The following is a 72,089-nucleotide window of genomic DNA, read 5'->3' on the forward strand; positions in this document are numbered from 1 at the left end:
TCATTAGTTAGTGATAGTTCTCGAGTTCAGACCGGAAACTTAACAATTGTTCAAAGTTATGACGGTCCTCCTCAGAACTATTTATAATCCATTTTCAAAGTTACAACACCTACACCACTACCACCACCACTACGGTCATGTTATCATATTCTGGACACTTGGCCATATGCTTATTTTTATAGCTACTTGCAGCATCCTAGGACTGCAATTTTTGACTTTTTTTTTTTTGGCCAGTTTCCAGTATTTACTTCTGGTTTCCTGCAAAAAGCACCTATTGGGGAAAATGGATTTGCTTTACCACTGTCATGTTTGCTCCGTAACCACCACACTCGCTTAACTACTGTAGTGTTCGTTTAACTGCTGCAAAAAATATTGAAAAATTGAATCTGGCCACACGATGCCTTGACTTAAACTGCAAAAACTTACAATTGTAATTCTGGGCTCAACTGCTGTTGTAACTTGAAGATTACCTGTAGTTCATGGTTGAAAGGCTAATAGATGCTGCACTATAGCAGAGAATGATATTATTTGGAGATATTTTTGGCCTTAAAACCAAACAAAAGCTTTAGTGCCTATTTCCCTTACTATTCCCCCTAAAAGAAACCCTCAATGAAACAAGAGCCAAAAATATTAGCCTTACCAATTTGGGCGAAGTTGCCATGTCACTTTCTTGCTCCCTGTGGACTTCTGAACATTTTTTTTTTCTAATGTAATATGGAGGGGAGGGAAAAGCTGCTTGTTCCTTCCCAATATGTATGTCATGCCCCAGATTTGCTTTTGTTAAACATTTAGCCTTGCAATCAAGCCGGAAAGGCTCCCTGATATTATTAAGCTGCTCTTTAAGCAGGATAAAAATGCCAGAAAGGAAGACTGTCCTTGCCTTAACCAAGTTTTGTCTGCTGAATCATCATCCCCAGCCTTGCCCTTAGAAATAAAAGGGAACCCAAGACTTAAAACTAAGGTGACCAACCATCCTTCTTTTGGGAGGACAGTCCTCCTTTTGTAAGTTCTGTCCTTCCTCGAAAAGTGTCCTCCTACATATCCTCCTTTTTGATATTTGAAGACGAATCTGTAAATCTCCGTGTTTGATCGATGCCAAGCCGATCCGTTGTGTGTGATGTGTATTTGTATTTGACATGACAATTCATCAAGGCTCGGTACAGTGCAGGGAGGCACGATTATGAGACACATGTGCTCCACATAGGAGAATTGTTTTGAGAGTGTGCAAGAGTGCAAGAGTGCACCGCACGCAAGAGTGTGCCGTGTGCAAGACTACATCCAGGGGTGGGATATAATTTTTTTTAACAACTGGTTCTGTGGCCGTGGCTTAGTTGGTGGGCATGGCTTGGTGTTCATGTGACTGGCTGGGCATGGCCAACTCAACATCACTCACATTGAGGCACGCATCTCCTCGCCTGGCCTCTCATGACCATGGGGATGCTGCAACAGTTGTAAGTGTGAAAAATGGTCATGTCCCTTTTTTCAGTGCTATTGTAACTTCAAATGGTCACTCCACACAAGCAAAGTACCAGCAAAGGAGGGGAAAAAAACTCCAGAGAGGTTCCTGAGACAGGAAGTCTAGTCCTGCCGAGAATGTAGTAAGGGTTAACGGAGAGGCAGTTTCTGTAAGCAACACCAGAATGTTTCCTTCCTGCTTTCCTTACAGGATTAGGACAGTAATTTCTTCTAACAACCGGTTCTCTGAACTGCATAGAATGTTAACAACCGATTCTAGTGAATAGGTGCGAACTAGTAGAATTCCACCCCTGAGTACGCTGTGTGCAAGTGGCTTTGTTTTTTTTTCTTCAATTTATTTGTGTCCTCCTTCTTATTGTAAAAAAGTTGGTCACCTTATTAAAGCTGATTTATTTCTCATTCACTTTTGTTCAGAAATTTTGCCAAAAGCTGATTTGGAACATCCCTTCTCCATGCAAAAAGATAAACAGTAATTTTGTACCTTTCATAGGGATGATAAAAGCCCCGTGCAAGTTTTTAAAATGTATTTGGAGAACTGCATAAAGATTCCACTAGGAAAAATATTTGTTTTTAAAAGTGGTAATGGTTCATGAATGGAGCAATAAAGTAGAATGAGTTCTGAAAAGATTTCCCAGGCTGTGTATCTTCTACACACTCACCTGGGAAGGAGTCCAAATAGTCGGCAGTACTTACTCTTGGGTAAACATGCATATGCTTTATTATAAAGTATATTTTTGACATTTTTGCCAGTTATGTGATAAAGCATTTTAACAAAGGTGAGATTCATCATAAGCTTTCTGAAAGAGTGCAGGATAGTGGTGGGATTCAAATTTTTTTTACTATCGGTTCTGTGGGTGTCGCTTGATGGGGCATGGCAGGGGAGATGATACTATAAAATCTCCAGCCAGAGGTGGTATTTGCTGGCTCTTCAAACTACTCAAAATTTCCACTACCGGTTCTCCAGAACTGGTCAGAACCCGATGAATACCACCTCTGGTGCAGGATCATGAGAATCAATTATTTCATTTTAAATATTTGTACCTCAGAGTATGTGTGTTGGCAAACATTGGCTCACAAAGTTGTAGAACTCATTCACAAATATTCTCTCACAAAGATATTTTACTAATTTCTTTAAAACATTATAACATTCATTGTAAACACAATACAATATAGCAATAGCATAGTCCTGTTTTTACATCATCACCCTGATTTTTGACGCATTTCTTCTTAAAATGTTGAATAGGCTTTTAAATATAAAATAGCACTGTAGAGTCCATAAGATATTAAGATAGTGTATATCTGATTCTGTAACAATGATCAAATGTAACTTGCATTTATTTAGTCTGACTAAGAAACGTTTGGGGGCGGGGGCAAAATCAATACAATGATTGTACTTTTGCAATGTGAACCTCATACCTTTGGAACACGTTCAAAAGGCCCAGGGTTTCAGGTAAAACAAATAATCGTTTGCAATGTCCAAATTCACACTAGCCTCCATATGTTTATTCTTTTGACTGCTCTGCTTGTTAGCATAAAATCACAAGTTTTGACCAGTAAAATAACACATTTTTAACTTTACACAACTGTTCCCTTTTGTTCATTATGGTTTGATTGGAATAGGCTTTCTTCAATAAAAGGCAGATTCAATCTGGAAGCTTGGGCTGAAAATCCCCCACAGGCAGTAAAAATAGACATTCTAACATAATAAATACGATCAGGAAAACTAATTACATCCATTAGCTTTGCAGACTGGGAATTCTAGGAGCTGCTATCTAAAAATCTCTGGAGCATAACAAATCTGTATGGAAACTATATATATCCTTGAAATGCCTACTCCCTTCCCACCCTCTCTTATTATTGACTACCAATATAAATTGGTAGCACTGGTCTTTGCACATATGCAGTATGCAGTTTATGCAACAGAATTGAACAGAAAGCATATAAGTTCCAAATAATAGCAATAGCGTTTAAACTTATACACTGCTCCATAGTTCCCTACAGCACTCTCTGGGAGCTTTATAATATCATATTGCCCCCACCAATCTGAGTTCTCATTTACCGATCTCAGAGGGATGGGAGGCTGAGTCAACCTTGAGTCCCCTCAGGATTGAACTCCAGGTTGTGGGCAGGGGTCTATGACAATTCACCACAGCCAACTCACCACGGCCAACTTGCTGCAGGCAACTCACTGCAGGACAACTTGCCACAGCCAACTCACTGCAGGACAATGCGCTGCGGAACAAGAGTTACACTAATATCAAAGAAATAGCAGAATAGAATCATTAAAGAAAGGATGCAAAAGGAGGGACAGAATTAAATGTGAATTGCAAAAATTAAAATAATGTTTTATTTATTTTAAATAATTAAATAGAATTGTTAAATTGTCCTGCAGCAAGTTGACAGTAATAAGTGGGCCACAGCAAGTTGGCTGTGCTGAGTTGGCCATGGTGAGTTGGCCACAGTGAGTTGTCCCATTCCAGGGGGTGGAGATTGCCTGCAATACCACACTTTAACCACTGCGCCACCAGAGTTCTTATTAAAGCTTATTTTAACTGTCCCATTCCTACCTAAAATTATTTTAGTCGTAGGATGTAACCATTTGGAGGAATGGGGGCAAGGGGAGCTTTCATGGTGCATTAATTGAATCTGAAAGTCCCTGTTCACCGTTAGTACAGGCCATTTCTTTTCACTCCTTTTATACCCCATCTGTCAGGATAGGTTATAATATAGCATTGCCAATCTTTCATCCAAAGGAGCTCTAAGGAGAAACTGTATCTCTGAAATAAATCTTAAATTGAATGGAGATACCATTGTTAATTTTTTTTTAGGGGGGGGGCAGTGGTTTGGTCCCCAAGCTTGTTTTAATTTAGTTTTTGAATGTTTCGTTACCAGACCAGGTAACATCAGCAGCAGGATTTTCTTGTCCTGTTCTCCTTCGGTTATAAATGTCTTGTGTGCCAGTTTAGCAAGTTGGTCATTTGATTGGCTGTTCATTTGGAGCTATATTTAAATTCTGAGCAGCTGATTGGTTCTCTTGTTGATTGGTTGTTCAAATGGTCTAGTATCCTGTGGAAATATACCACATCTTAAATCCACTCTGTAGCACACCATATTCACCTTTCAGCCATCTTCCAAAATGACATGTGAGGTTTTCTAACCCTTTTCAACATAGTACAGGTAGTCCTCAACCTACAACAATTCATTTAATAACTGTTCAACGTTACAATGGCACTGAAAAAGTGACTTATGACCATTTTTCACACTTTATGACCCTTAGAGCATCCCCTTGGTCCTGTGATCAAAATTCAGACATGTGACTGATTTGTATTTATGATGGTTGCACTGTCTTGCAGTCATGTGATCCCATGTGGTCATTTGGTCATGTATCACTTAGTGCTGGAAGAAGACATATGCTACAAGAAACTATACCTGAAATTTGCCCCAGCAAAGGACATTTTCACTTGCTCTCTCCCTTCTTTATATGACATTGGAGAAGCATCAATATAATAACACCATCACTTAAGATCCTTACTATGAACTAATCTCATCTAGTAAATAGGCTAAACTAAATTTGCACAGGCCTGATGCAGAGTTATTGATATCTTCTTATCCATTTACAATCTTTACAATCACCCTAAGGCAAAACATTTTCCCTTGCAAATTTGCAGAGCCACGCCTTCCCTGAATGTCAGCCAACCAAATGCAATGTTAAAATGGCACAGATGTGTATGCACCTTTTCTTTTTAAAAATGCACAAGTCGATTCTACCTTTAATTAAGGTAAGTGTGGAGCAGCAGTGGGATTCAAAAATTTTTACTACCGGTTCTGTGGGCATGGCTTGGTGAGTATGGCTAAGTGGGTGTGGCCATGTGACTGGGTGGGCGTGGCTTTTTGCAGTACCCCCTTTTGGGCCTTCTGGACCTCGGTCAAGCCTCCTGGGGGGAGCGATTTTGCTCCCAGGCTTTCCTGGGGCTCAGGAAGGGAAAAAATGGAGTGTGGGGAGGCAAGGGGGGGGTTGCCCCCCTCCCTCCATTTTTTGCCTTCCTGGGCCTCAGGGAAGCTCCTGGGTGAGGCAGTAATTAAGCGAGGGGAATCCCGGCACAGCTGATCATTGGAATAGTTGATTGTCAGGCGGGGAAAAAAAAGAAATGCCTTAAGGAGTGACTGGGTGGGGTGGGCGTCAGGTGGGTAGGGCGAGCGACTATTGGGCAGGCAGGGCAAGTGAGTAAACGGTGAACCATTGGGTGGGCAGGGCAAGTGAGCAAATGGGGCGTGGCCAACCAGAAGTTACTACCGGTTCAGCGACCCATGCCAAATCCTTGCTACCAGTTAATGGGAACCGGCGCGAACCACCACTGGTGTGGAGATATTCTTGAATAGAGATTTAATCCTGATGACATGTTTTCTTAGCAGTGTTACCAAGGTGCTTGGGCATGTCTTTTCTGGAATTTGGTTCCACATAATTGGAGGGAAGACCCTATTTTTAAATGCCAGTAGAACAATCTGGGTATGAGATTGGTAACAAACAGAAATACTGGAATGAGATGACTCAACAAAATGAAGATAATAAAATTATTTAATTCCTGATTCAAAATTATGGTATTATCCATCTCACCACCATCCAATCCATAAGAGTAATCCAATAGCCCATCAAGGACAAAAAAGCCATTTCCAATTTATTTATTTTTTAAACTGCTGGGATGCAATGTAGCAGCAACACCATTTATTTTCTCTTAACAGAAAGCAACTGGGCTTTTAATCTGTTCCAAAAACACAAGGCTTTGCTGAAGAACTAAATGTCCTCTCATCTTTCCTAACTCAGTAACCAGTGATAATGCCAAACATAAATTAATACAACATGCTTTAAATACATTATGTCAGCAAACTTGGCAAGTTTTGTGTTGAGTAATATTCTCTTTCCACAAACAGCGTGGCCATCTGAGATCGAAGCCATTCTGAAGTATCAAAATTAAACAGCATTGGACCTGAGGATGCCAGACACATAAGGGTACCCAGTGTGAAGCCTTCTATCACTTTTGAATCAGCTCACACAGAAGCATTTTTTTTTAATTTTCCTAGCTTCCAAGATGTTGGGAAATAGCCATTTTTATTTACACTCACAGAAAGTGCTGAGGTGAAGTCCTCCCCTTCCCAGCAGTCTTAACCAAGATACTCTTTGCAGGATCCAATCTGAGTCGGTCACCGGGACCAGAGTTTTTGTCTTCTGGGCTTTTGGACTCCTGCTGGAGCCCATTTTCACGGAACTTCTCTCTAGCATTGGAACCCATACTCAGGGAATTTTTCTCTCACACACATTCTGGTATGAAAGAAGTTCCCTGAGGATGGGCTCCAGTACAAATTCAAAAGTTGGAAGACAAAACCTCTGGTCCTATTGACCGACCAGAAATTGGATCCTGCAACGTTATTCTGGGACACAGATATTTGTCTTCATTAGCAAGATACTCTTTCCTTTATTAACATTAGTCTTGTTGCAGAAGGAATTGCTTGCTGAAGAGGGATTAAGATGGGGTGCCAAAATTCTCAACCAGGGATGAAAGCCATTCCCAATAAAGCTTCACCATCAGGATAAGTGTCAAATCTACTAGGTGAAGCAGACCAGGAAATCAGTTGCACAGTAAGGCTAAAACAACTTGTATAGAAAGTGGCTATAACAACAAAATTTTACAAATCTGATTGCACAGAAAGTACCACCACCTCCTCTTCCTCACACTTCAGTGAATTAGCTTGATCATGTAGTCCTGGACTTAAAATAATCTTCAACTCTTTTTGTCTAGGCAAAGATTCCTTTGTATGTTCTCTTCTTTACGCCTTAATTTAAATTTCAGTCAATCCTGAATTTGATTGCTATGTGAGTCTGTGTGTGTTTTTGTGTATGTTTCTCTCTCTGTGTGGTATTTTTCCTGCTTCAGCAATCATTATCAGATAAAATACCTTTCTTCCCCACAGTGATCTCTGTGTGTAGGCAAGACAACATATGTACATTATGATCCTGCTTACAATTCGGCTATTTATTTTATACTAAGAACAACACTGCCATTATACCTGGCAAGATCAAGAGTGATTGATGGTTGGCAAGGAACAAGAGTCTTTCCTTTTTGCCCTCTTCCTCTGAGCAGCAGATGGAGAGGAAAAGAAGACAAATTTGGCTGGAAAGTACTTGGGGCCAAGAATGACATCCACAGGGTGAAAGAAGCATAAGGATATATCAGCAATGTAAGCTCTGTTATATAAAGAGCAACAATCAATTAGCAGACATATCAGCAAGATATAATAAGAATAACAAGTCTGACTGACTAAAGGGAAATAGGATAGTGATGTCACTTGGCAAGTAATGGACTCAGGCAATGCCACAGATAAAGGACACCTAAAAGTGGAACTCTGAAGGGAAGAGGAGGAAATACATTTATACAGCAATGATATCCTTAACAGCTGAGAACGAGTATCTGATAGCCTTCAAGAGATCTCAGATGATCAGTAGATGCAATAAATTTCTAGGTCAGTCTGAAGATTGTAATCTGGTATATTGCAACCTTATATGATACTGGAATGCTTATAAAACTATATCAGGACAGACCAACTGGGTCTGATTTTGTAAGATGGACAGAAATATTTGGAGATGGGGGGTCCCTCAAATATCCAGATCCTGTGCTACATTGTTTTTAAAGATAGCCACATATAGACAATGCCTTATCTGACCACATATTTCTATAATAGCAAATGGCCATTTTCATGAAACTGCAAAAAACACTGAAAGATTTATTTGCAAAATATTGCTGCAAATATCACAGATGATATTTTGCAAAGAGGTCTTTTTGCTTTCTCATTTTTTCATTTTTTTTTCTATTTCCAAATATGTTTTTCTATACTGCAGCATTTTTGATCTTGGCTTTCAAACACAAAATGCAAGGAACAGGCTTCTTCTGATAAAAGAGCCAACTGCTTCATCATCAAAATTTATTATAGATACAGCATCTAAGAGATAAGTGCTATATTGCCTGCTATGAGTTAGGTGTTATGACAATCAGGGCTTGCCTATGACTGCTGAACTGTGACAATTTCATCAAAATCTTACTGGGTTCACATGAAAATGCTAATTAACAACACAGGATATTCACTAAAGACAAAAGATGTCTTTTTAAAAAGCTATTGTAATATAGAGAGTTATGTTACTTCGTCATCCTTTTATATACCTGCTGCTTTTATATGCATTTCAGATAAGATTCATGATTTTAAGCTGCTTTGATTGTAAGATGAAATACAAGCTTTTAGTCTTTGGGAAAAAAATCTGAATAAATCTGAAATCCCCAAATTGCCATAGTCTATAGTAAGGACCTTCTAGTATTTACTAATTTCATACAAGGCAAATTATTTTCATTTCAATCATGGAAACTAAGAAACTAGTGTACTAAAGTTATAATCCTCAGTAGCTAAAATGAGAATTAGTCTCCGCTGAAGACAATGGGTCTTAATCTATAAACATCCATAGGAACTTATCACTGTAGACTCAGTGAGCTCCCAGTTACTTAGGAATTAGTCCTCTTGTCCTCCTCATGACCAAGACTTACTACCAGGATCATGTTAATCATAAGTTTTTCTCAAACATTTGACAGCTCATAAATAAAATATTTACTGGATTAAAAAAAAAACCCTATTCATCCATAGGGGGAAACTCCAAAATCCATAGCTTGAAATCCCTTTAAGGACTGACTAAAATGTCACAAAAAAAAACCTGTTCCAGACTTGAAAATCTGTGACATTCTCCATTAGGCAACATATAACAAACCAAGTGTTGTAACATCTTTCCTGATCTCAATTGCCAGTGTACTTTTCAGTTTTTTTATGAATTTTGGATTAATAAAAACAGGTCAGTATTTTGATTGTCCTTAAACTTTGAGCCAACCATTTCTTTTATCTTGTCAGAAATATATGAAAAATGGACTATTCTGTCCACTTACAATATATGTTAAATTTGGTATTTCATATTGGTTGTAATTTCTAGACGGTGCAAAAAATTCAACTAGTGAAATATTACTCCTCTCTCTTTGGTGATAAACCTGTATCAGGTATCTGCTTGTATTATACATTCATTAAGAAAACCTATGTTTCTGCCAGGGAAGAAAGGAAAATGGGAAGGGATGGGAGGGAAAAGATATCTTATTCTGAATTTTTATAGGCTCCAGGTACTACTATTTCAAGTTCATCATAAAAATTCTCCGAAAACTCTTTGCCACTCTTTGACAGCAATAGACGCTCTTATCGAACATAAGGAACACTGGGAAATGTAGTCAATCCGTGCTTGATAGCCTAGAACGCTGCTGTTAGGTAAGCGAGAAACCGCTCTTCGGGCCACATTTCTCTTAACTCTTTCCTTCCCAAAGTTGACTGCTTGGACTTAACATAAGCAACAATTCGTGGGTGCGGGGAGGAAGTACCGCCTTTTGTCTTGCTTCTAATTGGAGGACAAATTAGCGGAAGTGGCGTAATTCCTGTAAGCGGGCATATGCTCTGGTGGGAAATTGGTGGCTCGGGTAAGTTACAAGGCCGGCTGGCGCGAGGAGCGGGCTTTCCGACGTCGTTTCCTCGCAGCCGGAGCTCTGGCTTCTTCTCCGGCTTTGAGCCCTCCACGTCGATCGCCGGGGGTGTGGGAGGCGGGCAGGGGCGGGAGCGATGGGCCAACGAGCGTGGGGAGAAGCTTGGGTTTCCCGGCTGGCGGGATGATCCGAGGAAACTTCCCCAAACCACCCGCAGCTCCCCAGAACCGATGCTTGTAGGAAGCGATTCGGTACTTTGTTGCAACGCGTGTAGGTGTGTGCACGTCTGAACGTGGTCGTACGCGATCTCCCTTTCCCCGCCTGCAATCAGGCTGTGTGGGAAGTGCGCTGAGTTGCCTATTGGTGCCCCAGTATCTCTGCTTCCCTTGTCCTCGATGGAGAAGGTGATCCGATAAAAACCTTGCCAATTCTAACAACAACAACAACGGCGCCAGTCAGTGATATTTGTGATAAATTTTTAAATGTTCAGTTGACTTGAGTTTCATGTTTAATGAATAAAAGAGATCATCGTCATCATCTTCCTCCTCTATTATTAATAATATTATTCGCCACACAGTCAGCCAGATGTTCAGACTGGGTTTGGCATTTTTGTCTACCTTTAAAGTCCTTACCAAGGACCTGGGATAGGCAAATCTGGATGTTTGGTGATGTTATGTTATTATTATTATTATTATTATTATTATTATTATTATTATTATTATTATTATTATTATTATTATTATATCATTACACAGTCAGCCAGTCATTGAGACTGGCTTTGGCATTTTTGTCTACCTATCACTCACTCCTTACCTGGCAAACTTGCCTGCTAAGTTGCTATTTTTCCTTTTTTTTTTTTTCCCCTGACCATCAGCTGTTCTGCTGTGCGGGGAGATTTAGATTAAGTTAGACAGTAGGAAACCATTGGATTTCTTGCTTTCTAGCTAATCTTTAGATCTTTGGCTCTGCTTTTAAGCAGAACCAAACCTTCCTTAGGACAAGCTTCTATTATTCAGTACAGGCTCAGGTAGTCAATGGCAGAAAGATAGATCTCTGAGTGAATCTGTGATTCTATGAGCAACTCAATCTGCCTGCCTGCTTTGCCTGATTTTGGGTAAAAGTTGCTCTCTTTTTATAAAAAAAAATCAATATTTATGTAAATATTTATGATATTTACATACAAGCCATGCCCAGCCAGTCACATGACCACCAAACCACACCCACAAATTTGGCCACACCCACATAACCGGTTATGAAATTTGAATCCCACCCCTGCCTCCGTGTGTTTGTGGGGGGGGGAGAGAGGGAGAGAGAAGTTAGAGCAGATCTCTCTCTCTCTCTCTCTCTCTCTCTCTCTCTCTCTCCCACCAACATCAGCAAGCCACCGTCAGTCAAAATTCATATTAGTGGTCCCTGGGATTTAAAATTATGAGGTTGGTGGTCCCTGAGATCCAAAAGGTTGGCGAGCCCTGGCCTATATGGCTCCAAATAAAATTGAAATCCAGTGACTACTATTCTGTTCCTTTCAGCATTATAATTATTTATCTTTTAGCCATTTCCATTTTTTCTAAAAAAAAAAATTCAGCACTGACTGTTTTGGAGGATTAAAAAAAAAAAAGATTTTATACAGGTAGTCTTCGACTTATGACCACAATCGAACCCATAATTTATGTTGCTAAGTGAGAGATTTGTTCAGCGAGTGTTGCTCCATTTTACAACTTTTCCTGCCACAATTTAAGTGAATCACTGCACTTGTTAAATTAATAGCATGGTCGTTAAGAGAATCTGATTTCCCCATTGACTTTGCTTGTCACAAGGTCGCTAAAATGGATTACATGACCCTGGGACACTGCAACCATCATAAATATGAGTCAGTTGCCAAGCAACCAGATTTTAATCATGTGACCATGGGGATGCTGCAGCTGTCATAAGTGTGAGAAACAGTTATAAGTCACTTTTTTCAGTGCCATTGTAATTTTGAACAGTCACTAAATGAACCGTTGTAAGTTGAGGACTACCTGTACTGGCTTGCTGGACTTTTCTTCTTTACTTTCCTCTTGGCCATGAACAGCAAGTGTTGCAGATCTTTTCTTGAAAGTTCTGTGCTGATGGGACTGAAACAACTTAGAACTAAGTCAGTCATCCTCTTCTACTTTGTTGACCCCAGCTTGCTTTGTGAGAGCAATACAATTTGCCTTTATTTTGGGCAGATCTTTTATAGCAGCAAAGCCTTTCAAATCACGTATGAAATCAGGTGGAAGCCACCAAACACCCTTGTTAGTGGCTTCTCATTTCTTGTGAGAAAATTTGCCCCTGATATCTTCATTATCTGATCTTCAATCGAAACATTTAACAGATGTTCTATTTCTTCAAATTCTTTGTCTTGTTATAATAAGACTTTCTACACTTGTTCTTTAAAAAAAACCCCTGGCTTTTATATTATTAACATTTCTTCTGATTGCCCATGGTGTCTCTTCATTTAAGCAGAAACCTGCACAGTGTCACATGTTCTTTTGTTTCTTTTCAAACCACTGAGAATTTCAAGCTTTCTTCAGTCAATAAAGCTTTTCTTTCTCCACTTGAAACGTTATTACCGCCGTGCTTCATTCTCACATCCTTTTCAGCATACAGATTTATTAAGCGGGGGAAAGTACACCTTAGCAGTAATAATTAACAAAATGTAAAAAATCTAAGAGATGCAAAAAAACACTAACCAAATAGTGCATGTACGGCACACGTATTGGTTTGAGTAGGCAGTAAAAACAAAGCAACAAGCCATTGCATTCAGCTGGAAAGAGCTCGCTATGTTCACATATCATTTCTTATTAGTGCAGAATTAAAACTCACGCAAAAATGGAGGGTTTTTTTTGTGTTTTACACACATTGTTCTCTTATTTATCAATCATGTATGACAGTGGCCCCCAACCTTTTGGGCACCAGAGACCCCTTCCACGGAGAGCAGTTTTTCCGTGGACTGGAGAGGGTGTGGTTTCACGTACTGCCTGCATCCAGCAGATGGGGCTTCATTTGTTTGTGTGGCCTGATTTCTGGCATGCTGTGGACCAAGGCCAGTCCATGGACCAGGAGTTGGGGACCCCTGATTTATGAGCAAAATCTTGTATATTAACATGCTTTATGAGAACTATGCTTTGAAAGCTCAGATACGTATAGATTAAGGAGTCAAATTAATTAACTGAAAAGCAGATAATTGTTGACAGCAATATTAGTTTATGGCTGCTTTGTTTTTTGCCTTAACAATACCAGAAACCTCATTTGTTTTCTCTATAGATGAATTATTTTTGCTGTAAGAATAACAGTAATAATCCACATTGATTTTGGAACGCTTACATTGGAAATTCAGAGTTTTAAAGTGGAAGAATAAGAGGGAATGAAGAGTAGCAGAAATGAATGTAAGTATTTTTTAAAATTTAATATTAAATTATACATTTGATGAATTCAGCAAATCTACCTCATTGATATTTTGGGGGTTCTGAATGTGCAGCTTTTTGCCCAGGCTTTTGATGAGGAAGATTGACACCCCTTTTCTTCCTTTGTTCCCATCAGCAACAATTATTTTCTCTGCCAACTTTCGTTCTTTGCTTTGTGTTTTGCATATTCTTATTGTTTTAAGATGCTTTTTACAATTTGTAAACTGACCAGAATCATTGAGAGTCAGGTGGCATATACATTTAATATATTATGGTTGGTTGTACAGTCAACCAGTTGTTTAGACTGGATCTGGCTTTTTTTATCCATCTATGAAGTCCTTCCCGAGGACTGGGATAGGCAGATGTTGTTTGATGGTGTTAAAGTTATTGTCATGGGATGTAGATCCATGGTGGCACAGTGGTTAGAATGCATTATTGCAGGCTAACTGCCGACTGCCAGCAGTTTGATCCTGACCGGCTCAAGGTTGACTCAGCCTTCCATCCTGCCAAGGTCAGTAAAATGGGGACCCAGATTGTTGGAGGCAATCTGCTGACTCTAAATGTCTTAGAGAGGGCCATAAAGCACTATAAAGCGGTATATAAGTCTAAATGCTATTGCTAAGTATGCTATTCCAAGTAAAGCTGCTTTTTGCAATTGACCAGTGGTGATTTTGGCAATGCAAGAGATGTCCAGATGATGCTGCAGAGATTTTGGAATTGCACCTAAGGCACATATAACTGTTGACACTATCTTTGCTTCATTTTGCCATAGTCGTTGTACTTCTATTGTTATTTTCATTATATCATGAAAACTTAAATTTAAAGAGAGGGCATGTGAGTAATTATTGCTGGTACTCTTTCACAAGCAGTAACCTGTGACTAGGATTTTGGAGGAGGTGTATGCTAGGTCAAACCATGTTTATCTATGACGACTGGCAGGGACTGTAAGGGGTTTCAATCAACATTTTTTCAATGGTATCTGACAACTGTAGGAATTTAACTTGGGACTTTTTGCATGAAAAGCATGTATTCTGCAACTGTATAAGCCTAAAGAGGACTACAACTCCCAGTTCCCAGTCTATCCCCTTAACTGACACCAATTCTCTCAATGTTTATAGATGTTTCTGAAGTGCTTATGTGGAAGGCAATTTGAGTCTACGGAAGTATGATTGAAGCCCAAACACTAAATTTTATCTGAGAAGAAATGTTTACTTACTCATATTATGCGTTACAATCTCTATTATGTAATAAATACTTTATTGAGAACAGTTATATAGTTGTTACTACTTGGTAGTTGGCTAACTGCAAATTTTACTGATGTTTTATGTCAAGTATTGTGTTTTGTTTATTAAAATATTTGTAGCCTGGCTGTTACCTTAAGGAATCAGAGTTGGTTACAATCCATAAACTAGAATAATAAAATGAAGTAAAAACAAACAGTATAAAATTTAACACAGTAACATTTATTACATTATTATGCTACTTACCATTAAATAATCTCAAATCAATTTATAATAGAATGTATTAAAATAAAGTGTAATACAATAATAGAAAGATATAGATTTTTCCAAAAGAGGGCAAGGCTGGTTTAAAATAGCTGGTGCAATATTAGCACATTTTGTAAGGATCACAGGTACAGTATGGGATTGCATATACATGAAAAACAGTCATATTAGTTCTTTGTGAGTGTATTTTGCATTTCAGTTCTCTTAAGAATATTATGTATAATTTAAATAACTTATGTTTTAAAGTCTGGATCTAGCTGTGAAAGGAAGGAAGCTTACCATACTCGCCAGAGAAGTGCCTCCCCAGAAGACAGGTAAAATGTCTTTTTATAAGGAATGCAGTAAAAACTCACTAGAAATAATAATAGATTGTAATGGGGAGATGGGAGGGGAGAGGATTTCTTTAATATTTTAAAACAGTGGCCCCCCAACCTTTTGGGTACCAGGGACTGGTTTTGTGGAGGGTGGTTTTTCCATAGATCAGGCATGTGTGTGGTTTCGTATGCTGCTTGGGTCCTGCATGTGCATGGATGTGGCTTCACTTGCTTGCACGGCCCAGTTCCTGGCTGGCCACATACCTATCTTAAAATAGATTTAAAGTATTTTAAGATTTGAGAATTCGCCTACCAGTTAAAAAGCATTTCTACAATGGTATTTTAGGCAAGTAGTAAATATGACAAACTGATTGTTAGCAGAAGTGGTAATACTCAGTTTACCTGCAAGGATTAGTCATTTTTGATTAGCTGAGAATCTGGTAGTGGAAATACGTCATCTTTTTATTCTAATAATGTTTTGGGATAGGAATCATTTTAAACCTAGATTTGCCTCCCTTTCAGACAGTTTTGATATTTGATAGAAAAGAGGTACGTAGAGGGGGGATATTTCTTTCACTCAGATCTAGAGAACCAAGACAACTTCATAAATTGACAGCATCAGTTTTGGGTCTTCTGATCAAAGAAGGATGCAAAACAACAATGCTATAATTGTATGTAATTTGGTTGATGGACATGTATGTCTTTCTCGCACACATGCACTATATACATACCAGATTATCTGCCATGAGCTTTATTAGATACTTCATCAATACCATGTTTCTTCAACAATACGGCCTCCACCAATAGGAAGGCCCAGCATGTTTTATTAGCATAAAATCAAATTAAGTCCCTCCCTCCAAATTAAGGCCTATATTAAACATGCGAAGTGGGGGGCAATGGTGGGGGGGGCTTGCCGTTAGGAAGTAGTTTTGTTGCATACCCGGATATAGTGCTGCCTGCGTTGACTTTGGCATTGGTGGGGCACTTCGTATCAGGAGACCTTCCTCCACCGTTGCTCTCCCTTCTCCCTTGTTGCCGCGGCGTTTAGAGCAACGCCGCGGCGTCTGACACAGCAACGCGCAGCCAGCCAGGGCTCCTCCCTGCAACCGGAGCCCAGCAGAGACACTCGGCTTCAGGTGCTCCTGTTGCTGCCTTCCCTTCGCCTTCAAAGGCAAAGCCAATTCTTTTAAAAACGACACCCTACTAACGGTACGACAAAGCCTCTCCCCTGCCCAAGAGGGCAGCCCAACCCCATGTGGGGAGGCAAATCTCCCGGGGCCGCAGCGCAGGATCTGCCCACCCCGGGAGAAGCACCCAGCCGCCATCCCTGCCTGGCGCTGTGCAGAGCGCGAAGAGCTTCTCCTGGGGCGCCCAGCACAGCTCATAGGCAGGCCCTCCTGCCCAGCAGCGGAGCTCTCACCAAGGCAGCGAGCACCTCCCCACTGGACCCTCCGCTCATCCCACCAGGGCTGCGCCAGAGCTGTGCGGGCTGTGCAGAGCCGGGAAAGCAAGCTGCGGGTGCGCGCCCACCTGCCAAGCAAAAGAGCCGGGCCAACCTGAGCTTGGCTTCCTTCCCAAGTCCCTCCAGCGCGAACCCGAAGGGGCCAACAGGAGAGGCCGCCCAAGGCAGTGATAGTCCCCACCCATCCATGGACAGGGAGGCAAGGCGATAGCCTGCGCCACGTCCTCCTCTGAGCTGAGCCCCGCCGAGTTAGTGCCTCTGCCTGATGCCCATTCTGCTGCAGCGTTTGGAACTGCCGGCGCATTTGGAGATGCATGGGGACGGGCTGGGCGAGGGGTAAAAAGGACGGGCAGCTTCGGGCTCTCTCCGCCGGTCAGGAAAGCAGCGCTGCCATCACCTCGACTCCCTGTCCGTGGATGGGTGGGTGCTATCACTCCCTCGGGCAGCCTCTCCCGGTGGCCCCTTCAGGTTCGTGCTGGAGGGATTTGAGAAGGAAGCCAAGTTCAGGTCAGCCTGGCTCTTTTGCTTGGCAGGCGGGCGCGCACGCTTTCCTGGCTCTGCGGCTCGCTTTCCTGGCTCTGCCCAACCCATACGGCTCTGGCGTGACCCTGGTGGCATGAGCAGAGGGTCCGGCGGGAGGCGCTCGCTGCCTTGGTGAGAGCTCTGCTGCCGGGAAGGAGGGCCCACCTGTCAGCTGCGCTGGACGCCCCAAGCGAAGCTCTTTGCGCCCTGCCTGGCGCCAGGCAGGGATGGTGACTGGGCGCTTCTCCTGAGGTGGGCCGATCCTGCGCTGCGGCCCCGGGAGATTTGCCTCCCCACGTGGGGTTGGGCTGCCCTCTTGGGCAGGGGAGGCTTTGTTATAGTAGGGCGTCATTTTTAAAATAATTGGCTTTACCTCAAAGGCAAAGGGAAGGTGGCGACAGGAGCGCCTGAAGCCGAGTGTCTCCACTGGGCTCTGGTTTCAGGGAGAAGCCCTGGCTGGCCGCACGTGGCTGTGCCAAACGCCACGGCGTTGCTCTAAACGCCGCGGCAGCAAGGGAGAAGGGAAAGCAACGGTGGCGGAAGGTCTCCCGATACGAAATGCCCCACCAATGCCAAGGTCAACATCCAAGCTGTCACTGCCCGCCCACCTGAGGTTGCAAGGGGGGGAAATAAGTCACCCCCGAAAAGACAGCCTAGCCGTTTTTTCGGGGGTCAAAAAAAAATAAGGCCCAGCCTTATTTTGTAAGAAACACGGTAGGTATTTTTACAGGTGTTTCTGTCTCTAGCTTATTTTCTTATGTTGCTGTTATTAAATTGACACCTCCAATCCAAGATTTATACCTTTTAAAGGTGCACTAACCATTTTCCCAGTGTTCCCATGGATATTGGTTTCTTTATCTTCTCAGCAGAAAATTCTGCTGTTCTAAGTATATTCCAGTTGTAGAGAAATGCTAAGTGAACGTAGCTGAGTTCACATAGAATCTTCTTCAGACTTACACAATTAGAAGTGGAGCCAATTGAAAGGATGGAAATCAATCTATTATGTTGTGAATACATTTCCTATTCTGCCTATTCTGATCTGGTGCCTCATTAGGATTCTGCTCCCTTCAAGTCCCATTTCCAAATATTTGTACAGAAACCATGGAAATATGTTACGTATATGAACATCAGATATATTGAATATGAATATCCAGTTATGAATGTTGTTTATTCCTTTGCTTCTTTCACTGTCATAATCAAAATGATACCTGTTTTGAAAGAATTGGGGTAGCAATAGAAAGGATGAGAAGGAAAGGATGGATTAAGTTCAAGATTTATGATGTAAATCTTGTAAAACTGATGAACCAAGGAGTAACTGAAGGACATACATAGACACCGAGACTTGTTTAATTACTGCAAATTATATCAATATTTTTTCTTATTATTTTTGCATACAAAGTAAAGTTTTGTGCAATACAAAGTTGACAGCTGAGGAACATTTGAAACCCACGATTCACTTTCCAAAGTTACATAATCCATTATATATTTATTTATTTATTTATTTATGCCTGCGGGTCAGCATTGTCTCCTTGTAACTGTCTAGCAGCACTTTTGGGGAAGTAGGCTTGCCAGTTCCTTCTTCCTAGGACTGAGAAAGGTGACTGGCAAGCTGGCTTTGTGCCTAAGGCAGGAATATACAGGTAATACTTGACTTACGACCACAATATATGTTGTTAAGTGAAAAACTTGTTGAGATTTGCTCTACTTTACAACTTTTCTTGCCACATTTGTTAAGTGAATCCCTGCAGCTGTTAAGTTAGTTACACGCCTGTTAAGTAAATTTGGCTTCCCTGTTGACTTTGCTTGTCCGAAAGTCACATAAGGGAATCACATGAGCTTGGGACACTGTAAACCATCATAAATATGAACCAGTTGTCAAGCATCCAAATGCAAATCACATGACTATGGGGATGTTGCAACGGTCATAGGTGTAAAAAAAAAATCATGTCACTTTTTGTGGTGCCGTTGTATCTTTGGTCACTAAATGAAATGTTGTAAGTCAAGGACTACCTATATTCACTGTTTCCTAATTTGCAGCCTGGTGCCTTAACCACTACACCAAACTGGCCTCTCCACATATTTCTGTGATGTGTTTAACAGATAATTGCTAATCAAGTTTTGCTCTTAATCCATGAATAGGTTCATGGAGCGTAAAAGGTCTCAATCACCGCAAAGCAAAGGCCATTTGGAACACAGAAGATCTGACAGAGAACATTCGGGAAGGGGACTTTATGATGACAGATACCCAGAACCAAGGTGAATAACAAATGTTTCTAAAAATTCTGAACTTTGTGTTAACTGCTGGTGGTATTTTGTAAGCTTTTATAGAGTGCGTCAATTTGGATTTTGCTTAAAATAGGTCCTAGAACTGGTGAATGGTAACTAAGGACCAGCTTCTACCATACAGCGGTCTCCTTATTGAACTCCTCAACTCGTCTATCCCCCCCCCCCGATACTTTCCTTGATAATATACAACATATCTTGTATAAACTCTCTGTGCATTATACTTAGATTCAATATGTTCATAAACACTCTGTCCAGTCGTATATATTCCTTCCATAGACATATATTCTGTATATTCATAGATATTCTGTATATCCATATAGAGTTAATTTTTCTTTTGGTATATCTGTATATATATATTTATACTTCATTGCTGTTTTGCACTTCTGATTAGATGCTAACTGCATTTTGTTGCCTGTGTTCATGTGCAATGACACTAAAGTTGAATCTGAATCTATAGGCGTCATATTTAAATTTTACTTTTTCTTTCTTTTGTACTTTGAACATGTAATATGTAGGGGTTTTTTTTAAATTTCAGAAGGAGAGAAAGACAGGAGAGGGAGAGAGAATCTGATTGGAAGAAGTACAGGAAGTCCCGATCACCTGATAGAAAAAATGATTCGGAGAAGTCAGGAGTACAGGGCTCTCTTTTACGTGAGGAACCCCCTCCAAAGAAAAAGAAAGAGGAAGTGGATCCAATCCTTACCCGTACTGGAGGTGCATACATTCCTCCAGCAAAGCTCAGGATGATGCAGGCACAAATAACTGATAAAAACAGGTATACCAGAATTTTTTAAAATTATACATTATATTAAATTAAATACATTAAATTAAATTGTTAAATTTTAAATTAACTGAAAGTTTTTTAACAGAAATTAGATTTTTAAATGCTATGCTCAAATAATAAAGGAATAGAAGCACGAGTAGGTGCAAGGTGCAAGTTGACATGACTGATGTCAGAAAAATCCTAATTATGTGAAAGCAAGACTGCTGCAACTTTATTTAGAAAAAGCTTCAAAGATTGGAGTTTGGTCTCAATTTTTCATGCTCAGATGGCTGAGTCATCATTATTGTGACAGTTTTGCATTGGAATAAATATCGTTTCTTAATGAGAAGGCCAAATTTTTCTGCTGGGTGAAATAAAATCTGAAGCTCGAATTGTCCTTCCTGATTTTGTTGACCATAGTTGATAATACCCTTTTTTGCAAAGCATAAATCATTGTTTAGCATTCGTAATAATGTTGCTTGCTGTAGTAACTCTTCTTAACGTATTTTGCGTTTGTAAAACTGAACTGAGAGATGTGTCACTATGTTTAATGCTCCAGCTGACTGTCCCTTTTGCTCTAGTTCTTTGCTTTTTGCTCATTAGTAAATTTGTATATTTTGAAAAACAGCCTAGCCTATCAAAGAATGAGCTGGGAAGCACTGAAGAAATCCATCAATGGTTTGATCAACAAAGTGAACGTTTCAAACATTGCCAATATTATAACTGAACTTCTTCAAGAAAACATTGTGAGAGGCAGGTAAGCATGAAATATGTACAGAGCAATCCTTTCTGCTCGGTTTAAACATGTGTTAATATTGATGGATGTATATGAAACAATATTAGGGATAGAGAAAATGTGGGACATGCCACATTGTGACCTGGGTCGTGGCTGAAGGTAAAGAGGGAAAAGACAATGGGGAGACTAGAACGGCCTCATTCACCCTGTAAAAACCCTCTTAACATCTCTGCAGATTTAATTTAAAGGTGTTCCGAGTCTTCACTGTGTCATTGCAGAATTCCTGTTAACTTAATGGGTTTGCTCAGAGTTTGAAGAAAACACATTTTAGGTTTTTTGCACAACCCATAGATCTGGGCTTCTTGTTAAAAATACTCTACAATGTATTTATAAAGGCTCCTGCTTAAGTCAAGCTGATATGTTTATTTTAAAATAAGAATGGCTTGCTAAAAATTTGTGCAAGTTTGCAGATACCGTAAATTGAAGATTTGTCCTTCGCAAATTCTTTTGAAGTCAAGATGTTTTATACATTTTGTGGGATTCTAATTCAGATATCAAGTTAACTTTAAAGCATACACCGTGACTTCTATAATGGGTTTTTTTTTTAAAGCCAGCTCTTAAAAAAAAAAGATATTAACTGGAGTTCTGCTATATTACAATGGCTATTTTCTGATCCATGACCACAAACTAGTTTGAATGGAGATGAAAGAATTATGACTGCCTTCTAACTGTAGTGCTCAAAAATCAAACAGTTTTGGATGTATTTATTTTAATTCTTAAGTGTTCTTTTGTGCACTGGATTCCATTTTGCAATCTTATGGTATTCAAATACTGTAAAAAGTGATGAAATCTGTCTGATTAGGTTCTTGAGCTTTTCCATTTATTGCATTAGTAGAGTGACTGAATAAAAATAAAGCTTGTGTTTCATGGCAGTTTGTTCATGTTACATAACAATCCATTTACCCTCTTGCTGGTTTTTCAGTCCTGATAAGCTGTTGGGAAAATGAGTTTTCTGTCAGTGTTCTTCTTTGAGGCAGGAGTAAGTAGCAGCCTCTGATGGATTCCTAATCCACAAATATCCTGTCATGCTTCTTCTAAGTGCTTAATTAAAACACAGATTACCAGGAAGTATCTTTATATCTGCATTAGGAGGCAAAATATACTTGTTGAACTTAATTTACTTCTCTATTTTAGTGCATTGATGAACCTTGTACATTAATGACTTTTGGCTTGCACTGATAAACTTTCTCTATATGGGCTGTAGTTATGCTATTCTTCCTAATGGATGTAGGTAGCAGAGTTATCATTATTCTGAAAATTACAAGGGTAGTAAGTTGTTACTTTAATTATACAGATGGTCTCAACTTACATCTATAATTGAACTCCCAACATTTCGGTTTCCGAGTGAAACATTGGTTAAGTGGATTTTGACCCATTATGCGACCTTTCTTGCCACAGTTTTTAGGTGAAGCACTGCAGTTGTTAAGTTAGTAACGTGGTTGTAAAGTGACTCTCCATTGATTTTGCTTGTGAAAGGTCGCAAAAGGTGATCACGTGATACAGAGACACTGCAATTGTCACAGTACGAGTCAGTTGCCAAGCATCCAAATTTTGATCACATGACCATGAGAATGTTGCATCGGTCATAGGTGTGAAAAACCATCACAAGTCACTTTTTCAGTGCTGTTGTAACTTTGAATGGTTACTAAATGAACTGTTGTAAGTCGAGGACTACCTGTATTTAATTTGAAATGTTTTGAATCTATTTTGTCTGATGGAATGGCATTACATATTGTTTCCAGTAGTATAACTCCATTTGGTCTCCACTAGAACTGTAAGACTCAAAAATACAATAGGTTTGATAGAAACCCGTGCTGCTAAATGGAGACATGAATGAAATAGGTCAATGACATATTATACATAGTTTAATTTCAGGCTTGAGAGACATGTTGACAACATTGACATAGAAGAGAGCAGGATTTGGGAGATATTTGTAATGAAGTTTCTTTATCATTTTGCCTGGAATTAAGTGTTAGTTATTCCTTTCTGAGACACTATTGGAAATTAATGTGTAATATCACAATATAAACTTACAGCGTGAAGAATAGTAGCCCAGATGAAAAATCTAAAATTGTCATAGTGAATATTGTATGTTAGGCGATATGATAGTTTTGTAATAATACAGTGTGATGGAGAAAAGCCAATGATCGTCTTCAATCTATCATGTCATATAATTTAAGGGAGCCTGGAAAAAGATGAAGTCTGAATTTAGATGCATTAAGTTGTAGTAGCAAAAATGGATTTCTTTACCTACTTCTTCCCAGTGCAGCCCCTTCAGATTCTCTTCCCCACCACCACACACACACACACACACACACACACACACACACACCAAAATATATTTCAGAGAGTCAGAGCTGCTTGCTGATTGGGTAGACTGGTGGGGCAGATGGAATATCCATACAGGGAAGTCTATCAATCTGATGAGACTTAAATCTCTTTGAAAGCCTTTTAAGGAGCTGGGAGCAGTAAGGAAGTTCATTTCCACATGCTTTGTTGTCTGCATTTAAACTTAGATTAAATTCTGTTTTTTTTTAAAGGGTCTTTATGTCTCTCTTCTCATTTATAGGGGATTACTAGCAAGATCAATTTTGCAAGCTCAGAATGCTTCCCCCATCTTCACTCATGTATATGCAGCAGTTGTAGCCATTATCAATTCCAAATTTCCAAATATTGGGGAATTGATTCTGAAAAGACTCATTTTAAATTTTCGTAAAGGATACAGAAGAAATGATAAGGTATGGAAAAAGCCATTGGGGAGGTTAATTGAATAAGGTTAAGTCTATTAAATTCTTTATCTTTTGAACTACCTTAGGGAAATATGCTCAAATCAAACTTATTTCCTCATTAGTGTATTAATGGGTGCAAGGTATGTATGAGGAGATCACAGAGAAGAACAGGCCATATAATATTAATTTTTACAGGAGTAAATATCAATTGAAATTCAAAGTATTTTAATATAAAAACAAAATGCTTTATGTGCAACAAAATTGAAAAAGTATTGATTTAGTACATTCGGTTAATTTTTTAAATGGTTGCAAACATATGCAAGACTGCAAAGTATTGCTCTCTTTGTGTCTGAATATATTGTATTTTTTTGCCATTGTAAAGACTAAGAACAAAAAAGATCAAATCATCCAGAATATAAAGAACAAATCCATATTAAACAGAAGCAAATACTTGCAGTTCCGTAGCATAACAGTGAAGTGACAGTTGTATAAGAACTGGCTTATAAAAACGCTTTATTTTTTACATTGTTGTACATAAACAAAAAACAGACAAACCATATTATGGCTTGTTAAAGTTTTTGAGCCAAGCCATAACATTGTGTAGTTATTAAGCCACAATTGTGCAATACAATTTCTAAACCGATTGTAAATTAAATCATAGTTCAAGTAGGCCCACTAACTTGATCCCACTTTTTCATTTGATATTATTTTTTTGTCTCTTTTCCAATAAAACTAGTAAGGGATAGGCAATGTCTCTTTTTTTAAATTGTAAAATGTTATATACTTCTGTGAGCCACTTGAATCCACCCATGCTAGCATGAACAACTTGTAGCCCATAAACTCCCTCTCTGTGTCCTATCCAGTCTCCTCTGTCTTGCTCAAGAATGACAGTGTGATTTCTCATAATTTTGAAATATTAAATACATGAAAATGGATATAAGACTTAAAGTCAGGTTGCAATTAAAAAACCAAAGAAATCCCCCCCAAATATATTCCAGATAAACTAGTCCTATATATCCACAACGTGGCTTTACTCGCTTCATGACCTTGCAGTTTCCCCAAACATTATGTGTGGCATAATATTTCTCATGCTTCAGTAGGTTGTTCACCCTGGCATAATTATAGAAAAATAAAGCAATTTAGAATAATATATGTTTTTGTGTTTTGTTTTACAGCAACAGTGCCTGACAGCTTCCAAGTTTGTTGCACATCTTATGAATCAGAATGTGGTAAGTTATTTGTAGTAGGTTCATCATAGTCTAGCTTTTGATACTTATAATCTTTCCATAGGAACCAAAAAAATGAGGAATTGTTATCTATTGATGTTTTGTAGCTCCTTGTCTGTCCAGATTACTTGTAATATGCTAAACTCAACCTGAATCATGTCAGAATCAGAACCACAATTTAGAACCACAATAGACAATTAAGAGCTGTGGTCACGCAGCGGTTAGAATACAGCATTACAAGCTAATTCTGCCCCCTGCCAGGAGTTTGATCCTGACCGGCTCAAGGTTGACTCAGTGTTCCATCCTTTTCAGGTCGGTAAAATGAGGAGCCACATTGTTGAGGGAAATATGCTGACTCTCTAAACTGCTTAGAGAGGGCTGTAAAGCACTGTGAAGCGGTATATAAGTTTAAGTGCTATTGCTATTAGTGAGATGCAAGCATTATGCTTTCTGCACTCAGTCGTCATACATATTTAGGTAGCTTTCCTAATGAAATGATTGAAGAATCAGTCATACATTCTAACATTTATATTTGAGACGGCAATCTCATTTTTAAGGTAGTAAAGTCAATGCACGTTTACCTACTAATATCACAGAATTAGGACTTTCTCAGAAATAAGTAATTGTTTATTATATATAAGCTTTCCCTAAGTAATGCAGTTGTTAAATGAGACATCATGTGACCTGGATAGGCTCCCAACCTCACCTCTGCCTTGGTCATTAAGAGACACACCATGTGACCACAACTTGTGATTTTACTGCCGGTTTCTCCGTTAATTCTGTTTGTCAGAAGCTGGTAGTAAAGCACACCAAATGGTGGTGATGCAACCATAGAAATTGCGATGATCATAAACAGCTGCTGATTATGAAGCACCCTGATCTCACTCACTGACTGCGGGGATGCTTTAAATCAGAGGTGTCAAATTAGATTTCTTTGAGGGACAGATCAGCATTCTCCTTCACAGGCCATGCGCCGGGGTGGGGGGGAATGGGACGGACGCCTCCTGCAGCACCCTGCTGGCCAAAATGAGGCGCAGGGGGCTATGCAAGGCCCTGTGCCTCATTTTTTGTCTGAACGGCCTCCTCCAGCACTCTGCCAGCCAAAACAGGGTATGGGGGAGGGTCTCCCCATGCCCTGTTTTGGCTGCCAGAAGCACCGTGGACCGGTCCTTTGCTATTTCCAGGCCCTCCCCATGAGCCAGATTTAAGCACCCCATAGGGCAGATTTGGTTCGTGGGCCTTCAGTTTCACACTCCTGGTGTAAATTATAAGTATGAGGACTGGTCATAAAAGTTACAGGAAGGTCTCAACTTACAACCATTCATTCAGTGAACGTTTGAAATTATCAAAGGTGCTGAATGAATGATGGTTATGAGTGATCCTCGAAGTTCTGGCTGTCCCAGCAGCCTTGTGATCATGCGATTGCAATCTGGGCGCCTTAGCAACTGCTTCACAGTTAAAAATCAGTTGTTGTGCCATGTGATCATGTGATTGCCATTTGTAACCTTTCCTTCCAGCTTCCACAGAAAGTCAATGGGGAAACTGGAAGGAAAAGTTGCAAGTCGCTGGGGGAAGCCTCCTTTATCTGCACAGCCAATCCCTCTGCATTTCTGCCACGCTGGGCACACACCCAGACCTCTTGCTGCGGCTCCCTCACACCCTCCCCAAGTTTTCCCATGCCTTCCTTGCGCCATCCCATATCTTATAGCAGCCAGTTGCCTGCCTGCCAGCCTAGGACTTGCAAGCTGCCTGGGACTTGCAACAGGAAGTTGCCTTACCTAACAACAGTGAAATTTCTTTAACAAACAGCAAACAGGATTGCAGGAATTGCCATCAGCTAAGCACCCTAGGGTGGTGAGCTTCACAATTGCATCACTAAGTGATGGGAAATTTGGTCCGAATTGCTGTTATAAGTTAAGGGCTGCTTTTACATTTTTGGCGCCATCATAAACAGTTGCTAAAAAGGATAATTAAGCCAGGATTACCTGTATGGCTTTCCTCCTTTACAAGCAAATAGACACAATTTTCAGCAGCTTGGGCAGGGGGAGACAGGTTGCTAAAGCTCGTCTTGAGATCTCCTAATCAGGCATCCTTATGATCCTTTCCGTAAGAGGTTTACCCTTTCTGGGCTAAGGTGTGAGCCCTCATATTTTAGAGTGAACCCCAGAAAGGTTTATGGAGATTCTTAGTCATCGAGATCATGGTTTGTTCCAAAGATGCTTTTTTCAAGAGGCAACTGGACTTCCATGGGTTTTTTTTCTTTGAAGACTTTTCTAAGCTTCTTGGATGAGAAGTGAAATGTCTTCAAATTAAAAACAAGAAAGTCCAGTCGCCTCCTGGAAAAAAAGCACCTTTTATTGGAAAAAGGCCGGGCATACCACCGATACACATTATTATTCAAAAAAGCTATGAATGTGCCGAAATGGAGAGGCTCACGCTTAAATTAAATGGAAAGGAAGACTCAGAGTACTACCTGGTTTGGGATAAATGGTACAGCTGGGTGTAAATGCTCACGTAAGAAAAAGAGTGTATAGAATAAATGAACCCAAGAAACATATATAGCTGTATATATTGAATGTATAATAATAGCGGTCTCAAGTTTCTCTTCTATTACATAAACATTATGAAGATTTCATTGATTAAATAATACAATTATAATCTGGTAGAAAAACCGTGTTTCTCCAACAATACGCCCCCCCCCCATAGGAAGGCCCAGCATGTTTTCTAGGCATAAAATGAAATTAAGCCCCTCCTCCCAAATTTAGGCTTAGTTTAAAACATGTGAAATTGTGGGAGGAAGGCAGGGGGGGACTTGCCATTAGGAGTGTCCCACGGGCAGCTACGCCTCACCATCAGCCGCTCCTAACAGCCAATCATGGTGGAGCACGGAAGGCTCCCTTACCGCCACCAAGCGCCTTTGCTGCAGACCTGGGTCAGCCGGCGGGCAGCGTCAGCGTGGATGTCCGGCAGTGTTCCAGCCACTTCTCAAGCCTCCGTAGCTTCCACGGTTCCCACCAGTGCTGGTGCCTCTCTTGCCAGCGCCGTCTCCAGCAACAGCATCTGAGTTGCTCCCGCTTTTCCCCCATCCCCGTAACAACAGGAAAAAAAAAAAAACATTTTAAGGTACCTGGGAGTGCCGCGCTCTGCATTTTGGTTTAATCCCGAGAAGCTGGGTGGGCGTGAGAAGAGCCGAGTGAGCATCTCTGCTGCTGCTACCCTTGGTGTTCCAACCTCAGGCTCTGCAAGTTTGCAAAAGTCCTGGTGCGCAGCCCGTTCCTGCATTCCAAGTGCCCAGGCCGAGCTGCAGCTGTCCCTCTCTCGCCAGCGCCATCTCCAATAACAGCGGCAGCAGCAGCGGGAACCATGGAAGCGTTTCAGCCACTTCTCGGGTGGGGGAGCTGCCTCTGTAACTTCCATGGTTCCCGCTGCTGCTGCCGCTGTTATTGGAGATGGCGCTGGCGAGAGAGGGACAACTGCAGCTTGGCCTGGGCGCTTGGAATGCAGGAACGGGCTACGCACCAGGACTTTTGCAAGCTTGCAGGCTCCGAGGCTGGAGCACCAAGGGTAGCAGCAGCAGAGATACTCGCTCGGCTCTTCATGCCCACCCAGTCCCTTGGGATTAAACCAAAATGCAGCACGCAGTGCTCCCATACCTCAAAATGTTTTTTTCCTGTTGTTACGGGGACAGGGGAAAGCAGGAGTGACTCAGACGCTTTTGTTGGAGACGGCACTGACGAGAGAGGCTCCAGCACTGGTGGGAACCGTGGAAGCTACAGAGGCCTGAGAAACGGCTGAAACGCTGCCGGCAGACATCTCCGCCCGCCCGCTGACCCGGGTCTTCAGTGCTTGGTGGGGGTAAGGGAGCCCTCTGCGCTCCACCATGATTGGCCTTTAGGAGTGGCTGGTGGCGAGGCATAGCTGAGAAAGAAGTTAATTCACCCCCCAAAAGACGTCCTAGCCGTTTTCTCGGGGCTCAAAAAAAAATAAGACCCGGCCTTATTATATGAGAAACACGGTAGTAGCATAACATGTGTTATTTATTAATTAATATGTAATCTACAAGAGATAAGGAATTCTTGCCAATTACTATTTATTATTGTTTATTATGAAATATCCAATCTATTATCAAATGTAATAGAAAGAAACTTGTATCTTGTTCTATTTACACATTTTTTATTTCTGTGTTTGTGTTTTTTTAATTTTTTGTAAATAAAATATATTTTAATTTTTTTAAAAAAAGACAAAGGAAAAAAAAGCACCTCTTTGCCACCATTCTCCATTATATTTCCCATCTGTCGGCAAATAGTTGTACAAAGGCAAAATGCATATTGAATTGGAGCGAGTCTTTCTAGCTGACTGTTGTTCATGTTTTGCTTCAAACAATACGCCTTGCTAATTGTCATTTCCTGATCTAGAGAATTGTTATAGCCATATCCCGTTGGACCTGACTTTGAACTTTGAATACTTCCGACTGCTTTGCTCTTGATGGGATAGAATGTCTTAAAGTCAACCTGTCTTTTTTCTGAGCTCGCTGCACTTCTTGCAGTAATGTTGTATTTTATCAGCTATTTTAAGATTTTTACCAATACTTGCATTGTTTTCCTATTAGGCTCACGAGGTTTTATGTTTGGAAATGCTCACGTTGCTCCTGGAAAGACCTACAGATGATAGTATTGAAGTAGCCATTGGGTTTCTGAAGGACTGTGGCCTCAAGTTAACAGAAGTGTCACCCAGAGGTATTAATGGTAAGTAGGCAATCCTGGTACGTTCCTCTTTGATTCCTGAATTAACAGTCCCCATCTAACTGATTTTACCTCACAGCCATCTTTGACCGCCTTCGCCACGTCCTTCATGAATCTGAAACTGACAAGCGTGTCCAATACATGATTGAAGTCATGTTTGCAGTGCGCAAAGATGGATTCAAAGATCACCCAGTGATTCTAGAAGGACTTGACCTCGTGGAGGAAGAGGATCAGTTTACCCACATGTTACCTTTGGAAGACGAATACAATCCAGATGACATTCTCAGTAAGTATGATTTTGAAATCAGACGTGGGCTTGGTGTGATTTAGAAATATGCAAGAGCCTAATTTCAGTGTTGTTGTTTTTTTCTCCTTTTGGGAAGATGTCTTCAAAATGGACCCTGAATTTGTGGAAAACGAAGAGAAGTACAAAACTCTGAAAAAAGGTATGTGGGTTCAAGTTCTTGATTGGGCAAGGTTGTTTACTTCTAAGGTACTTCTCTGGCCTAAATGCTGCTGACTTAATCCAATATGAATTTGTTTTTTTGTAATGTAGAAATCCTGGATGAAGGTGACAGTGACTCAGAAGCAAATCAGGATGCTGGTAGTAGTGAAGAGGAGGAGGAGGAAGAAAGAGAGGAAGACGATGTGGATGAAGACGGTAAGAGTTCCGTTTAAACTAAGTGGAGTAAACTACTCAGAGCTCTAGGTAATACACTATGGCCGGATAATAAATTCGATTTATATAACATCTATTTAATTATCACATTTGGAAACCACCCATCTCCTTCACAATGCAACTCTGGGCATTGTATATAGAAGACTTAAAAACAGGAAAAAGGTATAAATATTATAACATAAACCAGATTAAAACAAGAATAAAATATTTAGAATTCAGAATTACAAAGCAGGGGAGGGCCTTCAAGGCACTTACCAGCCCCATGGTCATATACACCTCCATCTGCCCCAAGCAAGTTGTCAGAGCCAGGTCACTGGACATTTCTGAGAGGCCATGGGAGAAGGATTTTTCCAGGAGCAGTAGCAGAGAATGCTCTCTCCCTGGACCTCTCTAGGCAAAATTCTTTAACTGATGGGTCCACCACATGCCCCCCCTGTCTGACTGGGTGGGACGGTCTGGTGTAATGGGGTAGAACAGCTTCGCAAGTACCCAGACCCAATGCCATGTAGGGCTTTAAAAGGCCATAACCAACATCTTGAATCGAACATGGAAGCAGACCAGATGTTTTTAATGTGTTATTTTGGGGGGAAATTTATATGAACATCGTAGGCCATCTTTGTTGTGCTCAGAAAATGTACTGATTTAGCAAAGGTGAATCTTTGTAGATAAAGGCTGATCAGGGCATTTCTGTGTGTGGTTAAAGCTTTTATAAAGTTTATTCACTTGAGGTAAAACACTTTTTGAAAATTAGCTCCTGTGCTAATTAATCTACTTTTGAAAATCTTGACTTTGTGTTTCTGCTGGAAAAGCAGTACTGATGTTTAAAAAATGGAAACCCAGTATTGTCTTGATTATAGTTGGAACTAGCATACGTACATTTTATTTCATTTTTGCATTCCATTTTACATTTCTTTCAACTGTAAACATTAGCTTTTTTTCTTCTTATCTACTTCTGTCATTGCCAAAGATACGTATTTTATTTATTTAGAAATTTTATATAGCCAGCTACTCTCACAACAACTTTAAGTGGCTACCAAGCAATAAAAACATAGTATGAAAAAAAAAGAAAAGAAAAACAATAATCCCACACACACACACACACCTGTCCAGCAACAGCACACAGTCTATTGAACCATTTGATAGGCTCCATCCCACTCTGGGCTCCCCAGGCCCTCTGACAAAGCCAAGCTTTCTGGTACTTACGAAAGAGTGGGCCAGTTTAATTTCTGAAGGGATGGTATTCCAAAGGGAGAGAACCACCAAAAGTGGTACTTTTGTTTTACATTTCTTTTCTTGTTCTGCATTATTTTTCATTACAATTCTAAATACAGTTTTATAGAGGAGTATGGTAATTTTGTTGGGTTTTTAATGGCGTGCCTGAGCCAAATATTAAATATAGTAATACAATATGTATTCAGTCAGCCTTTAAAATCCACATAAGATCCACAAAATTTACTACAGGGAATAAGATTTGTTTAAAAGTATTTCCCTTGAAATCAAATTTTAAAACTTTAATCTTAACTGAATCTTGCCTATTGCTAACACTGACTGTTTACAAAAGTACTGTATAAGTGTAGATGTTATTTTGCATTTATCGCCCTATTATGGTTCACAAACAAAGTAGCTTAGCGTATTTTGATAGTCTGCAATTAATATCTGTAAAAATATTTATACAATAGAAAAAGGTTATACAGAAATAGAAGAACACATTGAGGTGGATGCTGAATCTGAAAAATATTGTTTTTTAAACAGTAGGAAAGCGTTGTTTGTCAGACCAAAAAAAAAAAAAAAGATGGTAATTACTCCAGACTGTCATCATGAACAGAGCTTATTTAAACACTCTGGGTATTTATTTACATTAAAACAGTTTGTTTAGTTATGCATCAGACCATGATGAAATCTTACCTCCTGTTCTATTGCAATTGTTATGTCTTGTTATGGATAGTATTCTTAGAGGGATAGGAGAATTCCCGCTCTTTGAAATTTGACTGAAATTTCCTTGATCATTTTAGCATCAAGCCATGAAAGCTCATGGTTTCTCTATTAAATGTAAATACCCAAAAGCTGTAACTGAATTAGGAAGACTGTGAAACATGCTATTTTTCCTCACGTAATTTTTTAAGGCAAAGATAATTCCTTTTATCTCAGATTGCTTCCTTTCAGAATGTTTTTAAACTTCGATGTCTAGCCTTTTTTGCTGGGCTTCCTGGATAGTTTCCTATAAAATATTATCCAGGCCCATTTCTGCTTAGCTTCCAAGTTCAGCTATTTTTCATGAATAAGTCATTTATTTTGAACAATCATATCTGAAATAATGTGTTGGCAATGCTATGCAATTTTTTCCTGAATGTTTATCCTAATCTTTTGTTGTTTTTTTTCCTTTTATTGATCAAGGACAAAAAGTTACCATCCACGACAAAACGGAAATTAACTTGGTTTCCTTCCGGCGAACTATTTACCTTGCAATTCAGTCAAGGTAAAATGAAATATAACTCTCATTTGAAATGTAACACCCTTAAAGCATAAATCAGAGGCCCTTTTGCAAATTGGCATCCTAGATGACAGCATGCAAAATGTTAGCTTCGATCTATAGCACTTGTACATTTTTCCTTATATGTAGGAATGCACTTTAAAATTATCTTTTACCAAACTGATTCCTTTCAAATTTGTTGGACTGCAACTCTTCAGATTTCTGTCATTGAAGATTTACAGTCATATTTACCTGTAAAATCACAAATTGTGGAAGGAGTCTCAATCTGAATCTATTGAAATTAGGAGATTCATACATTTAAAACGGACAAATCTGCACTTGTAGAATAAAAGAAAATTGGCATAGAACTAAAAATATTTGCAAATGTTTGCAACTTTACATCAAACCGTTATTCTATGAAATTACATTGTGGAAAAAGCTAGTGTTTTAATTTGTTTACTTGCTAGAATTGGTACATTTCTGTTTAATATGATGTAACAGTAATAATGACTCAAATGAGAATCATCTTGTTTTTAGTCTGTCTGAAAATCTATTGGTTTTGGCTGCAGCTCATGGAAAAAAACATTTAATTGCTAAAATAAAATTATTTTTCAACAGAAATGTACATGGCTATAAAATACATTGTGCTTTTTAATGAGGAGGGAAATGAAGTTTTTATACATTGATGTATGTGCAATTGTTTTCTTTCTTTAATGAACTTCTTGCAAGTGTACCTGTATGCATGTATGTTTGTGTGCATACTTTTGAGTCAGTGTTGAGTCCTGGCCGCTGCCTGGACAAGTCCCAGCAATTTTCTTTGTAAGTTTTTTGAAAGTGGACTTTCTGTGATCTTCTTCCTAGGGCTAAGTTCACTCAGCTGGTTTCATGCCTAAGGCAAGACTAGAACTCACTGTCTCCTGGTTTCTACTCTGGTATTTTACTGCTATGGCAAACTGGTTGTCATGTAAACTTACTTCAACAGATTCAAGGCTCAGAGACCAGTGATGTTCTGATAAATCAAGTCACAAGGAGTATCTGACTTCCAAGTAAGAGAGAACCTGCATATGGGAAGTTCTGGAGGTTCTTGTATAGTTAAAAGTAATTCTTAAATTTTAAACATTGGAGTGTAAATGTCTTAAGATGCCTTTGCCTGAACAGTAGTTGAAACCAGCATGGTTTTGATGTCGCACCAAAGTCACTTTGAGGTTTTGTGAGAACTTTTTACCATATTAGGGATGAAAATGTACAGATAAATGTATATTCCCCTTTTCTCTGTCTTTCTCTAGTTTAGATTTTGAGGAATGTGCCCATAAACTACTGAAAATGGATTTTCCTGACAGCCAAACAGTAAGTCTTAATAAGGGTTGCTTTTGGGGTTTTTTTGCTTTTCCATTCCTTAATGGGCATTAAAAATAGAGTTACTGACACAAACATATTTTATATAGTATAGCAGCTGATGTCTAATATGGAGGTCTCTCGCTTGGGCTGGGGGTTGGATTAGATGACCTACAAGATGAAGGGATTCCAACTCTGATTATCTGTATCTGTATTTGTATCTGTACATAAATCTGAGGGCAGGGTGGGTTTTTTTGCAAAAACAATTGTTATGAGATGGAAAAGCACTTTTCACTTCGGATATTAAGGATAGGATTTTGGAGGTATGTAATCTAGCCATTTTTGAGAAAATTATATAATTCTGTCCATCAGAAAATGTCGCACTCTCTCTTTCTTAGGAATAAGTTCTTGGATGGGCTTGGTGAAACAATTGAAAGCTTATTTTCCTCTTTTAAAAGCCCCCCCTCCCCTGCAATGGTGATGGATGGTTCAAAAATGTGAAAAATAAAATAAAATCAGATGATTTGGAAATATACTGTAGTTGTAATTACAGATTTTTTGATGTTTTGTTTTTATTTGTTCAATGTTTTTCCCTTTTTTTAAGTGGGTAGTGAATTGTTCAATTCTTATGTATGCTTGTTTGAAAAAGGATTTTTTTTAAAAAAAAAAGTTTAAAACCCACCTGGTGTGCACCCCCCTGTTAAAATGTCCTTGCGGTTCTCCATAGTGGGAGGTTTATAGTGCAGGTGTATGCCCATTATCTTTCTCTGCTGCAGTGCTTATGCTGTGAACAGTCTTCTCTTTGGTGCCAGGTTAGCCATTTCCCTTACGGTCTCTCAGAAATTAATGGAAATAACTTTTCTGGAAGGCATCGGGGAAGAGTGAGTGGGTGATCTCTGAGTAGTTGCACACTACTGTTAATTTTGTTTTTGTTTTCTGTAAGCTCTTGGAAGTAGATTGAGAGAACCTGAGATGGGCAGATGTTATTACCTGGTGTTAAAAGTATTATTGCGGAATATGATATGTACTGAGCCTTTTGCAAATGACTGGTGATTATTTTGTCAATGGCAGTGGTGTTCAAGTGGGACTCCACTTGTTTTGGGATTACACTTAATGCACCTATTACACAGTGCTATTTTTGCTTTCTTTTGCCAACAGCTATTCTTCTATTTGCAGGTCTCTGCATTTTGTGATTTTCTCTGTTTCTTTTCTGCTGCCCCTTGGTACTACAATTATTATTATTAGAACCAGTTTCGTCTAGTGGTTAAGTTGATGGCTTATAAACCAGGAGGCTGGCTGTTCTAGGTTTCCCTTAGGCATGAAAGCCAACTGGGCAACTTTGGGCTAGGCACTCACTCTCAGGCCAACCACCTCATAGGGCTGTTGCCGTGCGGAAATAGGAGGCAGGAATGTTAGGTATATATGCCATTTTGACAGGTATAAAAATGTGAGGTAAAATAACAAGTCAAGCACAGATAGTCCTTGACTTACATTCATTTAGCAACCATTTGAAGTTACAACACTAAAAGGGGTGACTTATGACTGTTTTTGAACTTAATGACCATTGGAGCATCTCTTGGCAACCTAGAATAAATTCGTGTAACTTTCCCAAAAACAAAGGCTGGGACTTTGAGACTATAAATACATTTTATTTAATTTCCTTTCATTACACTTAATCTTAACAAAACTGTATTTTTAACGATTCTCCACTCTTCTGTTTAATAGTTTCCCCCTTCTGTCGGTTAAAAAGAATGGCTTTGGGGAATTTCAGTGGAATGTATCTAAAAGACTCATAAGAAAGCTAGAAGTTTCAACCTTTTCTTGCCAGAAGCCAAGGAACAGGAAGCTGATAATGTCAGCCTCACTGTTTTATTGGAAGAAGAAATCTCATGCCTCTTCGTTCACATTGAAATCATAGTTTTAGTATTACGTCCAGAGGCAAGCCATTTCAAAATGTGATTATAGGCTAATTTGAAATGCACTGCATGATACTTTTCTCGATTCCATTTCTGGGCCTGCCTCAGCTATCTTCCCAAGAAAGTAAAACTCTTTGAAACAGTTTACATTTCAAAAGGAACTTTTACTGAGAGATAGTGATTTCAGGGAAGTCAGGGGGAGTCTGACTTCAGGCACAAAGCGTTAGGCTCAATTTTCCCCTCAACCCCCACCTCCTAATACCCCGTGTCCATCTGTAGCCAATAAATTGCCACAAGGGGGTTGTGAGAATCTCCGAGGCTGGATGGTGAGAAGAGGTCGTACTCACGACACCGCGACCTTGAATACCCGGCTGATTCCGGCAGAGAGAGAATCAGTGCAGATGGCCACATCTCCCCCTTCAATTCCCAAGCAGTTACGGCGAAGCGAAAACATGCAAACCATTCCACCCACAGTGCCTCCCCCCTCCCGCCGCCAGAACGGCAGTGTTCCGATAGGGACCTGACACTAAACGACTCTACTCACCACCCTTAATTCAATGTAACCTTGTTCTTACCTTCCACAAAGGAGTGACTGTCATATACAGTATAATTCATATATACCTAGCAAAAGGGCTCCTTCTTTGCTGATGGGAAGGGGGTGTATCCTCAAGAAGAATTTGCCCTGAGCCTAGCCATTGATGCTGTGTTGTCCTGACCAGATGCAGGCAGAAGAGACGTATTTATTTTTTCAAAATATTTACGCACTATACTAAGTCAGTACTCCCCATCCTGGGTGGCCTCCGGAGCTTTCATCAATCGCCTTATTTTGCTCAGAATCCTGGATCTTGAAATCCACACATCTGGAAGGAGCCAAGAAAATAGCATTTTATGCTTGTGCTAAAGCTTTGTCAACCAAACAAGGAAATAGTTCCATTTCTGCTTAACCCGGATTTTCTTAACTATAATCTAAATCCACAGTTTCTCCTATGGTTATTTATCTTAACACGGTTCCTGTTTACAGAAGAGTTCATTCTCACTTCTAACTTCTAGACGTAAAACTGGCTGCTGAGACCAACTGAGTCTTTTTGACAGCATTTATCGCTCTTTGCTGAGCTGAAGTTTTTCACCTCTACATGCATGCAGGGGTTTGGGATTTATTTATTTATTTTTAAGAAGAGCTTGGGGAATATTGCTGTTCCCACCGCACATGGTAGCTCCTGTCCCAATTAACTCATTATGTATCTGTATCTATTTGTAAGTGAGTGAAAAACAGGGCAATCGGATACCTATCACAATGATTTAGAAAGAGGAAAAGGTGTGTGCTGCTGTGGTTTAATATTTGAGCATTTGAGCTTAAATCTCCTATCCATTATTAATCATAAGCCATACCTAATGTGTTGCACCAACACACCCTTTGTATTTTGCAGTGGTTGAGTTAGAAGGTTGTGAAGAAGTCTGGATAGGCTAAGATTAATTTCTGAGATACAGGCTTTGCAGGTTTTATTGCACAACAAAGCTGTGCTAAGACAGTATGAAAAGGAGAGCCATTGAATAACGGGTAGTCCTTGACTTACGATCATTCATTTAACAATGGTTCAAACCCTTGCAATTATGCGATCATAATTTTGGCACATGGCAAACCAGCTTCTTTTTATGATTGAAGCATCCTCCAATCCCGTGATTGCAATTTGTTACTGTTTTTTTGGGGGGGGGAGTGATTTCTGACAAGGACAACCATTGGGGAAGCTGGATTCCACTTCACAATCATGATGATTCACTTAACAACCACTATAAAAATTGCCTGTAAAAATTTGGTCCGACTTGACTCGCGACTGCAATATCTTACGATGGAAATTCTGGCCCCAACTGTTGAGCTAAGTTGAGGACTACCTGTAATTGATTGATTCATTGATTCATCAGTTTGATTTATATTCTGCCTTTCATTCAGGAGAGCAAAGTGGCTTACATAGTGCAACCTCTTCCCACTTTCCCCACACCAAGTGGGTAAGGTAAGATGGCCTGAGATTTTATGACTGGCGCAAAGGCACCCTGGGTACTTTCTAATAGGTGAAGGAAGCTTCAGGATCATATCCTGAAATTTGGTTTGTGTAGCCCTGTGTGTTTGGATGCATATTTTTGTATCAGATCTATACTGCGGTGCAAATAATGGTATTGCATCAGAACTCAATTAGCTATCTAAATGAATAGGAACCAAAAAAATAAGTTTAATGAAAAAAGCACTCAATACATTTTGGGGGCCTGATAGATTGTACAGAAATCGGGCCTTTTGCTAATTCATCACTCACCCTGGGCCAACATTTTAAAAGCCTTGTTGCATTATTCATACTGGTACTTATTATTCATACTGGTACTTTCTGCTTCAGTTTGTTCCTTTCAGAGGCTGCAAACTTACACATATTGTTTCATTAGAATGTTCAGAGTTTACTGAATAAAGTGATACATAAAAAGTGTATAACTTTTGATCATTTAAATCCCCTCCCTGCCTTAATTTTGCCAAATTTGGGAACTAGTAGGTATAAAAGCAGTTGTAACCTGCTATTTAAATCCGTGTGTGTCTGCATACAAAATATGGCCTTGTATTATTAAAATATTAGAATATTTTATAACTCCCAAAAAAAAGGTTGTGTTTAACTAATGGGGGGAGATATTTTTGTCTAATTATTCTGCAGTCCTTTTCAGTGTTAAAAAAAAAGTTGCACAAATATTTTGCTTCCGGTTCTACTACATTTATTTACTAATAGTACTTGTTTATTGAATTAATAAAATTATAGACCTTTATTGAAGTTGTAGGGAAAGGGACGGCAGCTGGTTTCTTCGCTAAATTAATTAATCCAGAATAAGCATCAGACTAGAAAATGACGTATTGATTCAAAGTCAGTAAATGTGTTGCCTTGAAGTCAACTAGAATACCCAAAGAAAATGGTCAGCAAAAATAAGCAGACGACAGTCCCAGAGGTAGCAGAATAGCAGTGCCATCAGAATGAGTCTAATCGAGTGTAGTGCTTTTCCACGCGTATCCTTGATGTTTACAGAAAGAAAAAGAGAAGAGGGGGAATCCGATAGAAAAACTCCTGGGATTAACTAAAAGAAAGTTATGGTTAAATCCTGAAAGAAAGAACATTTGAAATGGCAAGGAAACGGCAATATAAAATCTATGCTTTTCTGTCTTTGCCCTTCCTATGGAATTTCATTAGCTGTTCCTTCATCAACTACTTTAAAGTGATTTATTTGCATTAGTGATAGAATCTCACTGGAGAACTATCCTTTTGGCCAATGGATGTTAAGGTTGCTTTTTGGGAATCAATTGTATGGCCCCCTTGTCAGTTATGAATGAAAGGGAGTGGGGTGTCTTTTAAGGCTACTGCATGTGGCCCCGTATAGGTGAATATAATTAAACAAAATGAGTATTGCAGGATTTGCTTTAAAGCAGTGGTCGCCAACCGGTAGTCCGCGGCCCGCTGGTGTCGGTGAGAAAATTCTCTGGTGTCCGCAGAGAAATGTCACCCCCAGACCACCCCCCAAAGCAATTAATCCAGGCTGCGCGGGAACACGAGGCTTGCGTCACTTGCATTGCAAACAACACAAGGTAATGAGGGGAGTGGGGAAAGGGCGGAGGGGGGAATTTGACCCACGCGTGCCTCACCTGGCCACTGGGCTGCTTCTTTCTGCTTTTGGCTACACGCAAGGAAAGCAGCAAAAGTCTTTCTCTCCCCCAAACTCCGCCAGAAATGAGTCTTTGGGACCCTGCAAGACATCCTGCTCCAAGAGGCAGAAAGACTCATTTCTGGCAGAGGTTGGGGGAGAGAAAAAAAAGACTTCTGCTGCTTCTGCTTTCCTTGCATGAAGCCAAAAGTCTCCCCCCCCAAAAAAAAAAAAAAAACGGAGCTGGAAACGGTATCCTGTGATCCCAAATAAAGAACGATCGGTAGGAAAATGGGGTGGAGAATTTTCTTGCAGACTGCAGAGACCCTGGGAAAATCCCCCCAAAAGTCAGCAAGAAAACACCTCACCCCGTTGTCCTACCGATCACAGAATATCGTCTCCCTCTCTCTCTTCCCCTCCCCCTAAGAACAGAGCTGAAAAGCAGGTTAGGAATGTGGCTGCCTTGGAGGGGTGGGAAGGACCTGTGTGTGGGAGAGGGAGAGGGAGAGAGAACATCACCAGCCCTCCAAGATTAGATCTCCCACCCTCCCTGCCTCCCTCCCCCTCTCTTTCCCACCATCAGCAAGCCACTGTCAGCCAAAATTCATATTAGCGGTCTGGGGGATTTAAAATTATGAGTTTGGTGGTCCTTGAGGTCCAAAAGGTTGGCGACCCCTTCTTTAAAGGGTCAGAACAGAAGGATCTCATTAACATTAATCATGGCAAAGCAATGATTTCATGTTGGTCTTGAAGTCTGCAGAGATTCTCAGTCATCCAGGCCCTGGTTGTCCCAAAGGTGCTTTCTCAAGAGGCAACTGGACTTTCTTCTTTTTTCTTTGAAGACATTTCGCTTCTCATCCAAGAAGCTTCTTCAGCTCTGACAGGATAGTAGGGAATGGAAGGATTTATATTCCTTGCAGACAGCTGGTCAGTTGCATCCTTTCCAAGTGCTTCAACAATTCTTTAAAAGGATGCAAATGACCAACTGTGCAAGGAATATAAGTCCTTCCATTCCCTACTATCCTGTCAGAGCTGAAGAAGCTTCTTGGATGAGAAGCGAAACATCTTCAGAGAAAAAACAAGAAAGTCCAGTTGCCTCCTGAAAAAGCACGTTTGGGACATACTGAGACATACTTGCCAACTTAACAGCATTTTGCTTTCCTTGTCAGATAGCTCAGTTGTACATTCAACACTTATCAAAGCCCTCGTTGCCTCTTTAATTTTGCAACGTACAGTCTTCGTGGCAGTGCTACTCTCTGTCCTCTTGTATTTAAGCAACTAAATTGTCTTACAACAGTGGTGGGACTTCAGTGGAAACAGCTTTGTTTCATTGGTGGTATGTTTGGAAATGTCGGAAATGGAAGCAAGGTCTCCTGTGTTTTCTGATGACTTGGAAACGTCCCCGGGAGGGAGGTAAAAGCCCACCTCACAAAAAGGATAAAGTTATGAAGAACACTTGGAAGAATATTAGAGAAAAAAGTATTTTCTATAATGCAAGTGAGAACTTTGGGGAGCTCCTCAGCATTGGCATGGCGAAGTGAAATTATTGTTGCTTAGATCTTGGTCAGCAATCTGTGCTCTCTTCACTTGAATCACAAAACGTTCAATGCTTTTGAATGCAGCATCTTGAAAAATCTATTTTTCCTGTTTTAAAGAAATCCTAGGCTCGAGTATATTTTCAATAGCCATAGAAATAGCCATTGGCTATTTAGCTCCCAATATCTTGATTAATAACTCATTCAATATAACTCATTCAATATAACTACAGATAGTCCTCGACTTACAACAGTTCATTTAGTAACTGTTCAAAGTTATAATGGCACTGAAAAAAGCAGCGTGACCTGTTTTCACACTTATGACCATTGCAATGTCCCCACGGTCTCATGATCAAAATTCAGATGTTTGGCAACTAGCTCATATTTATGACCGTTGCTGTGTCCTGAGGTCATGTGATCCCCTTTTGCGACCTTGAGACCAGCAAAGTCAATGGGAAAGTCAGATTCATTTAACAATGTGGCAAAAGAAAGTCGTAAATTGGGGGCAAACTCACTTAACAAATGTTTCATTTAGCAACATAACTTCTGGGGCTCAATTTTAGCCGTAACTGGAGGATTACCGTATATTCAGATCTGCATTATCATATATGCTGGCTTTATCACTTGATATATAGATGTTTTGGTTTCTTCTATTTACTGTAAACTGCCAGCAAGTCCTGATAGCACATGTAGCATTCAGTTGTAAGAGTTTAACAAATGGATCAGTGGTTGCAATTAATCTCTGAAACTGCAGTGTGTTGCTAATGCAACTCAATGACTCCTATCACATCATGTGGACAAAATAATGGGGAACAATTAGATCTAAGCATGCTTACTTTGAATAAGCCCATGAGAATTACTTTATAAGCAAATCTTTTTTCGTGAACATGATTACTCAAGATATTCTATTAGAAATCACGGGTAATATTTAAATATTTAAAATGTTGAAATATTTAATTACTTTAACCCCTGGGAGATATTATAGCGTGGTAACTGCTGTTCAGGGAGCTAAAAGTGATTTGTTCTTCAAGACGCGCTGATTTCATTAGCAAACAGAATCAGCACTTTGCCCTGTTTTTATTACATAAAATCTGGTTGACTGCAATATTATTCCAGTGGAGCAATGTAAAAATAAATATATGTTTTAATATATTGAATTCATGTAAAATACAACAAGGAGTTTTTAAGATTATGGTAGTTAACCGTTTATCATTAAACAAACAGAAAACCTTGAATATTTATTGATCAGTTACACATTGTGCTGGATAGAAATTTTTCACAAGTCGTTCGTCTTTTAGTTTCACCTTTCCATCAGTAACTTTTCACACCAAAAGTTAAGTGCATTCAGAGGGTTTCATGGACTTACAAGTCAAATTTATTTATATTTTTAATGTAACATATTTTTTAGAAAAATCTGTATTACCATGATATTGCTGTAGTAATTTTTAACTGAAAGTATGTTATTTCATATATACCTTTTATCTTTTTTTGTGACAGAAAGAACTATGCAACATGATTCTTGATTGTTGTGCTCAGCAAAGAACATATGAAAAATTCTTTGGTTTATTAGCTGGGGTGAGTTGCTACTTGTCATATCTATCTCCCTTGCCATGCCATACCCCTCACCATGTCTTTCAGTCTCTCATAAAAAGGACTCATTTACAAAAGTCTTTTTCAATATCAATTGATAACCTTTCATTTATGAGTTAGCTGTTATATTTGGAAAGACGAGCCAGACAGTGGAATCTTGAATTGTATGGTGTATTAATATTGTGAAATAGTACCAAATATGTTGAGAGAAAAACTAACATCTTTCCAGGTGGTGTTTTTTTTTTTTTGTAATATGGAACTTTGGGGGTGTGATTTGTGCATATATATCACTTCCAAGGGGTTTCCTGTTTTTCAGTATGATTCCCACATTGTAGGCCTAGTAGCTAAAATAACCATCAGAACAATGCTGTATTTGTGGCAGGGTTATCTTTGGCAGTCAGGTCAAAAGGGAGAAATAAAGCTAAAAGTAAGCCCGAAGAGGGTCTGCCTACCTAAGATAAGTAATTCCAATGAAGATCTTTTCAGTGGTAATATACAGGTCGTCCTCGACTTACAACAGTTCATTTAGTGACCGCACAAACTGCCCAATGGCACTGAAAATAGTGACTTATGACCATTTTTCACACTTACGACCATTGCAGCATCCCCATGGTCACGTGAGCTACATTCAGATGCTTGACAACTGGCTTTTATTTATGACGGTTGCAGTGTTCAGGACCTTCTGATAAGCAAAGTCAATGGAGAGCCCAGATTCCTTTAACCACCATGTTACTAATTTAATAATTGCCGTGATTCACTTAACACGTATGGCAAGAAAAGTTGTAAAATGGGACAAATTCACTTAACAACATACATTTTGGGCCCAATTCTGATTGTCAGTTGAGGACTACCTGTATATCTGTGAAAGCTGAACACTGAGCCAGGGTGAGAGAAAGAAGATAGACATCATCTAATTGCCCATTTGAAGAGAGTGGAGGAAAAGATCCGTCCAAAACCAAATGCTGATTGTTTCCTTGGGGTGATAGTCAGCAAGCCAAAACTCAGATATGTGGGGATGTGCAGGGATGATGGCCTAGGAAAGTTCCTTTGCCTGGCAATGTTGAAAGAAGTAGAAAGGGAAGGCAAAGAAAATGATGGCTGGAAGATCACCGGAATGTCCTCACTGCTCCCAAAATTCTCCAGCTAACTGTTAGTTAAATTGTCTTCTTTTTATGTTTAGTTGTCTTTAAAACCAAACTTAGTATTGGAAAAGAAACCAATATGGTAATCCTTCACTTAATGACTGGTCACTTAATGACTATTCAAAGTAACTAGGGACCCCCCCCCCAAAAAAAAGAATACTTACGATTCTGTTCCAGTGTTCTGATGGCCAGACCTCCCATCCTTCACACAGTCATATGACCGCTTTTGGGGCACTCAGCATCCTATCCACAACTGTTTGCATCATCCCATGGTTATGTGACAGCATTTTACAACCTAGTCCTGGTGACGCAGTGGTTACAATGCAGTATTGCAGGTTAACTCTGCCCACTGCCAGAAGTTCGATCCTACCGGCTCAAGGTTGACTCAGCCTTCCGTCCTTCCAAGGTCAGTAAAATGAGGACTCAGATTGCTAGGGGCAATATGCTGACTCTGCAGAGTGCTCAGAGAAGAGCCGTAAAGCACCGTGGATCGTCCCATATAAGTCTAAATGTTGTTGCTATTTCCCCCGAAAACCAGCATTTTCTTCTAGTTTGGGGCAAAAAGGCCCCTAACAAACAATGAGTTGGCTTATTGGCTGTGGTGTTTGTCAAGACCACAGACTCACTTAACTGCAGCAATTCGCTTAATGGCTGCAGCAAAAAAAAGGCCATAAAATCAAGTCAATCCTGTGGGTGACCCACTTTACAACTGTCATGACTTAGGACAGCAATGAGCAGGCTCCATTATGGTCAGAAGTCCAGGACCGCCTGTGGTTTTCCTTTTTAATTTTCTTCGTCTATTTACTCCTAGCACCCTGCTGAAATCAGTGTGTTTTTTTTCCTCATTTGATTTTCTTCCCTGTGTTTTTATTTTATACTAGCGCTTCTGTATGTTGAAAAAAGAGTACATGGAGTCATTTGAAGCCATTTTCAAAGAGCAGTATGATACCATTCATCGGTTGGAAACAAACAAGTTGAGGAACGTTGCCAAGATGTTTGCTCATCTTTTATACACAGATTCGCTTCCATGGAGCGTATGTAGCCAACATTTGTAGCCTTCTACTATGCATTTTTTTTCTTTTTTTCAAACCTACAGATGTAAATGGAATTAGTTCAAACACATGTTGAGAGTGAAGAATCAAATTGACTTTGAGGCAAGGGACGCAGGTGCTTTGAAAGAGAGGATTTCTTGAATTTAGGAAAAATTGAGATAGTTTGTTCAGAATCCAGGCTTGGCTTAATTGATAATATGAATGTGTTTTTGTAAGATGGCCATTCCATTAGCAAATATTTATCGCAAGGAATATGCTTCCATTCAAGGACTATCAAAATGCATTAGGGAACAAAGGAAAATTAGCTTATTTTAAAGAGGAAAATAACATTTGGCATTAAGTTATCCTTTCTATTTGTAGGTTCTTGAATGCATATCTCTAAGTGAAGAAACAACAACATCATCCAGTAGGATTTTTGTTAAAATATTCTTCCAAGAGCTTAGTGAATATATGGGACTTCCTAATCTTAATGCAAGGTTGAAAGATGAGTAAGTAACAAATCATATTATAAATTATTTTTTTCTAATACCTTGTTTATGACTGTTTATATTTTTGTCAGATTTGTAAACATTGAACATTATGTTAGTAACACACATTAATAAGTAACACACAGTTCTCAGAGGGAGTTAATATTTTTTTAATAAAAGGTAAAATCTCCTTTAAAGTCATAATAATTTACATGGATATATCCATGTTGTTTTCTTTGATTACAAAGTGAAAAGAGTTCGAAGTTGCCTTCTTGTGGGATGTGTTTTCAACTTTCAGTTTTTTGTTTAACACCTTTTGAAATTTCTCCTGTTCTCCTATCCAAGTATTAGACCTGCTTATCTTTACTGAGACCGGCAAAGGCGATGTTTCCCACTTTATCAGCTTTAAGATACATGGACTTCGATCCTCAGGATTCTCCCAGCCATCATGCTAGCTGGGGGAATTTTTAGGAGTTGAAGTCCACAACATCTTAATGTTTCTGAAGTTGAGAAACCTTGAGCTACATAAAAGTAAATGTCATCTGCTATGATGTAATACTGTGGTAGTAAGAGTAACTCAACCCGTGTAATATAGATTCCAGTAAAAAAAAAAGTGACTTTTGCTTCTCTCCTGACTTCCCCCTTTGATATATTAAAGGGGGAAAGGTTGTTCCCACTTTTCCCCTCATGTCTCATATTCTGTTTCAAGCACCATCTGCCATCTCCATTCATTACCATTAATCCTTTTGTTTCCTTATTGAATGACAGTTGCAATTCTTGTGTAGCAGCACATTTCCTTCCTAGGGCCATACTGTTTCTCACTAGTTGTTTTAGATCTTTATGTACTGAATTTAAAAAAATTCTTTGTATTCCTTTGGAATGCATGTTCCCAGTAGACTGTATATTTACTGAAAAATATCACTTTCTCATCTTGTCTGCCCAATGAGGAATTTTTAATTTAGTACAGTACAGATTTCTATAGTTGCAAATCTTGTGTGAATTACTGTATTTTTCAGAGTATAAGACGCTCCAAAGTATAAAACAGACCGAGCTTTTGGGGAGGAAAACAAGGGGAAAAAAATCTGCCCCTGCCTCCCAGCAATTTGCCTCCTTGCAGCAAACAGCCAGTTTCAGTTTCAGTACAGCCTGATTAGCACAAGCAGCTGATTGTCAGTTGAATTGGCCTTCTGACAATCAGCTGTTTTAGGTTGCCATAGCCTATTGCTGCCTCCGCGCACCCTATTTTTGGCGACCGCATCTGTTTTCAGCCTCCACACACCCTGTTTTCGGCTTCCGTGTGCCCCATTTTCGGCCTGTTCCAGGCGGTGGGGATCAGAACGGGCGGAAAATGGGGTGCACTGAGGCTGAAAATGGCACACGGAGAGCAAAAATGGGATGTGGAGGGCAGAAATGGGGTGAATGGAGGCGGCAATAGGCAATGGCAATTGCAGCCTAAAACAGCTGATTGTCGGGAGGCCAATCCAACCGACAATCAGCTACTTGTGAAACAGGCTGCTTGCTGCAAGGAAGCAAATTGCTGGGAGGCAGAGGCCAAAGGGTGGGGGTGGGGGCAGCGGATGGGCAGGGCTTCAGCAACATTTGAGGTATAAGATACACAGACATTTCCACTCACTTTTGGGGGTGGAAAAAGCGTGCCTTACACTCCAAAAAATATGGTAACCTGATTGTTTTAAATCTTTCTAAACTGGGATCAAAATATGTTTGTGTGCAGCATTTGAAATTCTCAGTCTTAGGAATGATTGCTATGTTTGATTTTTAACAGAACCCTACAACCATTCTTTGAAGGATTATTACCACGAGATAATCCAAGAAATACTAGATTTGCAATCAATTTCTTCACTTCAATTGGCCTTGGAGGACTGACGTAAGGAAAAAACATTTTAGTTTAGTAGTTCCTTTGACTCTGTCACATAATAGGAGGAGATAATATATATAGAGAGATTTTGGATCTGACCATATGTACTGTATGCTAGGGAGTGAAAATATATTCAAACTTTGCTTCTGATGTCCCCAGGTTATCCATGGGAGACAAATGCACAAGCAAGACCTATAATTTAGAACCCATCTTTGCATAGCTCTGTGAGATCAATATTGTGACATATCTGACAATTCAACATTTTATGTTGGTCTTCATGTATTGGTTCTGCTTAAACTCTCTTACTAATGTGGGCAACTTTTTATCATTAAATGTTTGTCTTGTGGGTTTTTTTTAAGTGCTCAATATCATACTAGAAGCATTGAGGAATTGCAATTTTCTGCAGGTTTTATTCCTGAGCCAGCACTAAAATACTGAAGTGTCAAAGTCCTCAAAGACTAAAATACAGGGAAAAAACCACAATGCTGATCCAGAGTTGTGTTATCAGTATTAGGTAGAGATGCGTTCTCACCAGACATGAGCCTGAGAAGAAAGTATCACCCAAGCCAATTTAGATGTTGGCATTCAGTCCACAATCTCAACAAGAAATGTAATTCTGGATGGAGTTGGATTGACAGTGATCAGTAAAGTACCGTATTTCCCCATGTATAAGCACCCCCTTTGTATAAGCCACCCCCCCAATTTTTGGACTGTGAAGTTTTGAAAAAAATATTTTATTAGAGAAACAAGTTATGAAGAAAGAAAATTTACAAAGAAACAAAATTCGACGTCTAGATCTACAACTTCGGTCATGACGCCGAAAGCGGTGCGGGCAACGCTAGCAATCTACGCATCGGAACGAGAGTAGGAACGAAGCATTCAGGCCGATGCCTAGCGTATGCATTTCTATCGCGTACTCGCACTCATAATCGCGTACAATTTTCACGTACAATTTTTACAAAAAAGTATAGCATACTGCTGGAAAACCAGTTTATTCCTACTTTATTATTTTATGCATTTTTCACGTATAAAAAGTGTACCTGCTTTGTATATGCCACCCCACTACTTTTTGGGCTTGAAAATTTTGGAAAAAAGGGGTGGCTTATACATGGGGAAATACGGTAATTCCCTATCAATTCAGTGAGATTTTTTTAAAGGCTAAATTTAGAAATACCAGACAGGGTACAATACAACAAGCACTAAGCTGTTATTATATATTTTCTATTTTGTTAAATTTGTTTAAATAGCGACGAACTACGGGAGCACCTGAAAAATGCTCCCAAAATAATAATGACGCAGAAGCAAGATGTGGAGTCATCTGATTCATCTTCAGAATCAGGTACATCTGATTCTGATGAAGATTCCAGCAGCAGTGAGACGTCAGGATCCTCTAGTGGGAGTAAATCCACTTCCGACAGTACGGACAGCAGTGACTCAGGTGAAGTTCTGTCTTCAATCCCTCAGTTTCTTTTTCTTTGTTTTAGCAATAGGCCATTTGTTCATGCAGACTGGCTTTTTTTGCTCGGAGGTATTGCCTGACTAAAAATGTAATGGATGGTACATATAAATCTTTTAAGAAACATCAAGACGGGTTTAAGTATTCCATGAAATGGTTTAATATTCTGGAACTATGGAATGAGATTAGCCAGACTACCTCTTTAAAGCCTGTTCTATCACCCTCACCTCAGTTAAAGGATTATGAGTTTTCACATATCAGCTTTTTAATTTTAAAGTATGAAATGCATATGGAAGCAAAATGTCTTGAAAAAACATTCCTTTTCTTTAAAAAAAGAACACCCACAAAGGCAGGGAGGGAAAAGTGAAGATTGATATCACATTGACAACATGAAGTAGCTAATTTGCCCATATAATAGAATCTACACATACTACAGTAAGTCATTGAGTCAATTCATTTGGGTTTATCACCAACCAAAAATACAAGTGGTCTTCAAGTTACAACTATGTTTTCAGCAGTTGTTGAAACAATGGTGCTAAACAAGTGGTACTTACAACCGGTTCTCTTGAGTTCTAGCCATTTTAATGTCTCCCCAATGATCATGTTTTCCAATATTCCTATTGGCTTCCCATAAGCAGAGTCAATGGGGAAGCCAGTTGGAAGTTGCAGTCACATAAGATCCTTGTCTAACAACCTGTGAAGTCAACTGTTAGTGACAGCAACTGGGACTGTGATCATGTGAGATTATGCTTTATGACCTCATTGCTTAGTGAGCTCGTTGCTCATTGTAACTTGAGGACTATCTGTAAGTATTTGTTGTAATTACAACCTTACTATACTTTTTTAAAAAAATAGCTGGAGAGAATTCTGGTAGGATCCATTCTCTTGATTTTGTTCCCGCATTTGCAGATTTACTGCAGTCTGAAATTCACTTCTTTTTCATCTTCTTTAAAAATTCTCTCTCACACACACAAAAGTAATAACATACTTGGGGATTATGCAAAAGAAATATATTCAACATGTTAAGCTATTTTGTGTTGAGATATGAATCTGCTAAAGTATGCACAATGAACACACCATGGTGAAGCCCCTCAGGCATTGCTAAAATAGAAAAGCTTTATTTTATTTGCCTGTCTTGTTAATTAAAGATAGGATATGCAGTTCTTTCTGGAATATACATGTGGCTCTGTAAAAAATATTAATAGTTATTCTTAGATTAATGTAATGAAGCCCAGTGCAATACAGCCTAATACGCATTTTATTGCATAGTATCCTGCTTTGCAAAGATTTATTTCCTGACACTTTTCCATTTTATGTTTAATACATACATACATACATACATACATACATACATACATACATATTTTTTAAAAAAGAGTGTCGACCTTGCCTGGTAAACCAGATAGAATCACGAGTAGATGAGATAGTTTTATTTTATTGGAAAGGTATATTGATAGATTCTTGTAAGTTTGAAAAGACTACCCACCCACCCCACCCCCCAAAAAACCCTCCTTTATTGCCTGAGAAACCAGGGAGGGTCCCTTCTGAGCCTCTTGTTTTGCCCACTATGCAACTGCAGGCTATGCTGTCTCTTTATTTGATCATTCCCTAGGCAGCATTTCTTTGCTTCTTCTCCCAAGATCTTTAGCATATTCAATTACATGAAGCATATCTGCAGTTAATTGTGGGAGCAGCTGATAGCCCAGGATGAGTTTCTACACTGAAAAAGCCTTTCAAGTGAATTAGCTATATGATTGAGGTTAAGGGCAAAAATTACAGATAGTCCTCAATTTACAATGGCAATCCCTGTTCCTGTTGTTAACCAAATCCCTAGTTGTTAAAACTAGGTAACTTCCTGCTAGTTTCCTATGACCAAACTGTATGGGGAAAGGCATGGCACTGGTCAGGAAAGGTGTGGGGGATTCACAAGAGGTGCAATGCAGGTCAGGGAGGATATAAGGGAGTGAGCAAAAGGGTATGGGTTATGAAGAGTGCAAGGTGTGAAAAAGTACGCAAGAGGCATGATGTGGGTCAAGGAAAGTGAATATGTATGTGAGGGATGGTGCAGATCATGGAGAAGGTGCATGAGGCATTGTATGAATCAGGGAGCGTACTTGAGGATATGAGGGGTTGCACAGGCAGCCCAGGTCAGAGAGAGTGTGCGTGGATGTAAGGGAGGGCACAGTACAGATTGGAGAGGGTGTGTGAGGGGAGTTGTAAGTGGCACACTTCAGGGAGGATTGCATAAGCAGGTGCACAAGGGTGCAGGTCTGGAAGGGTTGCAAGGGGGTGCACAAGGGAGTTGTGGCAAGGGTTCAGGGAGGGTGAATGAGGTAGAGTAAGTGGCTCGCACAGTATGACTGCTTGAGGAAGATGTACAGGGGTGGGAGACTTAGCCCAGCATCTTTTAGCCTTCCCTGCCAAGTGAAGGTTGATCACATAGCCGAGGAGATTCTGGGATGTCTGAACATCCAAGGATTGGTCATAACCACCATTCATTAGTTCATCAGTGCTGCTTTAACTTTGAACAATCACTGAACGAATGGTCGTAAGTCAAGGATGTCCTATATTTTAATTCACCTGACCTCCTTTGCTTGTCCAAGCCATTCCCTGCTTCCCCCAGCCTTTCTACACTCTGGCAGCCCCATTGCCTGCTTCCCTTAACCTCCCTTGCTTCCTCTGCCTGTCCTCTACTTGTGCTGTCCCATACTTCTCTGGTCTCCCTTCAGTTGTCCCCCATGGCGCCCTCTTTCCCCCAGCCTCCATTCTAGCATGACCTGCGCCAGGCCTCCTAAGACCTCTCCCAGCCCCCTCCACCTCCTGTACCTCCCTATGGCACTGTGCCCTCCTTACCTGGGACTCCTGCTGTTCCTGGTTAACAAGTCGTGCATCTTGGGACTATGATGGCCAAAGGACTGTTGGGATCATTGGTGCTAAGTGATATGGTTACATGACGTTGCACCCCTCACTTAACAATGGCAGTCCTGGTCCCAATTGCCATCGTGAACCAAATACTTATATAGCTCATTTTTTAAACTCAGTTTAGAACTTGCATGTCTATATTGGTATTAAAATTAGTATTAGTATTAATTATTCCTTTAATTCATTATTCCTTTAATGAGGAATTGCCTGGTAGGCTTTCTAGCTTTCATATAAAACATTGTTTATAGTGTAAGATGTTAATCTTTTGCACACAAAAAAACCACCAATAAATTTACAGCACCCTATAGCATAGAAATGTTTTATATGCAATTTTTCCTGAGTAAAAGGCCACTTGCATTAAACAGTTGTCTTAAGCTATGGATGTGGAGCCATGTAGTTGGGCTGGAGACTGGAAACAAAACAAAATTGTGAAGGTATGACAGGATTATTTTTTGTTCATGTTAAATAGATTTTTTTTTTTGCATACCTGCATCTTAGAAGAAAATCAAAACACAGATGGTACTAAAATGGCAAGGTTTTAATTGAATTGAATGGTGTTATAGATGTTGGGGTCCATTGTTCATATTTTGTAATTTCTGAATTTTACACACACAAATGTCAAATTTCAAAATCAATAATAATGAACTTGCATGTCTATATTGGTATTAAAATTAGTATTAGTATTAATTATTCCTTTAATTCATTATTCCTTTAATGAGGAATTGCCTGGTAGGCTTTCTAGCTTTCATATAAAACATTGTTTATAGTGTAAGATGTTAATCTTTTGCACACAAAAAAACCACCAATAAATTTACAGCACCCTATAGCATAGAAATGTTTTATATGCAATTTTTCCTGAGTAAAAGGCCACTTGCATTAAACAGTTGTCTTAAGCTATGGATGTGGAGCCATGTAGTTGGGCTGGAGACTGGAAACAAAACAAAATTGTGAAGGTATGACAGGATTATTTTTTGTTCATGTTAAATAGATTTTTTTTTTTGCATACCTGCATCTTAGAAGAAAATCAAAACACAGATGGTACTAAAATGGCAAGGTTTTAATTGAATTGAATGGTGTTATAGATGTTGGGGTCCATTGTTCATATTTCGTAATTTCTGAATTTTACACACACAAATGTCAAATTTCAAAATCAATAATAATGAAATGAAAGTTGGCATTTCTGAGAGAAATGCAGATGGTGTGCATATCCTGGGAAGTAAACAGAAAAGCTTCTGATAATAATTCATGCCATGAAATGGCTCATATAGCCTCCCAGGGTGAGCAGAAACATTTCAGATTATGTCGGTGAGATATCACATCTCTTTCTCTCTGGTATTCTCCATTTCTTTATAGTAATTAATCAGACTTTTCTTTCCTATCCCATCTTGGGAGTTTTGAATACAAGCAACATGGTTTGACAAATTAAAAATGTAATCTTAGAGTGAAAGTCTTGGTTTTTTTTTTTCTTTCAGATAAGAAAAAGTCTCAAAAGAAGAAAAATTCAGATAAAGGTACCCAGAGAAAACAAGGCAATAAGAAGAAGAAACTTGAAAAGGAAAAAGAACGGAGGTGGCCCGAGAGGGAAAATGGTGCTTCAAGGAACCCAGAGAGGAATGCTGACAAAAGCTCCAGTAGAAAAGACGAAGCATCTTATGATAGAGATTATTCCAGTGATAGAAATAATTCCCGGAGTGGAAAGGAGAGGAACCAAGAAAAAAATGTACTTTTAGAAAGCAAAACCAGCCATTCTAAAAAGAGAAAAGAAGGAAGACCTTATTTTTCTGACGATGAAGAGAGGGACAGGCACCATAAAAGGGACAGCAAGCTCCACAGAGAGAAGAAGGACAGATCTAAGTCCAGAGAGAGGCCTCACCATTATCCCAGCCCCAGAGAGTTTGAGGAAAACAGCCAATATTCAAACCAGTTTAAAGAGATAAGGAAAGACGAAAGCAGGAGAAGGCATAGAAATGCTTCCCCATCCAGGCACAAATAAATTAAGGAGAGTTTTCAATACCGCCTTGCCATTTGAACTGTCTTTTTACAACTTGCTACACATTTTTTAAAGAGAAACCCTTTGTACAAAATATTTCCAAAGAGCAATGACTCTTCGAATCACTGTTAATTGTTGGAGCTTTTCGCTAAGCTGCTGCTTAAAAGACTTTGAATCCAAGAGGAATCAAAGTCCAGTAAAACAGTTAAATATTGCTTTCACTAGCATATTAGTATGCTGTAAATATTTATTCTTTAAATTTTATTTGTGTTATCTGGAAATGCTAAACATTCCTTCCTTTTCATTTTTGAATTTTAGATTTCAGCATATATTAAAGTTTTAAACATTTGTGGGTTAGTGGGAGTTTTTTTGGTGTGAATTGTAGACCAAAAGGGCAGTCTTTTAAGCCTGACAATGAAAAATGGTCAGTTTTTAAAAATGAAATATTTACCAATATCCATCATGGTATATTGGTCACATTCAGTGCCATATATACTTGAGATAAGTCCATCCCTGAATAAGCATGATCCTTGACTTTTTGACCCAAATGACACGATAACATGCCATATGTGGACAAGACTGATTAATCCTGTACTCTAGAACTGGGGTGTCAAACTCAAGGCCTCGGGGCCGAATCCAGCCTGCTGAGTGCTTAGAACTGGCCCGCAGGGCTGACGTGGAAACAGCGAAGGACTGGCCCGTGTGCCTCTGCCAGTGAAAACAGAGCTCATGAGGGCTGTGCGTGGCCCCCTCAAGCTCCATTTTCGCTGGCAGAGTGTTGCAGCAGGCTGTTGCAGAAAAAAGTCATTATAAAGGCTGAATAAAAACTCATGTAGCATGATTGCTGGATGTTGATGATTTAATCATAAAAGATTATTTCTTTAAAAATCTAGTCAGAGCATGAGTATTTTTTCACCCCTGCTGAAAAATATGTAATTCTGGTAAGAACTATAGTTGGTATTTTTAAACTATTGCCATTCAGGATCTGATGTGAGCAGTACCGTCATCAAATCTCTGTATCACAAATCATTTTAAAATGCTTATGAATGTTGAATCAAAATCAAAATATATAAAAGCAATGCAAAACTTGCTTTCAATTAGCCATGTAAATAACACTACTCTTTAATAATTTCCATGAATACTTGTTAGTAAAGGAACATATGGGTGAACTGTATAATTTAGGGCACTGTAGGAATAGAGCCTGATTAATCTATAGGAATTTGGTAGCATCTTTTCCATTAAAAAAAAATTTACAAAAGATGTTTTTGAATTACAGATCATTTCATTAGACTCATAGAATGCGGTCTATGCATCCAATGAGGTAAGCTGCAGCTCACAAAAACTTGCCTTTTAATACAGCTTGTTAATTGGAAAAGGTACTGCCAATCTCTATATATATTTTAAATATCATTGAGGATAACACAACAAAAGCTACATTTGAAATAGATGACTATAAAAATATATCAACTGTAAATACAAATTTGCACTCCTCAAATTTTTGTTCCCTTTCTTAGCTTTTGAATTGTTTTCATTCTTTTAAAGCCCCTTCCTCCTTTCCTCTATTCTCAAGTGGGATATTTGCAGATTCACTTTCCAGATGTGGAATCCCCCCCCAAGACCAGGCCAGCATCATTTATTGAAAACAAGTACAGATCTGGAAAAAGCTCAAACAAATATGAAAGATAATTGGGGAAATGGGTAAACATGGTTTCTTCTGCCTACCCTTTCACAATGAGAATTTCTCCTATATCTCACTCTGGAAGTCTGTTTATTTATTTTATACATTTATCAAATTCGTTATACAAAAGTTCAGAACATAAACACTAATGTTTTACTCTTGTCTGATCAAAGCACAGTCTAACTTTTGAATTTGGCAGAAATAACAATTCTGCCTTTCGATTTTGGCAGAAATAACATTTTGCATAGGCTCAAATCAAAACACATTTTGTATTTCACACAGAATCACAACATTTGGGTTCCAGCCATTTGTCTTCATGCTATTTCAGTGCTTGATTTTGTTGCCACAAACTGACTCAGCTGTCTTTGTGAAACTGGAACAAATGTCACACAAATCAATTCAAGATACAAAGATCCAAGAATTGACATCTTTAGCACTCTATGCTATTCAACCCACCCAGGTTTTTGTTTTTGTCACATACATATCACATCTAATTTGGAAACTATTTTGTTTTTTCAATATTTTGCGGGTAGAGGAATCAGTCCAAACATAGTGTATTTGTCACAGCATTAAAAATATTTCCTCTGCCCCTTATTTATTTTCAATTTTTTAAAAATTGGATTTCTCTCTAATATTTTTAATTGGAAATGATTAGGCTTATTATTATTCCTTTAATATTTATTAAAATTAAGAGTCAATTTTAAAATATCTGTACTTTATAAATGACTAATGAGGGATTTTAATCCCTGCTGTCCATGTGTTAATCGAGTTGCAACTCTGGAATACATTTTTCCTGGTTTGCAACTTGCACATCTCTCAACATTTCTCGGGAACTCTGGCAGTCCACATGAAGGAAAAGACTATTCTTCTGGAACTACTAACTTTCCATTTGAAATGCAGAACTTTCTTGCCCCTGAAGACCTCCAAAGCAAAATATTTCCCAGAGCTTTTCAGACTAAAGAAGTGCTTTAAACAACTGCTGGTTTTTGCTTGAGAATTTCCAATATTTGGTCTCTATTATATTTAACAAATTTTGCAAAGCCATATTTTAAATGTTTTTTTAAAATAGAAGTTTTCCCAGTACATTAACCCTGAATATTTTAGTTTACTTCTTTTCTGAATCTAATTATATTCATTTAATTAAAAGGATGGTATGATTTTTACCTTAGATAAGCTTTTGTTAGTTAAAGCAGTGATTTGTCACTGCATTTCCTTTTTTACATCTGCAAGTCTGAACATTTCAGCTTCTTGTACTGCTCCACTCATAGCAGTTTTCTTTAATCATGACAGATTAAAGCATTTCTTGTCTATTGTCAGAAAAGAACCCAGCCACAACTTTGTGGCCAGAACATATAAAGTGGCTACCTACTACCTTCATATACTTGATTGAATGGATTTGTGCCTGCCACAAATTGAGAAAACTCTCAGCAGGACATGCATCCTACTAAGCATAATTTGTTTAAAAAACTACAGTTGGCTGAGCTTTAATAATATGCTGGATTAAAGATTTTGGGTTACAAATCTCAATTCAAACAGAATTCAAATCAAACAGAGTATATTATCTCGTAATGCACAGTGTGTGTGTTCTTTCAAGTGTCTACAATAAGTGTAGGAGAAATAAGCTTTCTTGGATTTTTTTTAAAGAGGTTTTGCTTCTCATCCAAGAAGCTTCTTCAGCTCTGAGAAGCTCAGCACTGAAGAAGCTTCTTGGTTGAGAAGCAAAACATCTTCAAAGAGAAATGAAGTCCAGTTGCCTTTTGAAAAAGCACCTTTGGGACAAATATGACCTGGATGACTGAGAATCTCCATAGACATTTAAGAGAAACAAAATTGATCCATAAAAGTATCTTAGTACTGTATGATATTTTATAACCATTTGTGGTCCATTTATGGCTCAGTATATTTAATCTTTTAAAAATGAATATGGAAACCAACTTTCCATTACAAAATAAAAAATTGGCCAGATTCTCATTTCATCAGACTAACTTCCATTTAGCGTAACAAAGGTTGAATTACCTTGCCTACCACCAACTATTTCAATATGAGCAACTACGCTCAAATGCCATAAATCAGCTACGTTCAACTGTGTGTCAGCTGTGGTTTATATAAATACTCTAAATAGGATGCCTGGAAGTGGGTTTAGTCTGGCCAAGTGAATATAACCTTGCACCTGACTGTAAACCAACTGTTTACTGTAAACTCTTGTTTAGATTGATGCCCCTTTATTCTCCATGGTTTTTTTTTCTCCAAAAAAAAAATTCAAATGGAATTAAACATTTCTTCATATCCTCATCTAAACACAGTCCTAAAAAGGCCCAACTATGGATTTTGATTATTTTGCCATAGATTAATATGGTTATTTTTGTTTCTGAATTACTTAAGCAATATTGTACAAATATATACGTGTATATAGGTAAAAACAAATAGTGGACATTTATGGGCTGTGGAGTTCCCCGCTTAATTTACATCTCAAAAGAGTTGGAATATTATGTATTAAGAGTTGGAATATTTAAGAATGCAGGATATTGATATTCTATTTTATAACAGAATAAATAGATTCCTATAATATGAGTTCAGGTTAACCAAATTAAGGAATTACTAGCAATAGCACTTAGACATATATACTGCTCATAGTGCTTTACTGCACTCTGAGTGGTTTACAATGTCAGCATATTTTCCTCAACAATCTGGGTCCTCATTTTACCAATCTCGGAAGGATGGAAGGCTGAGTCAATGTTGTGCTGGTCAGAATCGAATTCCTAGCTGTGGGAAGAGTTAGCCTGCAATACTGCATTCTAACCACTATGCACCAGGGCTGTATGTTTAATGTTCTTTCTGGTCAGAGAATCAAGAAGACTTGTGTAAAGGCAGCAATTTTATACATCCTTAGATTGCATCTAGAGATCAGGGTTAACTCTGTGCAGATGTGTATTGTTCTTTAATGCTTTATAGCGTTGGCTTTTTGAACAATATATGTATGACTTTCAGAGACTTTCTCCTACATTACTATATTTTTATATCTTGTCCAAGAATAATATTATAGTAAGGTAATTGGAGGTGAATGCAAACTTCAAGAGGGGTCTTAGCCTTCAATATACCCGTGGCAGTGTATGCCACATTCTCCAATTTCCCTTGCTTGATTATAAATGTGGCAAAGGGAAATTATTGGTTTGCATATAAAGGACAGAAAATTATAACTAGAGGTTACTTCATTCTGTTTGCCTGTATAATCTAAATGATTTGGTTCTATACTATTTATAGCAAATCTTATTTCCATAAATGCAATGCTTTGATGATTTTATACACACACACACACACACGAAACAGGCATGTAGGAAAAGAGAAGTCCTTGAAGTTATGGTATGTTCTGCCCTAGCTGAATTGACCATTTTTCGAGGACAGCTGCACAGTCACTGTTAATTTATAAAATTGTTATGAAATTGCCTTTCTGAAGAACAAGATGAATGCCAATTTTAACTCCAGTTGGGACTTTCAAAATCAATTTCTCACTTTTTCAAGACTTAATTTCTAAAATGGGGACTGCTAAGCTTGCTGATGCTGTGGAAATCTTTATCCATGAATCCCAGATAAATTGAAAGTATGATTGCTACTCAGTGGTTGAAAGAACACATCTGGCGTACACACTCACCTTTATTACCTCTCTGGCTTAAAGGCACAATCAGTTAAATCTACAAGGTAAAATAGGAGGGGCTATTCATTCTTTTCCCAATATCATTTACCATTTGCTAATGTGGACTTCACTAAAGGATTCAGGTATCCTATAAATGGACTGTTCTGCCCAGTCTTATATACTGTAGTGGAATTAAAACTACAGCTAGAAATATTCACAATTCTTCCTATCTATCTAGCCACTAGATACATTTTGAAGACATGAAAATTCTCTAGAGTGGATTTTGGGAGGCATATGATAGATGAATTTGTGGCATGGTGGCTTATATATATATACTATATATGATATATGATATATATATATGATATATATATATATATATATATATGATATATATATATATATATATATATATATATATATATATATATATATATATATATATATATATATATATATGATAGGTGAAGGATGTAAGTGGAATCTCGCTATAAAATGCAGCAGTCCATTTTTGTAGTTAGATAGACTGATGTTTGCTTCAGTTCTGGATCTGAGCTTAAGAAAAAATTAAGAATGCTTTCCTCCAAAGCCAAAAGCTATTTTCAGAACAGAGGGGAAGCACTGCCCAGAATGGCCATTTGGAAAGAGAGATTACGCATCAGACTTTTGTGGAGACTTTGGTACCTAGTGCCTAAAGTGCTATTTTTATCTTTCAAACATGGATCCAACACTTTTCTGGAAAAGTGCTAGACCCATGTTTAAAAAATAGGAGTAGCACTCTCTCAAGCGTGCTAATCCTGTTCTGCTCTAAAAGACAATTTAAATCACAAAAGACATCTGGGTTTTGCCAGCGGTGTGTCTTGCTTGTTCTGTCAACCTTGGAAGTATTAATTTTTTCCCCTGTTGCTTCTGCAACTGTGAGGTAGCTTTTTTAAAAAATAAAATGGATGATGTCACTTGTATGATTTTTGAGGATTATGCATGAGCACAACTGCCAATACTCACAGGATCCATATTATACAGCTGCAATCCCAGCAGCCTTTTACAACTACTTGTCACTCTTGGGGGTGATGAAAGCCCCATTTTGCTTAGCCCATTCTGGCTTTGGCAATGCTAGATGCTGTGCTGATGGCTGAGGAGCCAAAATACAACTGTGCTGTTTAGCATCTCTGCTCTAGCAAGTGATTTTTCCGTGACCACTCAGTTCCACATCCCTCATTAGTCTTAGAGTACTGCACTGATGATCACTCGGGCAACTGTATCCACCATGTTGTGTTATAGAGTTATGTTGTGTTGTGATGTATTGCAGTGTGCGCAACCATGGCTTCTCTTGTTTCCCAAACAAAATTAGTAGAGCTGTTCTCTTTCCTGCTCATTGTTGGAAGCTTGGAGAAGAACCTAATTCAAAAATAGGAAGCAGGTCGAGTTCTTCTTTGTAGTGGCCATTTCTGACCACCGCTACAGCCGCCTTCGGGAAAGGGAGTAATGGCCAGCTGGGGAGGAGAGATGCGGCTCTCCTCAACCCTGCAGGCAGTCTCCCCCCTCTTCACCACCTCTATGGGGTGGCTTAGTCCCGAAACCAGCCGGCTCGGGGCGCTCCAGCGGCGAGCACGGATCGAAGCCTTGGAGAGATGAGGTTTCGGTCTGTCGCCGAAGAAGCTCAAACCGGAAGAAGAGAAAGTTTTGGTTGACCGGGTCAAACAGCAAAAGCAACAAATAAGGTACCCTGGAATTTAAACTTAACAACATTGTTCCCAAAGAAGATTTTGAAGCTGCGAAGGAGAGAGAGAGAAGGGAAAGGATTAGGTTTTTTTTTCTTCCCTTCCTTATACTGACAGCTAAGAGACTTAAGCAAGAAAGTAAAAAAAAAAAATTCCACTTTGACATTAATAGGCATCTAAGCTGAAGATAAAAGTCAAAGGGATAAATAAAGATTTCTGGACATTTAAAAGTTTTTAAAAGCTGGAAAGGAGGGGGGAAAAAGAATAGAAGAGCAGGATCTGGAAAAATGGAGGAGGCTGCCTGGAATTAAGGAATGGAACTGTAATTAAAAGGAACTTACAGTGAAATTTTAACAAGATTCCTCAAAGATACATTTTAATGGAAACTTGGTAACAAAATAATAGAACCCCAGGAAGAGAAAGTGGAAAAAAGAAGCAAGTAGAAACAGCCTTGGATTATTTGGATTACTTGGTGATTTTTGGTTTTTGCATCTAGATGACTAAAATTAACTGGGTGGTTGTTTAAAAGTTTTTAAAATGGTATCACTCTTAGAAAAACTGAAAACAGAACTTAAAAAATGGAAAGAAGACGCACAAGAAGGGAGAAGTTCTTTTGGCTTTGTGTTTCAATTCTTAGAAATGGAGATCTAGAACTATGAGAAGCAACAAGAAATGCTTGCAGAACAAGAAGATTGGGACAAAGAAGAAGCCATCTTTAATGATCAAATAATTTTAAGTGGGGGAGGGGAGAAAAGGGTGGAAAGAGAGTAAAAGGTTTAAGATTAGAAAAAACAACCAAACAGAAGAAGAACAATTTGAAAGATAAATATAATATTAGAAAGCAACAGAAGAGGGGATTACAGACGAGAGAGTTAGAAGTAGAGAGACGAGCAGGTAAAAAGGGGAGGGAGAAGAAGCGAGTAGGTAAAAAGGGGAGGGAGAAGAAGCGGGGGAAGAAGGCAAGGAAAAGAAGTTGTAAAAGACAGAAACAAGAAATGGAGAAACGGAAAAGATATAAGGAAGTTTGTTTAGAGATAATGGGTGAAAATTTAATTGTAAAAGGGATTCTGCAAAGGTACATAAGATAGCTTTGTTATATTACAAATAGAAATAACTTTAGAAAATATGATGATGGATAAAATATTTATTGTAATGCAGTGGGATGTTTGTTAATAAATAAATGAATTAAAATGATTGAGAGAATTAAAAGAGAACATTTTTAATTATTAGTAATGATTTATAAAAATATAAGTGAGAAATATGGGGGGAATTAACTATGGAAAGTTTATAAGTGTTCCAAAGGAAGTATGATATTCAATTGAAAAGAAATGTTAAAGATGTTAAGATTTTAATGCATATTAATGATAGAATTGAATTGGAATGGAATGTGTTTTATTTACATATATATATATATATAATTTTTTCTTTTTAAGAATATAGTGTCTATTTTAAGAATGTACCAAGCAGAATTCGATTGGAAGTTATGTATTATATTGAATGCTATAATTTTAAAGCTATACATTGAAACTTAAATAAGAGCTTGAATGGATAAAATTAAAGGATATAAAGGTGTCATACTCTAATTGGTAACTACAGGGAAAAATTTGCTTAATAAGAAAAGATAATGTGAAATTGTAACAGGACAGACAAAAGTATAAATATAATGATTTGAACGGAGATAATTAAAACAAAGTTGAGAAAATTAGAAGAGGGGAAAAACTATGTAGAAAATATAAAATGGTAATAAGATATGGAATAGAATATAAAAATGAGCATGAAATTGAGTTTTGTGTCTGTATGAAGAAGTGATAACCTGGGACGATGCTATTTTCAAAAAAGATGTTTTATTTGTATTTTGTTTTTGTGAAAACCCAAATACAATTTTTGAAAAAAAAAAGGAAGTGGGGAGATGCCAGTATAAAGGGAAATCAGAGATCAGGAGAAGGCAAATTTGGAAAATAAATGGTTGCAAGTAGGGCTGGCCCATGAAGAGGGAAAGGATGTCCAAATTGCCCAACATGTCTAAAATACACTTAACCTCTTCTCCATGGTAATATTACACACCTTAAAACTGTGGTAAGACAGGGTCAGATTACTGTCACTGGGAAATTGGTCTTATTCCAATACTCAGAATGACAATGGAAAGCAACCTAAATCATGGGCTGAGCCCCAAATGAGCCCAAATTCACTGGTCAAGTTAATAAAATGATATAAACTGTTAGTGGGTAAAGGGCTTAAGAAGTTGTGATTTGGGCAAAGCTGCCAGTGTCCCTTATAAGTAAATACTTTTTTTCCCCCTTTTACTTCTGCATTCAGAATATTTATTTGTAGGGGAAACATGATTGTGATCACTGTGTCTCACTGAGAACAGATCAAAGATCAATCATTTTCACATGAACTATTAAACAAGAGGGACTTTCATGTCTTGTTATTAATGGAATTGTAAACAGCATATGAAGTGATTGTTCATGCTATTAAATAAAACTAGTTTTCCAAAAGCACAGATTGAAGTACAGTGGAAGTGTTATGCAATCAGTGCTAAAGTGCCTTTCTTTTCTATTTTAGAGTTATCAACAACAAAAAATAGCATAGTGTTTTTCTGCCACTTATAAACACATCTTCTAGCCAGCTTAAATATTTATCTGGCTAGTTTAATTCCAATTCAACTTGATTGTGTTCTACTCCGTGACTTATTTAACAGTTCTCTGACTTAATTTAAAAGGGTATTTACAAAACTAATTACTATCCTCAAAGATTTTTGCTCCTTTGTATATATATAAAAATTATTATAGTATTAAAAGTTGAGAAACAATCTTCTTATTCTAGGCAGAAAGCAGATAACTTTTTAATTTCATGGATTTTGAAATGTCTTGAACAATTCCTTGAAAGGAAAAAAAGTATAAAACCACTTAATTTAAAATATTTATATGCTTCTTTTCTAAAATAGTTCTAATATCAACCCCACAGCCATGTGATGAAAATTCATGTGCTTAGCAAATTGCATGTAGTTAAAATAGCTGCAGTGTTCCAAGGTTCTGGGCTTGTCATATGCAATATTCCTAGAGAGCTTCTGGCAAGCAAAGTCAATGGGAGAAACCAGATTCACTTAACATCCAAAGGGTTCATTTAATGGCAGTGATTCGCTTAACAACCATGGTAAAAATGGGGTGTGACTCACTTAACAACTACCTTGCTTAGCAATGAAAATTTTGGGCTCAATTGTATGTTGAGGATGACTTATATCAAAACTAGTGCTAGAAGCTTATGTAATTCTCATTTTCTCTTCCTGCTCTCCATAGGAGCCCAGAAGGCCATAATGAACAGCATGGGCAATGTATACTGTAATAGAATAGAATAGAATAGAATTCTTTTTATTGGCCAAGGAATCTGTCTTGGTGCAAATGCTCTCAGTATACATAAAAGAAAAGATACATTCTTCAAGAGTCAAGAATCATAAGGTACAACACTTAATAATAGTCATAGGGTACAATAAGCAATCAAATCATACAAGGAAACAGTCAATATAGATCGTAAGGATACAAGCAACAAAGTTACAGTCATACAGTCACAAGTGGGAGGGGATGGGTGATAAGGAGTGATGAGAAGGTTAATAATAATAGTAGTACAGACTTTGTAAATAGTTGGACAGTGTTGAGGGAATCATTTGTTTAGCAGAGTGATGGAAAAAACTTTTAGTGTCTAGTTGTTCTGGTGTGCAGTGCTCTATAGCGTCATTTTGAGGGAAGGAGTTGAAACAGTTTATGTCAGGGATGTGAGGGGTCTGTAAATATTTTCACAGCCCTCTTTTTGACTCGTGCAGTATACAGGCCCTCAGTTGAAGACAGGTAGGTAGTAATTGTTTTTTCTGCAGTCCTAATTATCCTCTGAAGTCTGTGTCTGTCCTGTTGGGTTGCAGAACGAAACCAGACAGTTATAGAGGTGCAGATTATAGACTCAATAATTCCTCTGTAGAACTGTATCAGCAGCTCCTTGGGCAGTTTGAGCTGAGTTGGCACAGAAAGAACATTCTTTGTTGTGCTTTTTTGATGACGTTTTTGATGTTAGGTGTCCATTTTAGGTCATGTGATATAATCGAACCCAGAAATTTGAAGGTCTCTACTGTTGATACTGTGTTGTCTAATATTGTAAGAGGTGGTAGTATGGGAGTGTTTCTTCTAAAGTCTATACCATTTCTATGGTTTTGAGTGTGTTCAGTTCCAGATTGTTCCGCTTATACCACGAGGCAAGTTGTACAACCTCCTGTCTGTATGTGGATTTGTCATTGTCTCGAACGAGACCAATCACTGTTATGTCATCTACAAACTTCAGTATTTTAACAGATGGATCGTTTGAGATGCAGTCATTGGTATATAGGGAGAAGTGGAGAAAGCACACAGCCTTGGGAGGCCCCTGTGCTAATTGTACAGGTATCAGATGTGATTCCGTCTAGCTTCAACTGCTGCTTCCTGTCTCTTAGGAAGCTTATGATCCACTTACATGTGTGTTCAGGTACCGATAGCTGGTTTAATTTAGTTAGAAGAATGTCTGGAATGATGGTATTGAATGCTTAACTGAAGTCTACAAAGAGGACTTTTGCATTGGTATTTGGAGATTCACGGTATTGTAGGATGTAGTGCAGAGCCATATTAATAGCATCATCTGTCCATCTATTTGCTCGGTATGCAAACTGCGTGCGATCTAACAGCGGATACGTGATGGTTTTCAGCTGGGACAGTACTAGCCTTTCAAAGGTTTTCATAACTACAGATGTTAGAACAACTGGTCTGTAGTCATTCAGTTCCTTGATGGAGGGCTTCTTTGGCACTGGGATGATTAGTAGAGTGTTTGAAGCAAGAAGGAACATGGCACATTTCTAGTGATTTATTGAAGATTCGGGTGAAGATGGGAGCCAATTGGTCAGCCCAGACTTTTAAGCAAGGAGTTATCTTGTCTTGCCCTGGTGCTTTTCCTGGCTTTTGTCTGTGAAATAGATCTTGCACTTCTTTTTCTGTGATTACCAAAGATTGTGAATCCATGGATTGGGGTCAGCTGTAGGATGCTTGGCTGTTGTTGGTGTGCTTGAGATGGAGATAGGTGGCTGTAGTTTCCTTTCAAACCTGCAGTAAAACACATTCAGGTCATCTGCTAGTTGTTGATTTCCTTCTGCCTGGGAAGGAGGTTTGCTGTAGCCAGTGATGTTTTTAAGAGTTTTCCACATGTTGGCTGGTTTATTTGCTGAGAACTTAGTCCTTAACTTTTCATAGTAGCTTCTTTTTGCTGCTCTGATCTCTCGTTAATATGTTTCTGGCCTGATTGTATAGCATTCTGTCACCTTTTCTGTAGGCTTCCTCTTTGGAATGACATAGCTGCTTAACTTTAGCTGTGAATCAAGGTTTATTGTTACTATATATTTGCAGGTTCCTCGCTGGTACACATTGGAAGAGGAGAATCCAAATCTCACAAAGGCAGAAACTACATGTTTGCGTATCATACAAATAATTTGCGTGGAAATGGTTTAGAATCAAATGAGAGTTGTAATATATCTTAAAAACCAATCTTTTCTCTAGTGAAGTCCACCAGATGGGTTGGGACTCCATGCCAGTTGCCAACCAGCATAGCCATTAGCACAGTTTCACAGAAGCCAGTGCGGTGTGGTGCAACTGATTCCAAGCAAAAATGATGATCAAATTAGTCATACATTTAAATACTTGGATTTGTAAGAGTTTTGTCATTCAATAAACTGTACACTATGTTTTCCTCTCACTGTTTATCTGTGCCCTGCTCTTCCTGCTTTCAATTTTTCATCATGTGTTGGAGAAAGTATAAACAAAATGCTATATTATGTGATATTTTAAAATGCTTTTATTGTAATATAAATAAAAAATATTTTCTGAATACTACCAGCAGTACTATTACTACTATGATTTGGAGCATTAAGCTGACATGGACTTCACAGAAGTTTTAAGATATTATCTAGTGGCTTCTTGAAAATATGAGCATGCCACTAGAATAAGTGTATTCAAGACTAGGATGCATATAAAAAAAATTTGTTAGCACGCTTAAACATGATTTTTGTCAGATATCATTTTTAATCACATTCTTATAAGCATTGGAAAATATTGATAGCACTTGTTCTATCTTATATAATCTATTTTTGCCATGAGAAACATTATTGGTAAAAACAGTATATTTTCTAATTCTTCCATCATTTACCTTAGATATAATCCCATTTACCTTAGATATAATCCCCAACCAAACCAGAATTTAATCTTTTTTATTTGGGAGCTCAATGACAAGTAATTTGCTCTTTATTTCCTGAAAAACAACTGGCATTGGAGCAAAAAAATTTTTAGGCTGGGAGCTGATAGTAAATACTTTTTTTGTTTTTTAATCTTGTCAGTTCACTTATACTCGCCCAATAATTTCCTGAGTAATCTGAAGTGCTGTAAAGTGTATTTCAGTATTACAGCTCCCTGACTTTTCTTATATGAACTGAACACAGAATGTCTCAATAAAATGTCTACATTGAGTGGCAATTGCTCTTAGGCATTTTATTCAGGAGTTTTTCAAAGCCATATGTAGTGATTGTAGGAACAAAATATGTAAAACATGAATGTTACCTCCAGGCCTTTCCAAATTCACACTGAATATACAAAGGTTTTCCTCAAGGCTGTTCAGCATAGCTTGATTTAATAAAAGTAGATCACAGATATCAACATACATTTCTTTCGTGTTGCTTTAATAATATTTTTAACATTTAAATATAATAATCTTAATATAAATCTATTTCCCGTTGACATGTTAGCGATAAGGATTCAGAAAGGATTGCTAATTCAGCTGGGGTGTCTTTGCACAAACAGTAACAACAGTGAATGTGGATGATGTCCCATTTTCATCTGAAAAACTGACCTTTGATTTTCTATAGAAGTGCTCAAATCTGAAGATTGTCTCCTTTGGATTTTCTAACGGGAGGGAAAGAGCGTCTTCCCAAAATGGGCCTCTCTCTTTGTGCACCGAAGCAAATGCATCTATTCTGCTCACTTAAAGGCTTGCCGATCGATAGATCTGCAAGACGAGGGAAATCAATTCATTTTCCACGAGAGGAAACCCGCGAAGGTGAGTAGCTTTTGAAGTCGGGATCGCTGAATCCTGAAGCTGAACTACTGCGGGGGTATAAGAGCGCGCTTCCTCAGTCTTACAACTAGGGCTGAAGAAAAAGTTACGAGAATCCAGTGTCGAAACCGCCATTTAGGTCACCCATAGAAATTAGAGGCTAAGCCCCTCCGCCTCGCCACCTCTCTCTTTCTCTCTACCGAGACTCGTTTCGTACAAGAGTTTTAAGCGCACCAAAGAAACTGCAAACGGCCGCACTCACGCGCGCGCTTCACCTGGCTGCCTTAAAGGGTCGTTTAGGGCCACGTCGGGCGCATGCGCGCGGCGGCTATGTCGCCGGCCCCGCGCCGCTGTGGTCCAGGGTTGCGCCACCGCTCGGCCGGCTGTTAGAAAGAAAAAGAGGTCTGAAGAAGAAGAAGAAGAAGAGGAAGCTTCTCGGGAAAGGCGGGTTGGGGAGAAGAAAAGCGCGCGCTCAGCCAAACCGTACGGCCGCCCGTGGAAGAAGGCGCTGCACTTCCTTCCAAAGGCGGTCGCCTGCCGTGCCTCGGGCGAGGTAAGAAGCTTCAGGCGGGACGGTTTGAGCGCCGGGCTCCGGTGCCAAAGCGGAAACCCCGCTGGAGATCCTTGGCCGCGGCGGGGTTGGTTAAAAAAAAAAAAAAGTCTCTCGATCGGCTGCGAAGTTTGAGCGGTCCTGGAGTCGCTCAAGGGGGCGGCGGCGGAGGGTGGGGGCGCTCGGCGTTCAGGCGCGCCTTTTTTTCCCCCTTTGGCTGGCCAGGCCTGCCTTGCGGAACTGAGGCACCCCCGACGTGAGGCGGCTTTCTCCGAAACAGCCGCGCGTGTCGATTCCAGGGGCTCTTTCGTACGTACCGCCCGGCCTGTGCCAAAAAAAAGTGGGGGAGTCTCGAGGCTTGCGAGCGAGCGTTTGAGCCCTTAGAGAAGCCCGAGCAGCAGCGTCTCGGAAGCGGCAGCAACAGCAGCAGCAGGTTTGCTGAAGAGGCGAGCTTTTCCCAAGCCAGGCTGCTGACCGCGCGTTTGGGTGGCGTTGATTTTGGGCATCTCGGAGGCGGCAGCAGCAGCAGCAGAGCAGCAGCAGCAGCAGCAGGTTTGCTGAAGAGGCGAGCTTTTCCGTGCAGGGCATCTTCCTTTGGAAACAAACTACGGTTTTTTTTTTTTTGGTGAGTGTGTGTGAGTGCGTAAAAGCCGCTTCCCTTCCTTGCCTCGCGTGTTTAGAGCCGGGGCTTGCAGCTGGGTGAAATGGAGCGCGGGTTCTCTGCGTGCAGGCACAACCATTTCCCATCTTCTTCCCTCAGGATCTCTCCTTCAGTTCAGTTTCGCTGTTGCAGACAGATGTGAGGTTGTGGAAAAGCCGTTTTCTCGGTTCCTCTAAATAGGTCAAGGTTTTAGGAGCGTGACACAAACTATTCTTGCCGTTGAAAAGTATGCGGGCAACAAACGACTTGGCTTCCTCGGTGGGTTAAACAGCGATCCATTCACCGGGGCTTGAGCTGGGAGAACTATACTATACTTGGTTTCCCTTAACCGATGATCCGCTTCTTGTCACAACATCCACATTGGCAGCAAGTGGTGCTGCCCCTATTTGCAGAGCACAGGGGATGGGTTGCTGGCTTCCCTTCCTCTTCTTTTCCTTTCCCTTCCCTGTCACCCATCAGTGGGAAAGTACCACCAGTCACTTTCTTTAATCTGAGATGGAACTGGAAGTGCATGTGGATTTTGACAGATGGCTAGAGTAGTTTATTTCTTTACTTTTATTTATCCAATTTCCATAGTGCCCATCACACTTGCATGCCTCTGGCTGATTTACAATTAAAAAAAACAAAAACCCCTACTTGGTTTAGACGTCTGTAAGAACTTTGCTCTGGTTTTAAGAGTTTTACACGGGTGCATTCTTCTGGAATAGGGCTATTTTAGAATAACAATATTATTCTGTAATAATGTTCTCTTCTAGAGTATTGGTAAATGTTTCTGAAATGAACCCTATTACTGATGAGTTTGTGATGAATATGGGTGTAGCCCTGTTTCAGAAGAGTACTAAACCCAGGTTCAGAAAGGATCCCAAATGACAGCTGACAGACACAGAGATATGCTGTAAAGCAGCAGATGGACCCCACACTGACTCTCTCTTTTGTACTTCACAAAATACCCAACCTTTGAGCTGTGGATCACTTAAGAGACCTGATAAGTATAGAAGACAGAGCCCAGTTTGAAAGGCTCAAATTCTACTACTGTCCAAAGCAGAATAGGAGAGGAAGGGCATCCCTGTCCTAGTTTAAAGTGGTCAGTAGGATTATTTTATCCCATGGGAAACACTTGATTTTTCCATATCAATCCATATAGTCTGCAAAGGGGCTCAGGTTCACCGATGACAAAACATTGTGGTTTTTTTACTTGGCTTAAAAGCGAAAATTCTGTTTAAACATATTATAATAGCTAAGGATGACTGAAGTTGTTGGTTTGGGATGAGTTGGAAGTGCTGTAATAATTTGAGGATATGTCAGAAGAAAGAGGTTGCTGGGGCATATTATGCCATGGTTAAATGCGGAAAGGGACTCTTAGATTTAAAACTCCTTACTTGGAAAAGTTCTAAAGGCTTTTGGTCTTCATGTTGAAAGAGATACAGCTTTAATTGTTCTCTTGGCCTTACATATCTCGGCTGCTTTATAAAAAGCTTTGGTACTTCTTGAAAAGGGGAATTTCTTCAGCAACTAGGGATCAGCCTGCTTGAAGAAATCATCCTTGATTTGATTACACAACAGATGAGTTCACATGTGTATGTATTGTAGTCCAAAGGTTTTACCTAGACCAGATCTTCAAATCACAGGGCATGCAACAAGGTTATGCAAAACATTTTGAATTGTTAAGGATTTGAGTTTAAACATTTTTTTCAAGTTCAATATGACACCTAAGCTTGAGACCTTCTCATTCTGAGCTGAAAACATCTGTTTCAAATTTAGATGAGAGCAGTATCAGGCTTGAACTAGTAGGAACAATATATTGGAAATGTGAGATATTTTCAATTTGCAAAAACATTTTGCATACTTTTAACACCCAATCCTTGAGGAACATTCCTGAAAGTTAGTTAAGGTATTTTAATGTTCTAAGTTTTCGAATTTGTAAGGCTTACTAGCAAATAAAAATATGATTCTTAGAACTGTATACACTATCCAAAATAAGTACTTTAAGGCTAACAGGAAACTAGGGAAATATTAATGTTTTGAAAATATGTCCCCCAAACTTTTAATTAAGAAACATGAAAATGTGAGTGCTTGTTGAGGACTGCCATATCGTCCAGATGTGTCTCTCTGAACATGACTGTAAAAATTTTATAAAGAAATGAAGCATCAATTAACTTTTGTAAGATTATTCTATGATAATACTTTCCAGTGTTCCAAACTCTACTAATTCATAAATAGCTCCAATTTAAAGCTATTTACCCACTTGGAACTGTCCTGTTAAGGAAAGCCTTAAGTTACTGAAGAATTTGTAACCTTATTATAAATTGAATAGAGTAAATGTGGGCATTTGTTGACAAAAAGTTCAGGATAAATTTAGAAATGATTTCTATTGATGTAACTGATACATGTTTTATTTTGAATTCACTTTGATCTATCTGATTTATGAATAGGGGAAGAAGATGTAAAATAAACTATCAACTTAATTTTATGCAGGTATTTTAGATGAGTTTACTAGAATCAATCTATCTATCTATCTATCATCTATCTGTCTGTCTGTCTATCTATCTATCTATGTGGCATGGCTTACTAAATGTAATGTTAATTTATACATTTTGTATGAGTAAACTAAACATTAACGAATTGCAGAGTCAGTAATGCTAGAAACAGTGTAGAATTCTGAGGTTGAACGCTCTGGGGATGAAAGGGAATGCTCTGGATGAGAAGCACAAATCATAGGATAAAAGGTATTACAGCATGTTGTCCCTGGATCCCTGCCTAGAAAACATCTGGCTAGTAAGCAATTATAACACATGGACTTCCGGACACCACTTTAGTTAATTGCTCAAACAAAAAATAACT

At 39.0% G+C, this 72,089-nt stretch overlaps 2 protein-coding genes across 4 annotated transcripts in view; both read left to right on the forward strand.

The window, feature by feature from the left end:
* The first annotated feature begins 9,888 nt into the window (after nt 1-9,888).
* Nucleotides 9,889-54,243, forward strand: CWC22 (CWC22 spliceosome associated protein). Of its 2 annotated transcripts, none has more exons than XM_026696966.2 (20): nt 9,889-10,025; nt 13,317-13,438; nt 15,208-15,275; nt 19,399-19,515; nt 20,081-20,320; nt 20,937-21,065; nt 23,674-23,842; nt 25,009-25,062; nt 29,669-29,804; nt 29,881-30,087; nt 30,185-30,247; nt 30,358-30,462; nt 32,875-32,956; nt 34,237-34,297; nt 42,897-42,974; nt 45,013-45,165; nt 45,544-45,671; nt 47,434-47,535; nt 48,774-48,964; nt 53,377-54,243. In XM_026696966.2, exons 2-20 carry the CDS (start codon nt 13,433-13,435, stop codon nt 53,895-53,897), a joined length of 2,610 nt encoding a protein of 869 aa, XP_026552751.2. In that variant the 5' UTR covers nt 9,889-10,025; nt 13,317-13,432; the 3' UTR covers nt 53,898-54,243. The 2 variants fall into 2 exon arrangements, with proteins under 2 accessions (XP_026552751.2, XP_087776005.1); XM_087919879.1 differs by having other exon boundaries at nt 10,015-10,298.
* Nucleotides 54,244-67,003: 12,760 nt separating this feature from the next.
* The window catches only part of ZNF385B (zinc finger protein 385B), a 250,822-nt gene continuing 245,736 nt past the window's right edge, over nt 67,004-72,089 (forward strand). For both annotated transcript variants that reach the window (XM_087919880.1, XM_087919881.1), the window contains exon 1: nt 67,004-68,590. The gene's annotated coding sequence lies outside the window, so the exon portion shown is untranslated. The remainder of the gene's footprint in view (nt 68,591-72,089) is intronic.

The sequence above is a fragment of the Pseudonaja textilis genome, chromosome 1 (genome assembly GCF_049901715.1).
Source record: "Pseudonaja textilis isolate UNSWEBS1 chromosome 1, rPseTex1.2, whole genome shotgun sequence".
In the NCBI taxonomy this organism is placed as follows: domain Eukaryota; kingdom Metazoa; phylum Chordata; class Lepidosauria; order Squamata; family Elapidae; genus Pseudonaja; species Pseudonaja textilis.

Coding starts and splice junctions, on each gene's coding strand:
- CWC22 (XM_026696966.2), top strand. Junction 34,298..42,896: donor ATTTTCCTGACAGCCAAACA/GTAAGTCTTAAT, acceptor TTTTTGTGACAG/AAAGAACTATGCAACATGAT. Junction 42,975..45,012: donor TCTTTGGTTTATTAGCTGGG/GTGAGTTGCTAC, acceptor ATTTTATACTAG/CGCTTCTGTATGTTGAAAAA.